General features: G+C 41.0%; 1 protein-coding gene across 3 annotated transcripts; it reads right to left on the bottom strand.

The window, feature by feature from the left end:
• Positions 1-2,735: 2,735 nt before the first annotated feature.
• Positions 2,736-43,785, bottom strand: LOC137471229 (protein ELYS-like). 3 transcript variants are annotated; one of them, XM_068185362.1, is made up of 36 exons: positions 43,639-43,785; positions 38,514-38,640; positions 37,094-37,347; positions 33,303-33,483; positions 32,340-32,547; positions 31,384-31,500; positions 30,581-30,665; positions 26,080-26,230; positions 25,240-25,372; positions 24,972-25,153; positions 24,451-24,512; positions 23,497-23,625; positions 21,504-21,594; positions 21,328-21,417; positions 21,006-21,146; positions 20,126-20,230; positions 19,910-20,003; positions 19,488-19,611; positions 19,323-19,379; positions 18,158-18,304; positions 17,235-17,422; positions 16,916-17,060; positions 16,687-16,818; positions 16,006-16,153; positions 15,770-15,920; positions 15,122-15,223; positions 14,446-14,641; positions 13,380-13,574; positions 12,020-12,449; positions 11,395-11,494; positions 10,350-10,456; positions 8,982-9,142; positions 6,190-7,972; positions 5,269-5,402; positions 4,703-4,820; positions 2,736-4,192 (listed from the first exon to the last, which is right to left on the bottom strand). In XM_068185362.1, exons 2-36 carry the CDS (start codon positions 38,632-38,634, stop codon positions 4,017-4,019), a joined length of 6,738 nt encoding a protein of 2,245 aa, XP_068041463.1. In that variant the 5' UTR covers positions 38,635-38,640; positions 43,639-43,785; the 3' UTR covers positions 2,736-4,016. The 3 variants fall into 3 exon arrangements, with proteins under 3 accessions (XP_068041463.1, XP_068041464.1, XP_068041462.1); XM_068185363.1 differs by lacking the exon at positions 43,639-43,785 and adding an exon at positions 43,309-43,547; XM_068185361.1 differs by lacking the exon at positions 43,639-43,785 and adding an exon at positions 38,743-38,898.
• Between the last annotated feature and the right edge of the window lie 8,257 nt (positions 43,786-52,042).

The raw sequence follows: 52,042 nt of genomic DNA, 5'->3' as shown, positions 1-52,042 counted from the left end.
TCAAACCAATGAACACCAGACACATGCACTACACCTAGGTAAATGAGGAGAGAGAAAAAAACAGACCAGTCTACAGCAGTGTATTAGTGGAAACTGATTTTAGTTGCTTCTTTGAATAAGATCTTACCTGGTCCTTGTAACTGTTGGGTCCTGCTGAGATGAGCACACTGTTCTTGTCCTTTAAGGAAGATACCAGGGTCAGAAGTCACAACAGGTCAGATCAAAAGCAAAGGCTTTCCTGTGCCCCGGACTCCTGGGATCATCTATGCTTGTGCTGTTGGTTTTCACAGAAATCACACACCCACCTCCTGCATCCTTCTCTCCCTGTTATTAAAATCCAAGTTGTAGTATCAAAATGCAAGCAAGCAGTCATTCACTAATAATTCACGTTTCAGTTCAGATTTAAACCAAGTTCTGCAGCAATGCACAGCACATAAATGCCTGCTGTGAGTCATGACACAGCCGAGGAGGAACTGACCTTAACGGTCACATCAGTAACCATAACTTGCATTTTTCACTCTACCTCACGTATTGGTCATCCACAGAGCCCAGTGCTGGAAAATGCATTTTATTTTAGGAACAGCTTTAATTAATCAGGAACCACAGAACATTTATCTTCCAGCATTTCAAAGGGACTCATTATCTTGACTACTTTGGTGAAAAAAGCATACCTGGAATGGAAACCCATCAGTTTGCACAGAAGACAAAAGTATGAACAAAAGAAACATTGTCCTTTACCTAAAATTCTATTATTTCATTATTTTCTGGCCTAGATTGTTTGCAAGCATTGCCTAACTACTCATGAGAACCTGCAGATTGTTTTCTGCTAAAGTTTCTTTTTTCCCCCCCACCAGAAATCAACAACTTTGCTATATAGTAGTTACATGGGAAGTAATGAAATTGCAGCAAACAAATTTATTGCACTGACAACCCTGAGAGTAGTCTTCCACGAGAGGACGTTCTGATGGGGGATTAAATAAATAGATATATGTGCCCTTACTTGCACACTGGAAATGTACAAATATTAAGGCAAATAAAAGTCAGCATGAATCAATTAGCACTTCAAGCACTGAGTGGCTATTGAAAGTAAAATAGATTTCTCTCTCCTTCATGTTATAACCAAGAACAAATATTTTAGTCAGCCTGAGCTTATAAATATTTGAAGAAAATAAAGTTTGTGAGGTAATTCAAGAGAATAATTTCCACTGTAACATTTCTTTTCTTACAAAATACCTTCCAACAGCCCTTAATGTTATTCATGCTCCCATCGCTAATATCTCCTCCTGTGTGCTTCCTCGAAATAAAATCTGGCATTGCACCCCATTTTATTCTTCCTGAAAGCTAAGATTCTGCTGTCCCAAGGTGGTCAGCCTTCTACTGGAGTTTTCTCTGGGGTTACACCCTAAAGGTACAGATGCACAAGCTGGCTTCAGCTTTTAGCCATCCAGCACTTCTTTAGGGGATAAAAACGTTAAGGAATTAAGGAATTCCCTTGCTATGGAAAAACTTCAGAATATACTATTTAACAATGAGCTGTAGCTCCTGTGAAATTCCCACCTTGTTTGCTAGAAAATTTCTGCTCTGTGCGCCCCCACAGCTTTCTCCATCCATCCATCCACCACCACCATGCATCCCACCTTCTCTACAGGTCCCTCCTGCCCTTCTCTGGCACGACTATTCTCTTCCTCTCAGATCCATGTGCAAACAGCTGCAAATCTTTTCCACTCATCCTTCACACATGTAGCAAGCCTACACAGACAGCACCCACGTAAAGTCTATTTTCTCCACTTCATTATAAACCCATCCTTGAGGAGCTGGCGCCTTAACACTGTTCCCCAGCTTCTTCCTTTTCTCAGGCTACAAACAGAGCCACAGTGTCTGGTTTTGCTTCCATTTCCTTCTATGTCCTTCAAATTCTCAGTGCCCACTCCTTGATACACATTATGCTTAGGCTCCTTTTTCAACTGCTCCATGGGAAAACTGATCAGCACTGGAGAACTGTGCACCAAATCCAAGTTACAAAAAAAGGGAAAAAAGAGTAAAACATTTCAATACATAATTAAAACTCCTTTTAAGTAAAAAGTTACTAGAAAATTGCAAACCTAAATTCAATATATTGCCAATTGTCTTTTGCTATTGCTTGCTTTCTTCCTAAGCACAAAAAAATGAGGATATTTTAGCTGAGGTATAAATAAAATAGACGTTAAAATCTAATAAAATCCGCTAATGCTATATTTTCATAATTTCTAAATAGTTTTCATACAAAAAAAATATAAATTACAGAAATGCACTAAAACCCTATTAAGTAATCTTCACTAGCATTTCATCAATTTGACAGTCATCAGAGTATTTTACAAATACTTTTGCACACTACAAAAAAGTCAGATTTGCCACCTGTATTCTATTCCAGTTTTGAAAATTTGACCTTTTACCCCATTTTCTGAGCTATTCACTGCACTTCTGAGAAATGTGAATACAAAAAAATTGCTAAACTTCCCTCCCCTTTCCTCTCTGACCATATTTATAGTCATTCATGTACAAAATGCAGAAAATAATTACTAACTTGGCTCAAAGGTCTCGGTTTACTGCCACTTTCACACTTTAAACTTTTGACTTTTTTTTTAAGCTATCATTCAATCTTGAATACTTCCCCAAAGAGAAAAATATTCAAGTACATGCAGTTGCTACTCTAGAATGATCTGCTCTGAGATAGAAAAATCACAGCCCCAGAACAATCTTCTTTCACAAGCTTAGTCTGTTATTAATACATTCATTCACTATGTACAAGCTATTAGTTAATAAATAACTTATGTCTTAAATAACTGTAGTAGTTTTTACTAATTGAAAAGTTTAATATCAGGTTCCACCATTCTGTAGTCTTCAAAGTTGCATCCATATATAAATTAACATACAGAAAAATAATCAATTGTCTAAAAGACTGCACATCAAAATAGTACTTCCATGTCTGCTTTTAAAAGAATAGGTTTGTGACTTTATTTATACAAATTGAAACTTTATAGGGACATATACTCCTTAACCTAAGACTGTTAATGAAATAATTATTCAAAAATATGGTTTGTAACTAAGATTTCTGTACATTTTTGTACCTTTTTCAGACTATTATATAGGCTTTACCATCAGGTTTTCAGTGCTGTGATATGCAGGTTTCAAATACTGCAAAGCATGTTTACAGACAGTAAGTATTTCAATTATAGTAGCAGTCATTTTACGAAAATAATTTTGGCTCAAATTTCAGAGTATCTGGGTAGTATCCCATTACATCTGGTATGCTATTGTAAGCATCACACCATCTGTACAGTTAACGTTTTGCTGAGAACAAATTTTAAGAAATAATGACACATCTGAGGTGTGATCTGGTTTTATGAACTAAAGAGCAGCTTTCCCAAAGTTTAAGACAAATACAAAAAAAAAATATTGCACAGCTTAAAACACAATTATTTACATTCTGACTTCAATACAGTACAACTTAACCGTGAATGTAAGGAATTACCAGTTTGTATTTTAAGTCAAATTATTTGTGCCAGAAGGTCAAACATAGTTTTAAAATTAAAACTAATATGTTTAAAATGTTTACTTGTTACAGGAATTCTAAACAAACTTTTTAAAAGCTTTTGGAATAACTTTTCAGAGTCTGTAACTCCCACAAACCAACATTAAAAGTTCTAAGCAATACAGGTCATTCAACCCAATATTCCCTCAAAAAGCTATCAGACAGTAAGCACATTGTGTATACATTTTTATTTAACATTCCTAAAATAAGCTGTATTTACATATTATATAAATGTATGAAGTCTTAATATAAAATAGAAAACTGCATTGACTGAGGAAATCACACTCCATATGGAGTTACTTACTGAAGACCATTTTTTATGAAATTTTACAATAATTTATATAAATTATCTCTTCCAAATTAGATGATTTTTCTTCTTTTTACTAATTCACACAATTTTGATGACTTTACAAACAGTGGTGTACATTATAAACTTAAAAAACAGTTACAGCATCTTCCGGCGCACAACTGGCTTTGGAAAATTAGACAGTCTTTTTTTATTCTTTCTTGGAGTCTTCCCTGCTGCATCTGTAGTTTCTTTCTGTTTGGTTTTTGTTCCATCCACTGGACTTCCAAAAGGAGAGATGAATTTTATTTCGACTGGTGGAGGTGACCAAGAATCTTCTTTTGTGGTTCTGAAAAGAAGGATAGGCATCATATCAATTTTTCAGTACTAACAGTATTCAATTGAGGAAAAAAATGACATGGAATTCCAAAATCAATTTTAAAAAAATGTATGGGCTTCTTTGTAGATGGAATTAAAGTAGAAAAGGTACATAAATCAGGTTTGTTTTTGCTTTCATTCTCTTTATTCATTGTCTGGCCAACTCCCACCTTGTATGAGAAGCTAAACTGGAAGAGTTTGAGTTCCTAAGGTGGAATAAGACAATGTAAGAGCATTGCAATGTCACCACTTCAATTAGTATCCACCTGCCTTTTTCTATTCCCTCCCTCTTCCATTTCCATTAGCAAACCAAACCCTTAAATGGGGAAAAGGTGCCTATTAGACCAGTATGCTGGACAGGCTGATGGAGTGAGAGAAGACCTGCACAACCAAGTGTGGAAGAAGTAGTTAGATGCTTAAGAGCTGAGTCACCATCACATTAAGAAATGCAAATAACTATTAAAAACTTATTTCGTACTTGCTTGTTTTCTTCATTTTTGATTTTGGAGTTCTACCTCTCTTCAATTTTTGCTTTTCCCCAGACTCCATCGATTTAGTATCCTCTTCCTCTTTAGCTGGAAGCTCCTATGTTAAGACAACAAAAATGTTACTCATGAACAAGTTCTTAGACTTCTATGGAATAATAGCTTTTTTTCATTAAGAAATCATACCGAAATAATTTCCAAAAGTACCCTTTGTTTACAAAAACAAACCTTCCACATCAAATTATTTTACCATCCTAAAAGTTAAAATTCTGAAATTAACAGATAACATTCCAAGTAAGTTTAAAGAGAGCCACTGTGCCTTTTGCTAAAGGCAAAACATTATTTACCAATTCCTGATTTACATAGATTCAAAACTGGCTTTTGTAGCTAGTTTTCATGAAGAAAAACAATAACATTTTTAACTGATTCATTTAAAGCTCTGTTTAGATATGTTTCCAATGAAAAAGGCAAGGTATTGCAAAGCACAATCTCAAAAAATGGTACAGAATTAAAATCAAGAACATGAGACAACTGGAGTTTTTACTTACTGCTTCTTTCACAATTCGGGAAATGCTAGCTACAGGTTTTCTCCTTGACCTCAAAAGAGGGGGTGAAAAGACAAACTGAGAAGACAAATCCGGGTCTAAATCCTGAAACTTCACAGGATGGTCTGTTTTTCCAGCTAAAATGACAATGCATTGTTAGCATGCACATACATTATACAGGAGGGACAGTAATATGAAATTACAGCTGACAAAAAAGAGCACAACAGCTTCCCAAAATAAAGGACCAATCAGCTTAATAAACATGCCATGCAAAGGCATTTTCCCCCATAGCAACCACCTCTAGGGATTCATTCTTTTACCATAAATAGTGAAACAAAACTAAGCCAATGTAGTGATTTGACCTGCACCTACATAATCAAAGATATTATACTCCAGAGGCATCCACAGTCATTACATATCTCAAAAACATTTATCATGTACTCTAATTAAAAGACTCCTGTGTACACTAATTTCACTGACAAGTATACACTCATGAAAAAGAATCACATAATTAAACAGCTTATTTTAAGATTTATTGCAAGATGTAGCTCATCTGAACTTGAAAACTGAACAGAATTTGGCAACACACATCCTTTATTTCTCTGTTGGGGGGGGGGGGAAAGGGTGGCAATCACATATTCACAAATAATCTCTGGTTTTCAAAATCTGACAGAAATTAAGTTCCTTACAAAAAATATAGCTTAAATTTAATTTCATGGCTTAGATCAGCTTCATAATCTATTTCTACCAGAACTAAGCAGGTAGTCAAATAGACTTCAGCCAAAAGATGAACTGCCTCTTGGCAATTTTTTTCTTTTGCATGCTTACATTCTTTACAATACTTAAAGCCATCCTCACAGTTTGTTTTCAATGGTTTAAAGAAGAGGGTATGCCCTCTTTTGCATATAAACATAGTGTACCTACCTTCAAATTTCTTTGTCAGCTTTGTGAGAGGAGGAGAGAAAAGGAAAGCCTCATTTTCCTCAACAGACAGTTTCTGATGGATGGCAGTCCTGCTGGATCTGGTTCTTGTAACACGATCTGTCAGAGCTCTTGATGTCTGATCTGAGGGGTTTATGTCTTCAAGCAGCAAAGGACTGCCGCCAGGTCCTTGGGAGGTCTCAGACATTGATCTCCTCTTCCTGCCCCGACGCCCTGTCCTTACCGCAGTCCTGGGTGTGGTTGGCTCCTCGCTTGGCTCTGCAGGAGTTTGTTCATGAGTATCCACTTTTTCTGTGTTCTCGTGTGGCACTCTTCTAGTTTTTCTCTTAGGAGTATCAAGGGCTTCTACTTTCACACCTGAATGTACGTCTTCCTGAGAAGAGGTAGACTCTGGGTCTGCCAAGAGGTTTTGTGCCGCCTTCCTAGCACTTCTTCTAGGTGTGACAGGAAGTTTAAACTCTGTTTGAGGAAGCGATGATTTAGTCACATCAAGATCAGAATTTTCTGAAACTTCTGATGAACTAATCTTTCTTCTTCTGCCTCTTTTACTTGGCACAGGTAAAAGGAGTTGGTCACTAAGCTGCACCTGTTGATCCTTGACAGTATCTTCAGTAAACTGTAAATTAAAGCTTTTCAATTTTCTTGCACTTCTACTGGGACTGACTGCTGTTTTTACTTTATGATCAGTGTTAGTCTTGCCAGTTTCTGGATTTCCAGCTGAACTTTTTCCTCCTTTAGTCCTTTTGGAAGCAAAAGAAGCAATAACGTTGCCTTCAGGAAGAGGCATGTCCTCATTAGCCTCTTCTTGGAGTTCAGATGCAGCTTCCTTTGCTCTCTTTAATCCTCTCCTGGGAGTAATAGGCCATGTACTGTCAGACAATGTTTGTCCATCAGAATGGCTGCTTTCTGTTTTTTCTAAATTAGACAGTTTAGGTTTCCTACCTCTCCTAGGAGTAACAGGTGTTACAGGTATTTGCTCCTCTTGAGCATTTTCCTCTGTTTGGAGCCTGGGAGTCTCAGATGATTCTTTTGTTCGCCGGGTACTTCTCCGAGGAGACAGTCCAAGCAGAGCAGGGCTGTCTGTCTTCAGCAGCTGCTGAGTGCCTGCTGACAGAATGCCCGGACTTCTACCCAGCTGTCCCCTTGTGCGTGTTCTTGGAGCAGTGCCATAATGATGTCTGCTGGTTTCCTCTCCCACTGCTTCTACCACAGGTGTTAAGGGAGCTTTTGCCTTCTGGAATCTAGTTACCTTTTTACCTATGGTTTCATGAATTGATTGTTCTACAACTTCAGATGTAAATTCTTTACTTCTCGTGTCCTTGATTACATCCAGTAAGTTCTCAGCAATGGCAACCTTAATAGGTTCAGGCACATATGGGAGTGACTCTGCAATATTTTGGGATTCCTGATCACCAGTTACAGTGGACACTGAGGTTGTAACATGTTCCTGGCTTTCAGTATTTCCTAAATTAGTCACAGGCTTTTCTTCTGTTGTTGTGTCATCTGGTTTAGAAGCATCTACTGATGTAGGGTCTCCCATCTCTGCTTCCCCTTCTTCTCCTTCCAAAACTAAGGTAAAATTATTCTGAGATAGAAAAAGGTCTCCTTCTCCCTCAGCTGCATCACATTCACTATCTTTATTGTCAGGCAAATCACATGCAAAGTGTTGCTCTATATTTTCATAGCTATAATGAAGATCGCTTGATGGATCTAGCTCACTATATGGTGATGTTTCAGGTGCTGGTTCTGAGGTATCTTCTATAACCTAAAGTTAAAAAATGTCTGTTAATACTTCATTCAATACCAAACAGGCTAACTTCACACTGAGCTGGATGAAACTGAAGACAGTCCCTTAAGATCACCCCTGAATGTGAAACAATGTGCTTTTGTACTCCAGCTAAGAGTTTTGAGGCACAGGGATCAGAGACGTTCCTGTGTACAATTCACATGCTCTGTTTGTGATATTTTTGTTCAGAACTAACCATTTGCTACTGCCCATGACCAGGAGCAGTTTTCCTGCACAAGATGTGTACACAACCAGCGGTGACCATTACATTGCGGTGCCCTCTGCACCGTTCCACAGCCAGAGTGACCCACTCTGCCTCTGACAGGGTAAAATACAATTGGGTCCCCAACATTTAAAGCTTCAGTCATGATAGTTCTGACAGTAGCACTTACACTGGCCAGGTATCACATCCAACAACTCAACACTGCACTTTGAGGAGTCACTTGGATTGCATGAGATTACACATAGTTTCTAAATACCTCCATCTCTTGAAGAAATATCTTGACAATAAATGCGTTCATTACTGGGAATTCTGTGTCTTAAGAAGGAACAAACGACCTAAGCACCTAAACAATTCTGAGTTTGGTTCTCACATTTTTTGTCCTTTGGTAACGTGTTACCAGTACAAAGAAGCTGCACTCCTGTAACTTTTTTATTGTCTTTAACATTAAAACTATGTTTAAAGTAAAGTTTGAATTCTACTAAATCAAATTAATGCCTAATTAGTTTAAAAACAGTTTAGGCTTTTATTTTGGTTTTGTTTGCTGTCAAAGGCCTAAGTCTTGACAGGTCCCATTCATGTTATAGGAACAGAAAATGCAGAAGAGAAAAACATATCTGCCCTTACAACACTGAGTTTTTAAACTTGTGTTAAGCAGCTCAAGAAACAAACATATTTTTGAGTGTCTTCAAATTGTCAGTAGAACAGATCTGTTCTCAATTTGCAAACTGTTCTATTGTGTAGTAAATGGGAAAATCATTTACTTACATTAATTCCCTCAGTTTTTGGAGGATTGTTAGAAACGGGGACTTCTTCAGCTTCAGCTGCTTCAGGGTTACATTCTTCAGGTAAATCCACACACTTGCCCTCAAGGCGATTTTGAGACGGAGTACTGACCATATCCTCACTGTCAAGGATACTTATCACAGCTAGAAGAGATTTATGTAATTTTACCTTAACCTTTATATAAATGATGGAAGTTTAAGCAAAAAGAAGTAACAGAGCTAGCAAGAGCCAAAAATGTGGTTCTCCATCCTGCCACATATATTGTGCTTTCTCCAAAAGCTAAAACTATTGTGCTGGTTTTGGCCGGGATAGTAATTTTCTTCATAGTAGCTGGTACTGCTCTATTCTGAATTTGTGCTGAAGGCAGTGTTGATAACAGGGATGTTTTAGTTACTGCTGAGCAGCAACTACACAGAGCCAAGGCCTTTCCTGCTTCTCACACCATGCAAGCAGTGAGTGGGCTGGGGGTGCACAAGGAGAGGGGAAGGGACACAGCCAGGACAGCTGACCTTAACTGACATCCCATGAAATATGGCAGCATGTTCAGCATGAAAAGCAGGTGAAAGAAGGAAGAAGCAGGAGACATTGGAACTTATGGTGTTTGTCTTCCTTCCCACAACCCATTTTCCTGCTTTCCTGGAGATGGCTGAACACCTGCCTGACAACAGGAAGTGGTGAATGAATTCCTTGTTTTGCCTGACTTGCATGCAAGACTTTTGCTTTCCCTATTAAGGTGTTTTTATCTTAACGTGTTTTCTCACAATCAGCTCTCTGACTCTCTCCCCCATTCACCCAGCGGAAATGAGTGAGTGGTTCCGTGGGGCTTAGTTGTCAACTGGGTTTAAACTGTGACAACAACAGATCAGCTAAAGGATGCAGCCCCACAGCAAGGAAGAAGGAGGAGAAAATAAGTTGTCAAGTCCATGGAGGGGACAAAAAGAGGACAATGTGGCTGGAAAGGCACAATGGTAGACAGTTCAGTCTGAATACTGAGGATGCATCATATTTTAAAATAGTAAATCAAGCAGCAGATCCTATGGCACACAAATTGGTAGTGGTGTGCAACATTAAAAGAAATTCTGATCTCTCATTATAATACTTATACTGATCTCTCCTTATAATACTTTAAGTTCTACCAGCATCTCAATATTTTGATCAAGAACAAAAAGATTCACTATGCACTGTCTACAAGGACTTTCTTTAAGGAGGGTGTTCTCTCTACAGTATAATGAAAGTTAGCAGTAACGCACTACTACTATTTCATTCTGAGACACCTACAGTGGTATGGCAAACTACAGATTTCACTTGAGGAGCTCTGCTACCCTACCACACAGAACATTTCCAACATACATTCACTGTCTGCCTCCGGGGATTCAGCGAGCTGTGGATTTGTTGCAACCAGTATGGGTTTTTCTTCTGATGAAGAAGTCATTTCAGACTCCTGGTAGGTTGTTTCACTTCATGAAAAGAGAGAAATTCATCATAAAGGTTGAAAACACACCTTTAAGAGCTTTACAAGGCACTTTCTCACTGTAAAATCTTCAAGTTTCAAACCACAAAAAAAAAACTAGAAAAATTAGAAATTCCTCTATCAATATATTCAATTTGTGATTCAATTTGTACTTCACTTTGTAAATCATTTTATGCAACAAATTACTTAACAATTCTTAACATTCTTAACAATACTTAACATTCTTTCCAGCTACCCAACACTAGATAATAACATAAGAGAGGTGCATTACAGAATGTATTATTTATCTTCTGTAGAAAGAGGGCAACTACAATAACAGGGGTTCAGAACCAACTGAACAGAAGTCTGTACAGGTGAAAGTTACCACTTCAAATGAAGGGTTCTCTCATTGCTAACATTCTGTGTTTATCACTCAGCAGTTGCAGCTTTTAAAGTACCTGGTGAGAAAATGGCTTCCCTTGCCATAAACAAATAGATGCTAGTTGAGCACACACAGAAAAGAGAAATCAAGTGTAAAAAATACTGTCAGAAAGTATTCAAACTCCAAAATAAACATACTGAAGTTACAGGAATCTCGGGATTCATTTTTAACTACGCAATTCTCAGAAAAAAACTTCAGGGCTTATGTTCAGTTATCTGCTTAGTAAGTCTCACAAGGTCTGTATGGGACTGTTGAATGAAGTATTTATCATCATACTTTGGGGTCTGCAATGATTTGAGAAAAAAGGCTCAAATTGATAGCTAGTCAACGTGCATTACATTCACACCAGATTACTTTTGGTCACAGACAGAATGGAATAGACAGGTCCTTACATATAAGAACACAGGAAAGCACTAATACCATCAAAATCAGTTTTCAAACACAGATATGCCAGCAGCTATATGCTGTGTGAACCCAAAGATATATCTACTTCATAAGCTCACCCTTCATTTCCAGCCCCAGAAGTTGCAGCCTCAGCAGCTTTAAACACCGACTTATACTCATGAAGGGTATGATATTCAGCATTTGATTCTTCCACAAGTCCTACAAAAATTAAGAGATGGATGATTTCCCTGGTGCACTCAACATCACTTCTTTTAAACTGCTCATGAGTAAAAAGTGATCCTTTATGCATTTCACCTAGGATAGGGACTTAACAAAATAATGCTACCAAGACTTCAAGTGCATAGATGGCCTGTATTCTTCTTTCCAGTAGAACAAGAAGTCTGATGCATAATTTCAGTCAAACAATGTAAAAATTCCTGCAAATTATAGAAGTACCCCTAAAACATAACCAGAAGTCAAAGTTTTAAACATGTATCCCTTTCAAAACTCCCATACTGTCGCTTTTCATCTGCAACTACACCAAAAAAAAATGTCAGCCAAGGAAAGTATACATTCATAAAGTCAAGGATACCTAAAAAAGGACTTAAAACATAGAGGTAATTTTAAAAGCCTAGGACACATGTGAAAACTCATCATTAATTGCTGCACTCCTCAGTAATTCAGTCTTTTGAAGACATGTGAAAAATTCAGAAACTTAGGTTATCATCATAGGATGAAACATACCTGGGTCTTTTCTTTGTCCTGAAGAATCTGGTTGTTTCATCTGGAAAGGTTTATCTTCAACCATTTCACTTTCTTCCTCCTTCTCCAATTCTTGAACATCAACAGTTTCTTCAGTGGAAGAATTAGCTGGTTTAGCAGCTATAAAGATGACATCATCTTCAAAATCACCAGGTGATTTTGCATCATGATACTCCAAAGTGGTCTGGTCTGATCTGACAGAGAAGTTACTGTTTTCCTTGCTGACATCCATCTTCTCCAAATCATCTCCAGGTATGCTTTCTGAAGATTCCTGCAATTCAGCACGATCATCCCCAGGACTGCTCACATTAAACAGAGTTGGTTTAGTTCTACTTTCAGACCAAGCATCCTCCACCAAGCCATGATGATGCTCAGATGAAGCTCCAAATAGTGCTTTATCATCTTCTGTCACCTAAAATAAAAGTTCAGATCGGCAACATGAGTCTGCCTGTTGTCAAAGCAAAACAAAAAAACCCAACAAATACTGATATTTCTAAGTTCCATATGTCCCCTTAGTGAGGCAATGAAAAATTAATTCTCATTCTAGCATTATCTTAGATTTAAAGCTGAGTGTAAAAAATAATTACACTTTAGATTGCTTATTGAGTTTCCATGACATTGAAGAATTAAGATTAAATCAGTCTTGCTCACTATGTCATCTCAAGGCTCTTCACTAGGTTTACTCGTGTGTTATCAGGAAGACAAAGCTTTGCCTAGTAAAATCCTAACTCAAGATTTCTCTAATTTATGCTAGCCCTTTCAACAAATACATATGCACTACTAAAATATGCTGGTGTTCAACTACGCCTGTGGCATGGAACAAGCAAATTAATCTGGCCACTATTAGTAAGAATTTCATACAGGAGAGAGTACATCTTGTTACAATTGAGTAGCTCCTTGTAACACACACCAGCTACTCACACATGACACATGTCCCTGTTGTGCCCCCGATTTGGGTACATTATGCTGGCAACTGGCTGATGGGCTGAGCCACAGAATCCAGCTACACAGCTGCAGGAGCAGAAGGGACCACAGCTGGTCAGATGGACCCACTGCATTTGAAAACTACATGGATGCTGTCCCTGGTGCAAGGCAAGAAGCAAACCCGAGAACTTTGGGCCTGAGAGAACAAAACACTACAGTTCTCTTCATCAGGAGTCTCTTTTTACCATCATTTAAGTAAATCCAACGTTATGTCTTGCATAACACAATCTATTTTTTTACCAAATTCTGCCATTCTGATTCACAATCCAGATTCTCAGTATAAGGAGTTTTGGCAAACTAAAGTCTAAATTAAATCACAGCATTATCTGCAAAACTCACTAACTGCAGTCCAGCTTACCCCAACAGTCCACTTTGCATGTGAGCTCTCTTCCCTGAAAGATATTCTAGGTTCCTTTGCTCGTAGAGGAGGAGTAACTGATCGTCCTGGGGATGCAGAGGGAGTTGCTAGGGGTGTAGTGCGAAGGCTGGACCTGAGAATAGACTGAGGAGTAAACCCAGGAAAACCAGAAGATGTGGCCAAAACTTTAGTTCTCTAGGAAAAGAAATAAAAACACTTAATTTAGGACCAGTTAAATCTTCAAAATAGAAGACTGTACTTAAATGAAAAAAAATTACATTACCCTAAATTGTGAACTGGGTTTATAGCAGCAGAAAATTTTGCCTCTGCACTGTTCTTCCAAAAATACCAACATTTTAAAGATAAAAATGCATGCTTTTTATATTTCCCATTGTTTGTCTTTGTAATGCCACCAAAATAAATGTTATTTTACAAAACTACTTCTTGAGGAAGCAAGGATATGACATCTTGCTTTCTGCAAGGTTATCCCCTAGCCCACTAATTTCTGCAATTCCTACACTGCTCTAATAAAAGGCACACAACTTCAACTTCACTCTGCACATGAGCATTTTCAGTTGCTGCATCTGACTACAAGAAGCCATTCTGCAAAGAAATGGACACACCTTTTTTTTTCATTAATTAATCAGCTACACACAAGAGGAAGTGACACTGTTGCAAAAATACCTACACATCTTCATGTGGAAGCATGTTCTTATCTCAGAATATTTTACAGTATTGAAAGATTTTCAAAAGAGAAGGATAAAGCTAGTTCATTGGTACATACAGTACTTCATAAGAAGGTGGAAAGATGGAATTGTTCCATACAATAAAAATTAATTTAGTTCACAATCAGCTGTCCACTGCAATCAGCTGAGAACTAAAGTTTCCTGCTTAAAGACTGTTCCCAACTTACTGCTTCCAAAAGGGCTGTGTATATAATAACCACATGCATACTGAAAATTTAAATCCAGAAGCACTTCTACTAAATACTTTGGTGATTTCACTTAAAACAAACCTCAGAAGTTTTTCATTAGGTTGGTTGCTACTGACTTTTTAAAATACAAACCTTGACCACACGAGGAGTTTCCAGTAAATTCAACTCTGATGCTCTTGGCAGATTCTTTTGGTAGCTGGAGCGATGTGTATCTGATCTCAGGGGGCTGGATGCTACAAAAGAAGTAGAAGCTCTGCATGGGGACTGCCAGCTCTCATCCTGAGCCACGGAGCGGGAAGGTACAGGATGAACCACCAAATCCAGCAACCTGTTAAAATACACATTTCAAACCAGGAACATCAATAAATAAATGAAAAAAAAACCCATGCTGTGATCATCTCAGATGATGCAGAACAAAAACACTGGATGAACAAGAAATACAGCCTCACTGCTGGGGGTGATCTATCAGTCCCACAAACAAGTGACAGGCACTTTGGGGCATTTTTTCATTATTTCTTTACATTACATACCTAATTTCCTAAATCCCTGCCTCTAACGTAAGAATACCCCAATTTTAAGTTGCACAAGTGACCTAATTCTTAGCAGTGAAGAAAACCCATTGACATTTCAATGCAGGGACCATTTCAAACTGTCTACCTAATTTTATCCCTAAGTTGACTTTTTCTTTGAGATACAAACCTAAATGCAACAGAATCCTTGGTAAACCAAAAAAGCATACACACATGCACATGTATATACATGATAAACAATACCATTTTGAAATATAAGGTCTGTAGATGTAGCATACCTTGAACACTTGTGAGATAGTTTTGTAATAGGTGTCCCAAGAAATGCATCAGGCAACTCTGCACCAGGATGTGTACTGACTGCTGGCTCTGTAGTTCTAGGACTAGAAGGAAAACAAAAACGTAACTGATTTTCATTCCCCAAAAGTTCAGCCAAACCAGAATTAAAGTTTATGTAATTACATCCCATGTAGGACAATCACCTGACAATTATAAGCCTCTTCTCCACTCTTAGTAATTCTGCCTATTTTTAAATAACCAAGCAGGAACTGGTAAAAGATTACTATGTGACTACACAAATGAGTCTATAAAAGTCAGTACACTAACAGCTTCATGGTTGTGACAGTTTGAGTTTCAGCTTCTTAAACACTGTAAACACATTTGCCATAATGTAAATACGTGCATTTGTATAGAGAGGATCATCATAGCAGAAAAACTCTCCAAACACTATGTATGATAAATTGATTCTTAGATGTTATGTAATATATGTGTAGAAAGGCAAAACAAAGCTTTATTCATGTGCACCTTCCCACCAAACACCTAACAAAATTCAAATTGAATTCTCATTCTCTCCCCCGACAATTCACTCACACTCCACCTCCCACTCCAAACATATAGCTCAAGACTAACTTTTATAAAAGGCTGCTTACCTATCATATTGCGAGATATTTGTTTTCTGCTCATTTCCTAACCATACTTCTCCAATTTTGGACAACACTTTACTGATGAAAGTTGCTCTTGTACGCACATTTCCTGCATTAGCCTGCCTTGTTGCTGTGGATAATGGCTTTGGCCTTGGGACTGTAAAGCAAGAGAGAAAAGTATCAGCCTTGGGTAATCAAAGTGACGGCCAGCTGCACATGCTATTTCCGTTCTCTAAAATTACCTTCTCTTAAGACCGATGAAGGCAAACGGTACGGCTTGGCTCTCTCTACTGCCAGCTTCCTTTGAACTGTGGGGAGGATCTTGCCATATTGGTCTAATAGAGAATTTCTGGCTACTGCTCTCTCTCTCAAGCGAGGATCACGATCATTCTGACAAAGGAAATGCGTAAAGCAAGAAGTTAACAATTCACCTGAAGTTCATTGCACAGAACTCTCTCTGCTCTTTCTAACCTAGGCCTAAATTTGCTCTACAGACAAATCCACTGCAGAGAGCCACAGCAAGGTCTAAGTTCCACCCAGGAGCACACACCAATTTCACCTGGTAGTTTTGGATAAGTGCAAGGAAGACTAGTTAAAAAAATCAAAACCGTAAAAACCCCAAGCAACTCCAAAACTCACCACTAAAACCCATAAGGCAAATTTTACCAGTGGAGCATCCAGACTGCTCTCAGGTAAAAGCCAGATACAAGACGTGACATACAACATACTCTTCATTCCACAGAAATAAGTAACACAAACAACTTCCATAACATAACCATACGTAACAGAGGGATCTGAGGAACTGAATGAAAAGACAAGATACACATTTATTCCTCAGATGCAAACAAACTCTTTTAACTGGAGTCAACCATGGTCTGTAAGTTTTAATTCATAATTTCTCACAGCAGGACTGCTACCCTTACCGTCACGTTGGCCTTCATGGACTGATTCAGCTGGAGGGCTGGGATGTAGTTGGCACGCTGCAGATGGTGGACTAAGAGGAATTCATGATTTTGAATACCAGATTTGGTCTGTAAAAACTTCTCCAAACACTCCTGTGAGAAATAACACGTTTCAAACTTTGATTATGATTCTGCCTCTTCTCTTGCCAAAGAGACAATTAAGAATTTTTTGTTTCTTCTCCAAACTCACTTTTTCTGTGTCTGTGAAGGGCAGCTTCAGCAAATCCTCCATGAGCCCCATCTCCTGACAGATTTCATACATGTGCTTTAGCAGCTCTTCTATGTTTAACTTCGTGGTGTGTTGCTGCAACAGACCCCAAGCCTCCACCATGCACCTGCAGTTAAGGTTTTGCACATGGAAAGGAATGGGAACACTGAAGCCAAAAAGATGCCCCACAGTGATGGTATTCATTCAAAGCTCAGAGGAAATGGAAGGGAGCCCCATTTGTGTCATCACTTCTCCACACTTCCCCATATCTGAATGCCAAAACAATGGGAGATTTCCTTACCTATTGGACAACAACACGGTGAGGAACAGCCGCACTTCACTGCTGCTGGACATCGACGGCTTCATCATCTGCATGTACCTGAGGGCTCGCCTGTGCTCTCCCTGGCACATGAGGGACTGAATTATCCTCATGTGTTGCCATGACACAGTCTTGATCGTAGCTGGATGGAAGAGCAGGGCCAGGGAATTCTGGACAAGTTGAGAGCAGCTTCATTACCACAGGTACACATACCCATGCGACAAACAGTCAAAACTTTCTGCAGCAAGGCTGGACTTGGGTTAGAGGAACTTAGATGTCTAAATAACAAAATACCTGATCCAGGGCATATCAGTAAAATTCTTCAGTATTTGCAGGGGAAAAAAAATCAGCCACCCAGAACAAAGTGAATGTGTTAAGAGTAGCAATTCAGATTTTTCTAAGTTCACCAAAACCCTGTGTACAGGCATCGCTTTTAAGAAATACATTACTTTAACTTATGCTATAAAAAAATTGGTTGTATTGACAAAGTGACAAGAAAAACATTTAGTATCAGGAAGAACAGCTATTAGGTTGAAATGTCACTCCTGCAGTCTTCTGTCTCAAATGATCCTGTTATCATCACAGTTTCCATGCTTCAAGTACCCAAAACACTCTTATAGAAACAGTGTCCAACCAAGTCTGCTGAAAACCTAACCACAGATGGCTTTGAAAATTCAAATATTAAGCATTATTTGACTACTCCTTTATTTTAATCAATTTCCTGTCAAAGTAGTTAAAGCAAAATTTCAAATCATAACTTGTTGCTGAAGACGTCAGAGCAATGTTACAAAAAAGATTCTAATGCTTCAATAGCTCCTTATAACCAAGTACCAATTTTAAAAATAATTTTACTGATTACAGCTCTGCAGTGCAATGTGTGTCTAACACAACTGTTTCGTACTTACTTCATAATCATTGTGATCTAGAAGCCAAAACCCTTGAATCAGTTTAACAAGACCCCAAGGAATAGCAAAGGCAGTTGGAAAGGAGTCAATTGACGTTTCTGTTTTATTTGGAAAGGAATGCATAATATCCAGCAGCAAGTAAATTGTCTGAGAGTAGCGAATTAAGGTGAATAAATCGCTAAGACAAAAACATGTATCACATTACATTTAGCAAAACAATGAAATAAGAATATGAAAATAGTAGAAAGCAGAACATCCCAAGGTATTGATCTCGCCATTTTAAGCTATTAAAACCCATTATATTAATAGTCAGGTCCTAATCACAAAACTGCATTCTGAATATACTTCCAGAAAGAAACACTTGTGGATTTCTGTAAGGCAATCACAAAGGCAGATACTGGGTATTTATATACTGCTGTTACAAACCCAGGCTTCTGCTTCTGTCAGTGAAGCTACCAGTTGGACACTCAACACGCTTCAACATCCAGTGCTTAATTAAACAAAAGAAGTGCTACAGCTGTTTTGTTTTCCTCATTTCCTGTCTTCACAAAACCAACACAAATTATGGTGCCCATACAATGCAACTTAGCACTTACTGACTGAAACTGTGTTTAAAACTGCATGTGGATCCCACACTCAAAGTGACATCTTCCCTCTCTGACATCCCATGTTCGGGACATGTCTGAGAAAGGCAGCTTGGGAATACAACCATTTTTAACCCCTTTGCTCTCCAGGCTCCACTCTCGGTTTAGCTAACAAACAAGAAAAGGTAATTCTGCATGTTCCAGCAGCTTAAATATTAGGCTTTCGCCCAATGAATATTCTGTGTGCATGCAACATTTACACAAAAAAAAAACCGAAACACAACAAAACAAAAAAAACCCCAAACACTGCTAGCTAGGCTGGGAAACAAGTGATTTTGGCAAAAATCAGCAACTGGAATACCACTGTCGCTCCACCCTTTTGCTCTGAACAGTACGTTTTAAGGCACCATACTAACACGTAGTCAAATGCTACATATAGGGGTGTCCTAAAGAATAATATTTTAGGGAACCTGCTTTCTTGTATCAGAAAAGAACTTGCACAAACGCATAGGTGACAAACACCTAAGAACATTTATGTTCTTTATTAAGGAAGGAGAAATAACAGAATCTGGAAAGGATACAATTGCATGTTTGTCACTTTCTTCAATGCTTTCTAGCAAATAGAGATCCAGCAGTGCCTGAAATGAAAGATGAAAAGGTTTTCTAATGCTCCTGTCTTTCACAATCATTGGCTTTAGGGAACTGCTGCTGCTGCTCCTGGGGTTTTCAGTGAACAGAACACTCACATGTAAACTAACAGGTGGGTATTTCCCAGTGCCGCCTTCATCCCTCTGCCACAACTTCTCCACTTCTTCTCCCAGCTGGGAAACCATTCCATCAATCATCAAGCAATCAGAATCCCATTTACCTCTGCAACAAAAGGGAGCAAGGGCTTGCACAGTGTAAAACACTCATTCCAGCCTCTCAGCGTCACAGATTTCAGAGTCAGAGGAAAGATGGTCCTTAGCTCACAATGAACGTATTAATTAAGGAGTCGGAAGCACAAACCCAAGAGAAGAGTTGCAATGACCTTCTAGGTTCCAGGTTTGCTTTCTTGCTCTGTTATGTGTAATGCCAAGGAGTGCAGACAAAGGGTTTTAACTGCAAAAATAACCACTCTCACAAGTCTAACAGTGTCAGCTTTCTAGAGAATTCCTCCGAGTCTTACCTTGACAAACGCTCGAGTTTCTGTCGGTGACCCGTATAGTAGCTCTGAATCAGAGGGTAATTGTAGAAAGGTCTGGACAAAGGCATGTGATCATCTACAGGTGAAAAAGTAAAAACAAGTTAAAGAAGTAAGACCACATTTTTCAACTAAAACTTTGGACTAGACAGACAGAAACCACACAACCTCAAGTGTTTTGGTACTACAGGTTCTGCTTACCTAAACCCTCAGGAAGGAGACTGGATCGACAGAACCAGATCACCACTTGTGTATACAAAGAAATGAGGCTGGTTACCATCTGCTTGTTTGTCAAATCTGTAAAACCTGAAAAAAAGGCAAAACAAGATTTGAGTATTGCAATTCCTTTCATTTGACAGAACTCCCATTGCAGAACAAATAGAAAAGTATGAACAAACACAGTAGAAACCTGTCTTTGTAGCTGTCCCTCTGGATCACTTATGAATTTGAAGGAAAAAAAACACCATTTCCCCCTCGCCAAAAAAAAATCCCAATCACCACAAAGAAACAGAATCACCAAAGATTAAAATTGAAAAATAAAGCCTAAACTATTAGATATACTCAGGAAGACAACGTTTGTTTTCCATGTAGCAGAGAGTTTTACTTTAGTGAAAGACATTATAGGCCTCTATTTCCCTCAACATGCCAACAACAATTTATAAAATCAGAAGCCAGAAAACTCAACGAAATTGCTTTACAAGTTACTCACTTTGGTTTCCTTTCTATTTCCCAGCAATCTGCACACAACTATCAATTGCCAGCTAACAATTATGAACACTTCTCAGCATTACCACACTCAGCTGCTGCAATTGCCACCCAGGTTCTTACTCAGCTCAGTGCTGAATCAGTGTAGCCTCCCATACCCAGCCTCATGAACTCCACAACAAGCTGCTTCCCTGAACTCAAAGTGGCTTAAATCAAAGTCCCAACTGCTCAGATTTAAGCCTCTCCTCCCAGCAGCTCAACCTGACTCTCTCCCCACCATCCAAAACAACAACAGCTCCTGTCTCCACAGTTACAACCCAAGCATCCTTTCAAATCTGAACAATCAGACCTAAGGCCTAGCAGTGCTTTCACCAACCTTTCTCAGTAAGCTCTCGGGCTTCTGTTAGAAAACAGTTCAGGACTGTGCTGAGGTTGCTCAGAAGCAGCTGGCAGTGCTGAAGGGACTGTAATGTCTGTGGGTCAATGAAGTTGCAGGAGCCGTCAAACAGCGGAACACCTTGGCAAGGAGAAATATTTAATCACCACTTGGCAGAGCAACTGCACGCTTCCAAACTTACACACTTAAACAACCACAGGAGACTCAAAGAACCTCTTAAAAACCAGCAGCATACACTGGCAGATTACTGAAGAAGATCCTTTACAAAGAATGACTCGAGGTTTCAAAAACCACTACTCACATATTTGGTCCAGTTCATCTTTTGTACAGATCACTTTGTTCCACGTCCACTCAAGAACAAACCGTAAATTTACAGCAGAACTTGGCTGCTCTTTAAAAACAGAAAACAAAAAGGACATGAAGCCACAAGTTCTAACCCAAACAGACACAACATAAAAACAATGGAAGCAGCATTACCTTCAGAAGTCCAGTGTTTAATGCATCCTGTCAGAAGTTCTAAAGATCCTGTCTGCACAGCAGCTGACAACACTGCTTCTAACTGCTCCTCCTGAACAGAACAGACAAAAGCAAATCACAACCTCACATACTTTTCCTCTAAGGCTTACCTTGATAAACACTGGAGTTTCTGTCGGTGACCCATACAGTAGCTCTGAATCAGACACTACCTGAGCCATCGACACAAGTGTTTATTTCTAACTGGATACCAATTCTGACATTGCAAATGCAACTAATCCCATATTCTTGATTCTTTCTTAATTCCAGCCACAGGCTGGACTGCAGGCAGGAACACATGAAGGGGACAGAGCAAACACCACTGTGTTTGCATGGAAACAGTGAAGCTGAGGCCAAGCAGCTTCTGAGACTGGCAAGACATGAAGCAGCTCTGACAGCCAAAACATTAAGTTACAATTTGTTAAAGTACCATAAAGAAGTGAACCATTTCAGTTCTAACAGGCTGGAATTTCAGCCTGTTCAATTACTGTATTCTAATGCCATGGCAGTCCTTGAGAAGGATAATGCACAGGCATGCACACACATGGGAAATATGCCTGAGCTTATTCAAGCTCAGACATTTATTTCAGGTGAAATGATCATCCTGCATAGAATTTTTTTTTTTCTTTCCTCTAGTTTTTTTAAAACCCATTTTAAAAGTTTGCATTCTAAGTAAAATCATGACATTCAAGAGCAATTTCTACCTATTAGAAGACATATTTCCATCATTTTCTGAAAATGCAGTTCAGAGAAGGAAACATGCCAAATACTACTTAGGGAACCAAACAAAATTCCAAGCCACTTGACCCTAATTCTGAATTTTTTTTCTTTCTAGTATTCAATAGCAATCCATGCTTAATGCAGTGTCTGAACAATATAGGCACAATTCATCAAAGGTCATCATAAAATTTCTCGCTTTCTCAAGTAATTTCACACCAGAGTTGACATCAGTAAATCTAACCAGAATGTAAAAGCCTACAGGCTTGCAAAATAAGCATTCTATGGGCTGGGTCTGCTTGCCAAATTTGTTTTAGCTACCACATTATGCAGAAGTGTTATTTTTCCTGACACATTTCCACAGTCCGGTGAAGAATCCCACAGACAGGAAGATGAAGGCAGGGGGAAGACTGCTCTCCCCTTCCTACTGCTTGCTGCTCCACTCCATGATGACCATCCAACCCTTCAGCTTTGACCCTGCCTGCAGAAAGATGGGCTGCTCATCACAAAGACTCCTCCTTTCATGGAACTCTTCAGATGAGAAACAAAGTTTGCTGCACCGAAAATGGAAAATCCGTGAGAGAGGGTGTGAAGCCACTGTGCTGACAGACAGAATGTAGCAGTGTTGAGAGATACAGGTGATGCAGGTGCTGCAGCAAGAGGGCAGTCTAAGAGGAGGAAATCGAGCTAACACAGCACAGGGCAAAGGCTACAGAGGTACAGATCAGTTTTGAGAGGGTGCAGAAAAACCTACTGATGAAGGGAAAATGAGAGGAAGTGGTGATGCAATTGTCAGGTACAGCAGACCATTGTAACTGGTCAGCACTTCCTAGGAAGGAAATAATGTCTAGCGCAGCCAGCTGGTGTTTGCAATAGTGCACACTGGAGGGACGCACCATCGGGGCCACCTACTGCACTGCACCCAAGGCTCTGAGACTCTGAGGGCATGAAGAGGATGAAGGCTGTTCCCAGGGAAAGCTGTTTTCTGATGCACATGCCCAGCACTGACTGAATGCTTCCGCATGTGGACCTGGGGCGTGGAATTTACAGACGCGTCACTAAAGACAAACCTCTCGGGGCAGCTCACAATCAGAAGACTGGATCTAAGAATATTATTACTTCTGCTATCTGTATGTCAAAACCTGCCTCTCAGAGCAGCTTGCAATCAAAATCCATGGTCTTACAGCCTCTTCAGACAAGATGGATGTATTTCCCCCTGGATTCCCCAGCATACACTCACCTGACTCAGACTGGATGGCTGGACATCCACCAGTCTTGGAGACAGCAAGCCAGCTACAAGACACCGAGTGTAGCTGTCACGAATGGCTTCACTTATTAAAGGACCAGATTTCTTCAAAAACTTCAGGGTCTGAAACATCAATCAAAACACACAGGTTAAGACAGCATTCAGTCACTAAGGTCCTGGGTCACTCAGACTGTCAGAAAGCTGCATTAGTAGCAGCAGGCTTTAGGTTAGCCATTTTGGTAAGCATTGCTACGTAGAGTCAAAGACAGCAGCACACTAACAGTTCGAGTTTCTACAAAAACATCCTATATAAGAAGAAACCCTTGCAATGCTGAAGGCAAGAAAGTATTTTCCAGCCTCTCTGTCAATACACAGGCCTTGCTTTCCCCTGAACATTGACACAAATTACGTTCTGCAGAAGTTAAAACTAATACAACAACAAATCACTCTTTGAAAGTCTCTATGCTCATTTGTGAAAAAGATGATACATTGAGTGAGCTGGAACTTAATTTGAAAGGGTTTGTCAAAAGCTGCGCAGTGGCTCAGAAATTATCATTTGGCCAAGGCCGAGAGAAAAAACTGCATTTCTTCTTAAACAGTTAAATCACTTTTCCCTTTCTCCATGCTGTCCTCCTTTCTCGAGTTCATCAGGGATCAAAACCCCAACTCCACACTATACAAAGAAGTAAACACCTTCCCCAACTTCCACTAGACTTGTCCTTCCTACTACAGCAATGCTGCAATTCCTTTCTAGCCATTCAACCCCTGCTCATGCCTCCCTAAAACAGTGCCATTTGCACAAAACTGGCATGGCAGGATATGACTGCAGCTATGCATGTGCATGGGCAGTGTCAGCATCAAGTGGTCTCTGACACTCAAAGCACTACTGCACAAGAGAAGTTAGAAAAGGTTCATCTCTTGACACTCTCAATACAATTAAAAAGTCACCTCCTTCTGGAAGCCGGTGCAAGTCATGTGAACAACTCCCGAGCTGAGCAAGCACGTCACATCTGCAGAAACAAGGAACATTTGACAGACCTTGTTACCTTATCTCCACTTTATGCTTTTTAAATAGTGCTGTCTGCCAAGACAAACCTCCAGCACCCCTTTCCTCCTTCATATCACTTACACACTTCCCATAAAACCTACTTACTCTTTGTCTGTCGAAACTTAAGCTCGAGTGCTATCCAGGTGCCTCAGATCAAAGGCATTTCATTTTGTGACCGTCAACCCTTCCCAGGCTATGTTACAGAAGCCCCAAAACCCAAAACTCAGCAGCCTGTCAGATACGTTTCACAAGACTAAGTACCTTGTCAGGACAAGGCAATCAGGTTGGAGAAGGTTTGCGGGCCCTTTTTTGGTTTGGTTTTTGTGTGACAAACAATGAACAAGAAAGAGAACCACTAAAGTGGCATTTGACCTCCACTGAAGCTTGTCACTATTCAAATGAAAAGCAGTGAAATACCTACCAAAATTATAGGTGCTTGGATTAAAAAACTGTTCAGGTGGTGGATAAGAAGGAGGAACCCCCCGACTCAGACTACGCTCGTGTACCAGAATATCCAAAATGAGGTTTGGAGAAGTCATGCTTATTACAGGATCCAGTGACCACAGTGCAAAATAGGGGCAATCATGAAGGAATTCTTCTGGCCTTAAAGAGAACAAGTGCATAAGCTCAGCAGCAATTTTCAAATTAACCTTTTGTAGGGATATTGAAACCACTCAATTGAAACCTACCTCAACGAGTCTGGCATTTGAGCATGATACCAGCGATTGATGTCAAACACACCCAAATAAGTCGATGGTTTTCCCTGACCATAGGTATTCACTTGCCAACTGAAGATCGATACACTGGTGTCAGGAGAGATTACTGTCAAAGACAAGACATTGTTTCTTGTTGTAGAAAATATGAGATATTTGCTGGTTTTAAAACATCACTTTGTGTTGGCTTAGTTCTGTTATTTCTCATGAAATTCAATATTAAGAATGATAAAAACAATATACAGAGTAGCAAATGTCCATGTGATAGGTTTTAATCATACTGCCTCTTTTTCTTGTTCAAATTGTATCTGTTCCAAAACAAGCCAAATACACAATTATTAGCTCATCAAGTTGTTCATACAGATCATCAAAAAGAGGTATCAAATAGAACTGGCTCCAATACTGAGCCCTGGGAAACACCACTAGTGACCAGGGGCTAAATGGGTGCAGCCAGAGGTTTGAGCAGGATAAAAAAAATTCAGGTAACATTCCTAAGCAACACAAAGAATGATCTTACTGTTCAGACAACTAGCAGAACAAATTGACTGACCAGCCTTATATAGATGACCCCATTCGCTGCTCTAACATCCCAGCAAACATAAAATAAAATCTACTTTTTCCCTTGAAGAATGATGGTCAGAGGGATAAAAAAGTCCCACATAACTTCAGCAAACAATTTTTCTTTTTAAATAAACCCAACAAGGTCAGCTAGATGAATATTTCCGACTTTAAGACTGTGGGTATAGAACAGCATTCATTGCTTAGATTTCCAAACCATGTAGTTCAGAATAACCAAGCAGGGACATCAGAACAAACCTTCATTAACACTATCCTCTCTGTCAGCATGGTTGCGAAATTTTTCTATGGTCTGACAGCTGAGTAATTTAGTATTGCTGGTCTGTCCTCTCAAGGGAAAGATTCCACCAGTGAGGTCTAAACTGTACCTTTCATCACAGTACTCCAAACCCTGGGTGGAAAAAAAAAAAAAAAAAAAAAAAAAAAAAAAAAAAAAAAAAGGTAATTTTCATTAGATCTACTAAGAAAGAATGTCTATATCTAATGTAACATGCATATTTTACTGTTTATTTCTAATGAACTTATTTCTGATAGCAAACAAAAACTACATCTGACATTCAAGAGAATTAAGTGTCAAATTTTAACAGATATTGGCTGAAAAGGCTTTGCACATTTTCAAAAATTAACATTTCTTTAGCAAAACCTTGCTCTGAAGCAAGCATAGTTCACACTATTTATTAAGGAATTTTGGAAGTAACAGATATATGCAGGGCAGGTAAGAAAAATCAAAAACATCTCTTTGAAAAACTAACATGAAGCCTAAGCAAAGAACCTCATCTTCATTGTAGGGTAACTAATCACTAAAAACAATTTTAACAGAGATGATGTCCTGAACAAGAAGTTCACCGTTCCAAAAGACAGTTCCACAAGACAGAGCGCTAAAATTCCATAAACCTGTCCAGCATTTATTCAATGACTAGAAATTTCAGCTTTCATTCATATATGAAGAGTCACTCCCACATAAATTCAGTGCAGAGGGGAAGGAGAAAATAATACCAAATAGTTCCTGGCAAAGACAACTTCCTAACCAAAGCTACGCATTTTAAGTTTTCCACACCGGGGCAAGCAAATCTAAGTTAAGGAACTCTAGTGCATACAAGATATTAAGCAATGATGTTCCAGACCAGTTAAAGAGGACAGTGTTCAAAGGAGTTGCACTGGTCAGACTCTGACATGAATGCAGAGACTGTACACAAGCCCTGTGTAGTACAATGGTAAGGATACACTCCAGGACCATGAACTGATTAGCAAGATACAGCAGCTGCTGAGATGATCTAAAAAAGGTGTTGGAACTCTAATTTAAGTGTATCTTTCAGTCTTCTTCCTTGAGCAGATTTAAACCAGCCTTGAAGGCAACAGAGACTCAAGCCTGGCACATGTTTATAAAAACACAGTGCCACATGTTCCAAAAGTCCCATTTGTGACTTTTACCGTGATATGAAGTCAAAGATTAATGGTTTCATAGCCTCAAGTCTGATTCCTGGGATGTACAGCACTGATGTAAGCAGACAAGTGTTTTAAGCTCCTGTGACTTATACTCAGTGAACAAGGAGCAGCAGCAGATTAATTTTTCCTTGTTTACTCAAGCTTAGCCTGGCAAAGGGGAAAAATTCTTAAATTTTATGTCACTGAAGACCAACAAGAAGCTTGATTCAGTCATGTATGCAGAGAGCCATCACGTCATACTGACCAATCTGTGACCACAATAAGTATTCCAACACGTAAGTATCCACTGGTGAGCACAAATCCTATCGTGATGCATCCTTTGTGAATGGATTAAGAATTGTTTTGTGGGGATTTTCTGGAAGTAGATGCTATCAGGTCTCAGCATGAAAGTACAGGATTAAGTGGTTTATCTGTATGCCAGCTGAAGAACCAGTCTTTCCTCCTCAGAGGGTGCAGATGTGTTCAGCTCTCTTCAACAGCCTTTTAAGATTGGTTCCTGTTATAATCTTTCAACACATGCCTGTGAATGTACCTGAGGTTGTATAGTCTGTAGAGGGGTTCAAGTCTTACTTTAACTACACCACAGGTTTTCCAGGTCACAAACACAGTAACATTTTTAATCACTTTGCCTGTGTTTTTTTTTTTTAAGAGTGTAAACTGGAATTTCTAATAAATCCGTTTTAAAAGACTGATTAAACATTTCAACTCTCTGAGGTATAAACTCACATCTTGCTCAGAAAAGACAACCAAGACAAATAACTGCCAAATAGTTAAAGGTCTCACATTTTAACATTAAATTGTTCAGACAGAAAAAAGTAGTAGCCATGGGGGAAATAGAGACAATTGCTTTTTCCCCAATGCAGCACACAGTAAAAGGTATCGTCTTTGTCACGGCTAAGCCTGTAGCTAAAAATAACTGTTAAAAAAGGATAAAACAAAACTGAAATTCAAAAGCAAATTTTGAGAGGATTAAAGAAAATTCTTCTTATCAACCTGCCAAAGTGATTAGAGCACTACAAGATGCAGGAGTGAACTGCAATGAAAGCCCTTAAAAAATAAAAACAAAACCAAAAAAACCCAAGCAAACAAGGTGTTCTGTTCCTCTAGAGCACTGTGTATTTTTGTCACTTAAAAACTGCACATGAAGATATGACATGCATATTTAGACATGTTGAACCACTTGAAGGTATTTCTACTTCATCACCGTAATAGATGATATATTTTAAAAAAATGTCACCTTCTCCAAACACCTAACCTTTATCTGTTCAAAAGCAACACTTCGAAAACAGGAAGGCCCTTTCCTATAGGCAAAAGGAAAAAAGAATAAAATTCAAACTCATTCAAAAAATTCAAAACTCGAAGTCCCTATTAAAAAAAAAAACCTTTGAACCACAATCCAAGGATTACCTCAAATTCATTCTGTACTACTGAGAACATACAATAGCAAGTGTCAAATAGGAGGAAAGACTTGCTGTGAATTAAGATTACTTTCCCATCAAAAAGATCTTGGTAGAGTTTCGTGCATACTGCTGAATAGAATTAAACATTACAGAGGTGCCTCTTGTCTCTGTTAGATTATCTGAGACCTAATGATACCCCTCCTATATTTTATCTATTCTATACCACAGCATCTCTGGAACCAGTTCTAAAAATTTACAGAGACTTTTCTGAACAAATCATACCACTGTATATTGTATGTATATCTTTTGCTGGCTTTAAGAGTAGATTTCACAGACAACCCATCCGAAACTTAAAACAAGAGTCATCTTTACAGCTACTGAGTTTCAGAATCAACACTGAAGAGACACTGTAGGTATTTTTGTAGGTGCACTTGAAGTCAGGCTAATAGAGTTTAAAAGAAAAGCAAGATTATAAAACAGAGATCAGAAATGTATAAAGAGAAATATATGACCATATTGTAAAAAAAGGAGACAGACAGAAGCTTCCTCAAATCTACAGTTTGGTATCACAAAGCTATTCAAAACCTTGTCTTCTCTTCCTACATGCCATTCATATGATATTTAAATTAAGAGTAATTTCATTTCTAACAGCCATTTCCTCTTCAGGAATCAGATGTATAAGTGCTCCTTGCAGATGAATCTAGCTGGAACACATGACACTGAAGTATAAAATTGTATAGCTTCAGCATGGACAGATTGTGTCTGACCAATCTGGTCATCTTCTATGATGGAGTGACTGAAACCCTTGACAAGGGAGAACTGACCAATGTAATCTACCTAGACTTCTACAAGGTCTTTGACACAATCCCTCACGACATCACCATCTCTAAATTGAAGACAGGACAGGCAGATTTGAAGGGTGGACTACTCAGTGGATGAGGAATTGGTTGGCAGGACCAAACCAGAGAGTTGCGGGAAACAGTCTGTCTCCAGGCATGGACCAAGGTTGAGTGGTGTCCCTCAGAAACCTGTGTGGAGACTGGTGCTCTTCAATATCTCCATCAATGACACAAACAGTGAGATCAAGTGCACCTTAAGCAAGTTTGCAGATGACACAAGGCTGAAAGGTGCAGTTGACAAAAGGCAGGGATGTCACCAGAGGGATTTGGAGAAGCCTGAGAGGTGGGCCAATGGGAATCACATGACATGAAGGTCAGCAAGTCCAAGTGCAAGGTGCTGCACCTGGAATGCGGCAATCCCAGACATGACTACAGACTGGGAAAAGAGATGGAGAGCAGCCCTGACAAGCAGGACATGGGGGTTCTGGTGGACAAGAAGCAATATGCACTTACAGCCCAGAAGTCCAACCTCATCCTGAGAGACCGCAGTGCAGCCTTTCAGCAGATAAACGGAGCTTATAAAAAAGAGGAAGACTGACATTTTACAAGGGCAGAGAGTGATAGGACAAAGGAGAAGGGGTTTTCAACTAAAACAGGAGAGATTTAGACTAGATGTTAGGAAGAAATTTTTTACTGTGAGAGTGGTGAGGATCTGGAGGTTAGGCCGCCCAGAGATGCTACAGGTGTCTCATCCCTGGAAGTGTTCAAGGCCAGGGTGGATGGGGCCCTGAGCAAACTGATCTAGTGGGTGGCATCCATAATCATGGCAGGGGATTGGAATAGATGATATTTAAGATCTTCCAACCAAAACCACTCCATGATTCTATGACTTGTTCTAAAAAGTATGGACAAAAGAATGCCTAAAAAGACTCATCAAAAGATTTTTTTCTTAAGTCTCACTGATCTTTCATGATAAATATCAATCTGGTCAACTTAAGTGATTCTTACTCAGACAAAATTACTATTTTCATCTTCTCACATACAGGCCTGTCTTACCTCATACATGACTTGTCCTGATGCCAGGCGTTTCCTGTCACCAAATGCTAACTGCAACAGATGTAAACTCACAACATCACCTTCACTGAAAAAGGTATAAATGAGAAGATTTGATTACAAAGCTGCTTTACACTTCCCATTATCATTTTATTAGATCTAGGCTGAAACTAACTTGAGAGCATGCTCTTGCTGAAAAGAAAAACACTACTTCCCAAAACATGATAATTGGTCACACTTAGCCAGTAAAACAGAAAGGAGGAAATTTTGACATGAACAGCTTCAGGGGCAAATGCTAACTATGCCTTTGTTTGGAAAGCTTTAATATGCAACATGGAGGAAAAAATTGCTGAATTGCTGGAAATAACTCACAACAAGTGCTCTCCCTGAAAACTGCTTTTAAGTTGAACTTAAGAAGACTGCCAGTCTATGAACAGCTGTGCTGATTAAGTAGCTTGCTGATGACACTTACAGTTCTGCATCTGCAGCCTAAACCACTTTAAACGGTACTGAATATAATGGTAGGAATACCAAACAAATCTTGAAGCAGTAATCAAGAAACAAGGGAAATCATTTGAGACTGCAAGCACAAAAACATAGCCACTGTCTCCTTTGCCTTCTTCCATGAGGTAGGAAAGAGTCAACCCCCCTTTCCAAATGTACAATCCTGAAAAAAACTGCACTGTAAGCTTAACAATTTTCATCTCCTGTACAGTTAAAGAAAAAAATATGAATACACAGATATCAACCAAATAGGAACAAATATTTTTAAAAAAATCAGTGACTTATGGCAAGATTTTACTCACCTTTGTTGTGTAGACTGAACAGCCCACAAGTAGCAACAATTGCGGGGATCATTCTCAGGCTCTTGAAAAGTAACTGCATAGACAGGAATCCTTCCACCTTCAAGCTGGGAGTGGTACCTACAGGTTTAAAAGAAAAATACAGAAAAAAGGAGAGCCTGCTGGCTCTGGCTGTTTGTAGAACAGTAGAAGCATCTTCAGGGAAAAAAGGAGTTTGCACACTTATCCTCAAAGTACAGATGGTCATACTTCCATTTAAAACAACTGATGACTGACACCCACTACTTCTTAAGTATTTGTCTTCCCAACTTCCAAACTTCAACTGCGCCTTCACAATCTTTTCTTTGCATCTAATTACGTGTCCACTGTCTATTTATGTATCCATAATGCATCCTCAACACATTCATAGCTTCTGGTGAGGCACTGAAGATTTCCTTAAGTAACACCTATCTAAATGTGGTCATATATTTCAAGTGGCAGATTTCAAACCACCTATAAAATTCACTATTGCTTATAAATATATGTATCCCTTATTCTGACCTCCAAGTCTTTCAAACAAACTTTCATTCACATATCCATCCTGGTCTGGGAATGAGTCAACCACCAATTTCCATCAAGGTTGAAATATAGGAAACAATGTATTTTCAGGCACCGATCAACTGTTGAATTATCATGTCAATAGATCCATCATGAACACTTTAAAGAATATTATCACCAAAATAAGATTATTCACAAAGTGAAGCCTTTCAGTGGATGCCCTAATTGCAGTAATTGGTTCTGAGTCATTCTAAAATCTTTCACAGAAACACAAGCATTGCCTGGGTTCACATAATATGCCTGGACAGAACAAACAGACTTATAAAAATCAACCCCATCACATTCCTACTGCATGACTCCCTGAAGCAAAAAATTGAGACCCCTGCACCTCCAAGTGCGATCAAGTGGAAGTGACTACTTACTCTCTCTTCAAAGTTTTCATACTCCATAGTGACAAGTAGCCATCAGAAAAACCCACAACGAGCTGGTTGCTTCTGCTTATGTAGCACAGGGTTGATACTGCTGTTCCTGAAGGACTTCGTAATTGAAAACAGAGATGCCTCCCTTCCCTGGTCACAGCTTCTCTTCTTTGTGGAACTTCAGCAGGAATTCGAGTGACAACTTCTAGATCTAAAAACATAAAAACAGGCAAGAAATTAATGCATTATGCCACTTCAGCTGCATTTTAAACTCGTGTTATTATACAACGTGTATAAGCTAATTTTTGCAGCACCTTTTCTTGCTATGCCCATTTCTGCACCCATTCAGAGAACAGGAGGACTCTCTATTGGGACAGGTATTCTCACTCCTATTTCAAAACTGGGTATAAATGCAACCACTGTAGACAAATTCCTTTACTGGGCCTCATGAGGAAGCTACTTGAAGGGACACGAACTCCTGAAGCCACTCTTACAACGCCCAAAACAGTGTATGCAATCTGAAAACACAAATTGCAGGATTCATTCACCCAAATGCAGGATTTTTGATAAGCCAGATTTATTTTAAAACACAAGCCTAAAGCCTGACCCAAGTCATTAATGGAAACAGGAGAACACTCCCAAGGAATTTGGTACCTCTGACACAACTTCCTATCCCACAGCTGCACTGACTCAAATGGAAAAATTCCTACCTCCCACTGGCAAGAATCACAGGGACAAAGGGATGTGGGCAGCAAGAGGTCCTCTTAACATCGGGAGGAGTATTAAGCCACTCCCATTTTTGACCAGTTCAGAACCATACCACGTCAAACTGCTGCCTGCAGTCAGCAGTCGGCAATGTCGGTAGTCAGTCAGCACGTGCTGGGCTCTGCATTGGGATACAAGCTGGGTTTTGAAAAGAAACACGTTTTCTTACTTCTAAATTCAAGTTTAAAAACTGCAGCTTACCTGATGCTTCTACTTCATTCTGACTGCAAGATAAATCATCCAAACAAAGGTCAACCAGAAGGACATGGCCAACATCTGTGGCCACCGCTGCCACTCCAAAGAGCCATCGCAGACTCTGGTGCAGGTGCCGCGTGCTCACGCTGGCTCCGCCATCATTGCTGATGGGTTCGATGGCAGTCACCTGCAGGGAACTGCAGGTTAAGATCAAAGCTCTTTGACAGGCTCAAGAGCAATCCACAGAAGGGAAGCCAGCATTAGCACATAAGAAACAGAAACGAAATACAGGTTCATAAGACTTAAAAACACATCATTGTTCCCTACTGTATCAAGCAGAATGGACATTAACAGAAAGAAAGCTCTCTCCACTTAAATGGCGCATTCTGTCTTTACAGCTTACCAATTTCCATTTCCTACTTAAAAAAATTGCATCTAAGAAGAGACATGAAATCAATTACATGCTAGAAGCTTTAGCATGCGTAAAGGACTTAAGTAAGAAAGACAAAGCTAGATCTAGTTCTCCCACTACTCAAAGCCCATCAGCACTGTGATACAGTCCAGGCCTTCTTTACCCAGCATTTTTTAAGATAAATCAGGGCTGCAAGGTAATGAGGCACTGGCTGTGGGGTACACCAGACACACCATTTCCATGGGAATGAAACAATCCCAGAAAGGATTGGAGGGGGGTGCTGGCTTACTAAAATCAACACTGGCCCTCACTTTGACTGGTAGTATCCAACAAAAATTTTAAATGCACACCAGCACTCTTACAGGTGGTAAGGAAAACTGTAAAAGGCAGCCTAAACCAAAAGCAAGAGACCAAACAAGAACTTGCTCAGCCTGAGGCAGGAGCTCTCTCTGCTCCCTGATAGGCCAAGCACTCCCCATGACCTCAGCACAAGGTGAACAGACCCTTCAGCACCCACACCACACCCAGGACAATACTGACTGCTCTAGCAGAGACACAAGCACACCAGGGCTCCTGCACTAGAATAGGGGCTATCTTCCAGCCTCTTACAAATGCAGCATCATGAAAGCAGATATCAGCTCTACATCAACAGCAAAGGTTTGTCTGAAATAAAGAAGTGAGCATCACAAGTTAGTCTATCTTTTTATGTAGCTTTTTTACCCCCAGAAGTGTGGGAAAATATCCAAACTTATAGGCCCCCTGAGGTTTTCTTCGGTGCCGTACCAAGCACTTGCCTATGACTGCACTGCCTGGCCACCTGCTATACCATCCACCTTTTACCTTGAACACAAGAACTTCAATCTTACAAGTATCTTTAGTTATTTAGGAAATTTGGTTTGCTTTCAGATTTCTTATGATTCAAATTAAATTTTTAATCCTCTCTACTGCTCCGAGGACTAACGAAAGTATTTTGATTACTCAGATTCTTGCGTTCCTCGTGACTGATGAGGAAATACAGAACACATCTTGCTGTGCAATTAGGCAAGGTTGAAGTGTTGCTTGTGAGTTCTTTTCAAGTTATTTTTTTCACTGTACAACTGGCTCCAAATGAATCTTTACTAGTTTTGGATAGGTTTCCAAAAATGTTCCCTGGTTACTTCAATTTTCCATGTAGAAGCTCCTGTAATGACATTTTTCCACTATGCTATGCACTGCTTTTTCCTATTCTCCTAGTGCTTTGCCAACTCATTCTGGGAAAGAACAAAGAAAACTTTTCTCAGCTCACTGAATCTGAATGCTGCCCTTCTGCCTCATAAAAACCAGGAAAATTTGGGAAAATACCATGCAACAATTCTGAAACATGCAACTGTTATAAACCAATTAGATGCACTTCATGTTTTTAATTCAGAATCCGATTCAAATCATACTCATCAACATTTCCAGTCATCTTCTGCTGCATTTCATACACATATCAATCAAGAGAGCATCAAGAGACACTCACAGACACATGAAAAGATATTATGCCAAAATTCTTTCTAAGCTCCTGAGTTTGGGTTTCTTAACTGATTTCTTTATTCTCTGAACGACTCAACATCCACTCTTACACTAAAAAGCATTCACACAGTGACAATAAACACCCTGTATTAATACACTAACAACTTGACACCTTGGAGCAGAGTTGCTCTAAGTTAAACTGTACAACTTAGCTATCCGCAGAATTTATACCTGTGAGAAAATAGTCCCAAAACACAGCGCTCATTAAAGGTTTAAAAGAGTAATGACAGAACTGCAGAACGTGATGTTAAGAAAAGATCCACATTTTACTTTTAAAAATAATTAATCTGAAAATCAGAGAAACATTCATGCAAATCAATCCCACCAAACTATACATTACATAATATGCAAATATGAGTTTCTGAAAGAAATCAAAACATACGGACAGCAGCCAAGTGCAAGTTTTATCTACTTGTTTTTGCTTACCCTTACTCCCACTCACACCCTAAAAGTTAAGACTTCAATTAGCAATACCTGTGTCCTGACTATGCTGACTTAACTAACGCAAATACCAAAGACATAGGAAAGCAAAATGCAAGCAACAGACCAAACATACTTGTAATCATGAGCTTTCAGGGCATAAGAGCAAAACTTTCAGAGCAGCTTTGGCTTTATTTCAAAATCCCTACCCTTCAACCCAACAACCAACTCTTTCCTGCAGGGCTTCATCTTTGCTCCTGAATCAGTTTTTGTGGTATAGAACAACTCTCTAATACAACTGATTGTTGGAACTAGCTTCTATGTCAAAACACTTCCACAGCTACAGATTCGACATGGAACATAATCCTTACTTCTTAACCTGTGCTTTTCCTAGCTTAATTAGATAGAAGAAATAAAACCTAACACCAACATCATTTACCAAAACATAATTTACTTATTTTAAGTTCATGCTAGCACACAGCCTGCTTTTCCATCTACAACTTGAGCAGATAGCAAAACACCACACTGGAACACTGATATGACTTGTATCTTTAGAAATTAACACAAATGCTTACTACTATTAACAAGACTTCAACCTGTACCCTAGCAAGTCAAACCAAACAATGTTAGGGAAAGCTGAGTAGTAAATAAGTATTTATTTGTTGCAGATTCTAAAATGATAAAAACACAGTGAATCTTGATGTTGTGATAACTTAATCTGATTCTTGTTTCCATTGCATTAATGAGACACAGAGACACATCATCATTTGAATTCAAGGGTTACAGAAGGCAGAAAAAATTATCGACACTACACCACTGTATCCCATCTACACAAACACTATATTCAACAAGCAGAGATTCAAGGACTGCACACTGAAAGTAAATCTGCCAACTATCTGACAGAGAACTCACTAAAATCTTTTTTCCAATCCTAAATTAACAGAAAAATCTGTTCCGTTCCCACGTCACCTGCTTCCTAGTCTGAGATTGATGGGAACGTCTCAAAGTCAATAACAGCAAAATTATGGGAATCTGAAGACACTTTAAAGACAGTATTTCTGACAGAAATTAGTCATTTAGGAAAGGTATATTACAGATAATTTAAGTGGGGTTTCCTTTTTTGCTCTGAAAAAAAAATAAAGGTTTCAATGCCTTTTTTTTAAAGCGGAGAATTTCATCATTATGTGCTCTACCTTTTTTTTTTACTATCAGTAAACTCAAAAGATAACGCAATTGCTAAGTCCAAGATTTTACATCAAGGCTCTCCTGACTGAATAATCCAAACTGACAATATGTTAATGCACTATAAAAAGGAAAAGTCATACAAAGAGATGCACAAGAGCTTTTCTTGGAACAGGATTATATAGCACCAAACAACACAAAATCTTTATTTCCCCAAAAAGATACATACCCTTCCTGGAAGAACCACTGCTTTAACCACTCTTGAGATCCCAAGGTCATACAGACAGAGAACACTCCCCTCTGCTTCCTCCAACCCAACCAGGAGTCCAGTCCTCTTCTGCCAAGAAAACTCCTTCACCACGCGAACGGTGGGAGGCTGCTCGTTCACTCCGCTGAAGCGATACGCAGAGAGCCGCTCTCCGGTCACTGAGTTCACCACCTCCAGCTGAGGGCCACACGCCAGCCACGCCAGGCCACTCCTGCCTGCAGGGCAAAAGCAACACCACTCAACAAATGCCCAGCAGAAGAACTGAAACAACACCAATGGCACTGCCACTGGGCCTTTCCCTCAAATGCACCTAAGGGAGGAAGGCCAACCTGCCTACACCTGGACAATTATTTTAAACCATCCACTGCAATCCTCAACCGGTACTTCTCAAAATTAATAACCCCATTCTCTCGCATTTGTACTTGTCATTCCTGCACTCAAGAACATTGACTGTTTGGGATAAAGATTACAATAGACTGAGCTCTAGTCTGTACACCATACTTGGCCTGGCTTTGCTAAAAAACACCTAAATATGTACAGGAATACAAGTCTCAAAGCATACTTCAAATACAGCCCATCTAAACCAATTCATTTCCAGTCAAGACTTTTGCTTGACACATGACTACTCTGGGCAGGGATTTGGACAGGAAATTATCTTAAAATGGGCACTGCATGCTTCTTTCCAACTTTTACATGTGCTGATCCCAGACAGAATTTAACAAGTGTTGTTTCACTCAAGACTTTAACACTTGCTCCTTTCTGAAGAACTTCAAGCTCAAAGGAAGGATGAGCTCCATTACTGCAAGTACAGACAGATAGATAAGATTTACCTGGTCTTAACAGAAGCCCAGACATCCAGACAGGCATCCAGCTCTACCTTCAGATCACCTAGAAAGTCAACTGCTTCATCTGCTTAGCTGTTGTCAGCAACTCTCACTGGCTCCTCATCTGCATCCTATTAAATACCTTGGAAATACACGGGCAGCGCTTAACAGAGCTGTCCCTCTTTCCACGTTTTATTGAGACTAGAGAGGAAAAAGGAGCATATTGTGTCTCTGTAACTATTTCTGCATGGGATGCTATGATGGACGTAGAACTTGAGCTGGTAAAAAGAATACATCCCAAAACAACACTCTTTCTTCCTTGAAAACTGCCTTCTGTTTCATTCAAAACTGAGGAGGGCATGGACAGCTGTATTATTTAAGTAGCACATGATTCTAGCAGGCTGTTCCACTTTCAGTGCTTCTAATTGTTAAAATATCCTGTTAGCACTATCAGAACCTGATGCATTTTACTTAACAGAACCAACCTGATGCTATGACCCTGTGCTTCAGGCAATAACAACTTCATACCAAATCCAAATTGAAAGGAAAATGCTCACCTCCAGAAAACTTCCCACACAGCGCAGAGTCTAGGGTGATCTCATCTTCCCCAAGTGCCTCAACAGTCACCTCTGGAAACTGCAGCAGACTGCTCGTTACCTGAGCCGTTAGGTCTCGCATTCTTCACTGGAAATAAAGGAAAAAAAAGGCAAAGAGCCTCATGTCAGCCAAAAATATCTTTGAGACTGACCCAAGCTTCATCAGTATGCAGCGACAAATCTCCCATACATCATTTGTAGCTCTTTTTTGCTCAAAAAAAATGGCACTTAGGACAGTTTTTCATCTCACATCAGAGCAAAAGGAGAATCATGAGCTTTTCTGATGCCTACAAGATCACCAACAAAAAGTGACACAGAGGGATGAACAAGATAAATAACAGGGAAGAGAACAACACACCAAGTTCAAGTCTACTCATACAGGTTAGCAAGATTTGATCTCAGAAAAATCGCATTTTAAAAAGTTTCTTGGTAAGAGGTATAACTCTCTGCCCTTTCCCTTGATTTAATACATTCTTATTTGTTGTCAGTTGTCTTCTAGTAGATGTCACAGATTAGCCATGTCTTGTTTACTTTTTCCATGCTTATTTTTGACATTCAGGAATACCAAGTTCTTGACCAAATTCATCCTCAGATTCTTCCAGAAAACATAGTGCTAATACTTTCAAGCAATACTGACTTTCATAGCTCATTAATTAGCAGTATTTTTCCATACACTTAAGAGGTGAATGTAGCACAACGCTTCAAAATATTGTTCTTTTTCTCTGCTGAAATCCTTGTATTTCTTATTCCAGTCCCTTCCTTCCTACTGCCTTTCCTTATCACACCTCTGCAGTATTAGAGAAAAATTTCTAGGCCTCTCAGACAGTTTTATGCTCATACAAGTGCTCCACAAGCATATACATTTCAGTATGTCAAGACAGATTTTTTTTTCTGGAGAAACAGAAGAGCTGAACTAATTTACAGGATTAAGCAGGTGGCTAAATATGAGATAATCCATATGCATGGAAATACAAATTACTTTAAGTATCTATGTTTTGCAAGTCATCTGGCTTACAGAAAAGGCCTCTAACAGACAAGACAAATTCAACTGTCTTGTTCAAATAGTACTGCTTTCTTCATGACATCTCAAGATATTATACACAGGTCACTAGTACTGGGTTGTGCTCTCATTTCTGCTGCCAGCAGGACAACACCGAGCACTTGAAGTACAGGAAGGGTAAGTCAGGGTCCTGCACTAAGCATAAGTCAACATTTTGACAAAAATGTTGCTGATGGCAAAGCCAGTACTGCAGCCAGCCAGCCTGACCACTCTGCCAGCATTCACTACTTGAACAGATCAGGTTCCAAGTGGGACAACTCACTTGCAGTAGTTTTGCCGAGTTTCTCTTTTGGTACTTGCCATCAGTTTCAAGTGACAACTTCTGCACTGTATCCAGGGGTCCAGAGAGTAAAAGGCCTCACAATTTGACCAGCATTCTTGCTTAGTTTAATTGCAATTTAATGGATATATTTTAAGATTAACCCATAACACCAAATATTAATTCAGACACATCTGGTTGATGAATAGCATCTTTGAAATGTTTCAGCGTGTGCTTGTGTTCCTGTCACTGGGCACCACTGGAATGTTCCTGGCTCCATCTGCTTTACACCCTCGGTTGAGGTATTTACGTGCATTGATGAGAAGTCTCGAGCCTTCTCTTCTCCAGGCTGAACAGTCCCAGTCTCCCAGCCTTTTCTGAGAGAAGCTGCTCCAATCTCTGCTAACTATCTCTGTGGCCCTTCGCTGTACTCTCTCCAGTACCTTCATCTCTCATCTTGAGAGGTGAGCCTAAACCTGATACAGCATTCCAGCTGAGGCGTCCCCGGTACAGTACTAGAGGAAGGATCACCTCCCTTCACCTGCTGGCAAAGGTTCTTCCTCATGCAGCCCAGGCAGGATACCATCAGCCTTCTTTGCTGCAGGGGCAGAGGGATGGCTCATGGCCAACTGGGTGTCCCGGGGCCTTTTTTGTCAAGCTGCTTTCCAGCTGGGCAGGCCCCCCCACACACACTGGTGCCTGGGGTGGTTCCTCCCAGTGCAGGACTTGGCACTTTCCCTTGTTAAACTACATAAGGTTCCTGTCAGCCCATTTCTCGAGCCTGACAAAGCACTGACTCTGACAACAGATATTAAGGAATTTTAGAAAAGAGCACAAAATTCCAGAATTATTGCAGCGAATAATTTTTTTTTTTTTTTTTTTTTTTTTTTTTTTTTTTTTGTAAATAAGAATGGAGATGTCTGTGCGGTAAGTACATGATTATTAATACCATATACCACAATAATAGCAAGATAGTTTTAAGTAAAGAGTGAACAAATATCTTTCAGTAGGGCAGGTAAGAGCATGCAAGGAAACTTCTCAGCTGTGTCCTCTTTGTGAGTCACCCTGAGCGATCCTGCCTGAGACACTGCCTACCTGCTGTGCCAAGAGCACAGAACCTTGTGTGGTTAAATTGGAAATCAAATTGAAATATCCTCTACTGGGGAGATTTGAGCTCAAAAAACAAACTCCTCACCATCCCTAAAAGAATTCTTCCCGGATGGAAAGCTCAGATGTTAACACAATGTCCTCCTGCCCACAATATTAAAAAAAGCCATCCATGAACACCAGTAAGAACCATCAAATAAGTAGAACTCCAAGACCTAAACCATTTTTGTAGAAAATGAAAATACTAGAGCATCAGGCAAGCTCAGTTTTGCTCCAGTAAAGCAATGACCATTTTAAACACCTCTTTTTATTTTTAGAAATCAGGTATGGAACAATGTTGATAAACTTTGTAACAAATTATGAACCATATATACTGACCTCTCTATAAGGATGCTTTCCTTGCATCATTTTGCTAAGTTAAACCAAGAACTGCTAAGAAATCAAAACAGAGGGGAAATACTTAGATCTAGATTAAAGGCACAAAGCCTCTCAGCTTTACGAGATATATCCAACAGCAACTGCATTTTGGCTCTCTTCAAAACAATAACTACAATCACATTCTTATTTCTGTTAGAAATCAGATTAGGGTAAAATGTCACATGCTTACTCCATTTTCAGAAATAAACCAGAATTCAACTTCCCAGCTGTATCCTACATCAATGCAGTCTGCATGCAAGTTGCCAAAATGAGCATTCTTTTTCACTCTAGGAACTTATAACTTCCAAACATCATGAACTATTTCCAAAGACAGAAATGTCATAAATTTTTGGATTAAAAAGCTTGGGAGGGGGGAGAGGGAAGGAGGAAAAAGAAAGAGAGAGAAATTGTGCGTTCAAGCAGAATTACATAAAGCCAAGCCAGAGTTCTGAGATGTCAGTTTTGACTGATGGTATTACACAAAAATCAGTTTAAAAGGCCAACAACGTTATGGTCTCGCTGAAGAAAAAGCTAAAAATATGGTCAGTCACAGCTAAAGACAAGATTTCACAGGACATGTTGACTACACTGACATCAAAAGAGAGACCTTGCTGCCATTTCTCATCTCATATTTGCTCCTTTGTTCTACTACTGTATTTTGGAAGACATTTCCAGCATGCCACACTGGTATGCCATCCCACTGTTGGCCCCTCCCAGCACAAATTCTAGAATCACATCGAAGAGAAAGACCTGCCAGAATCACACATGAGCACCTCTTCTAAACACCCTGCTCAAGCCATCACCTAGAGCAGGCTGCCCAAGGCTGGATGCAGGTGGATTTGGAACATTTAATTCTCCAACAGATTTTTACAACCAGCAACCTGACAAGATCAGCTGCAGAAACACCTGCAACCCCAGCAACAGGGTGAATCTCTCTTGCCAATTTAAGGATTCTATTCTTTCCACCACACCAGCAAACCAGCTTCACACCAGGAAAGGCCTGTCACCACTGCTTCTCCAAAACTATGTCCGACACCTTATTAAGCAGAAGACACATAATTAATAGACGCTTGATCACTCTTGAAAAAGTCAATCCCAGGCAAATCGATGCAGGAAGGAGAGCTGAGGCAGCACGTGAATGAGGAGCTGTCCTGCCCAAGATACAGAACTGTGTGCCCAAGCGCATGGGACAGCTGCCAGCCAAGGCTGACACAAGCAGCCAGCCTGACCGGCCCTGCAAAGGCACCTGCACGGCCACGCTCAGCCCTATACCCTAAACGGGGTGCAGGTGCAGCCATCCCGACACAAACAAGTCCCCCTCCATTTCCTCCAATTTCCCCAGACACGACCAGGAAGCAATCATAAGACCTGAAAGACTGACACCAAGCATTCTATTGGCAGAAGCTCCAGACATGGACTCACAGTTTATTAAGGAACTGAGCACTTTTGTTTAAGCCAGCAGCAACTGTGCTTCGCGATGTTTTGCTTCGTGCAAAGACCCAGAGACCCCCACAAATCGCACTGGCTTCTTCTAAAGCTGGGGCCTCCCCACTGCACCCATCCCGCGTCCCGCAATCGCCGCTCCACGAGCAGAGCGCATTTCCCGCCTCCTCATGGAATACATTCCCGATGCGCCGCGGGGGAGGGGGAGGCGGAATTAGAAAAAAAGTCAAGAAAAACCCTCCAAATACAGGACCGAACGGGGAGAACAGAGGGCGTGCGCGGGTGGCCGGGCAGGAGGGAAAGCTCCTGGCGGCAGCCGCCGCATCTCCCACGCCCCCCAGCCTGACGGAGCCTCCCGGCTGCGGAGCCTCCCATGTGCGCTGCCCAGGCCGCGCCGCCCGGGCCTCTCCCGCCGCCGGGGGCCGGGGCACGTGTGGCGAACACGGCGCCGCAGCCCGGGGGTCACTTACATAAGGGACGGGCGGCCGGGCCCGCCCGAGGCCCCCGCGGGCCCGCGCTGCGCCAGCGGCGGTGCCGGCCTAAGAGGCTCGGGAGCAGCCGGTACCCGCTGGTACGGGGGGGAAGGAAGAAAGGGAAGAACGAAGGCAGACGGGCGGGCGGGGGTCGCCGTTGCCGCCACCTCCGCCGCCTCCTCCTGTCCGCGCCGCTGCCCCCAGCCCAGCCGAGCCCGCACTCCCGGTACGTGCCGGTGCCGGTGGCATCTCCCTCCCGCAGCGGCGGCAGCGGCGACAACGGCCCGGCCCGGCCCGGCCCGGCCCGGCCCGGACCCGCGCACCCACCTCGCTCGCTCACCCGCCGCGCGGGGGGCGGGACGGGATGGGGGGGGAACGGGAGGAGTTCTCGCGAGATCCGCAGCGAGCCTCCGCGGGAATTTTCAAATGCGCGGGACACGGCCCCGGGCGCTGGCGGCGGCGGACTCCGGACTACGGATCCCAGCGTGCCGCGCGGCGGCTGCTTCCGCTTCCGCCCCGGTGGCTTGCTCTCTGTCGCGGGGCACGCCGGGAGCTGTAGTTCTTGGGCCGGCAGGACCGGCGCCCTACCGAGCCCGTCGGTGGCGTCCCCGCCGCACCTCGTGAGGACGGCTCTGCTGTCCTGCCCCGCCGAGGGGCAACCGCCGGCAGGGAAAAAAGCTGGCCCTGCCTACCTGTGTCCGTCTCATCGCAGGAGCCGCTCACCCACTTCTCCCTCTTCCCCCCTCCCCCGGTCTATCTGGATTTCATTGAATCACGGAATGGTTTGGGTTGGAAGGCACTTTAAAGATCATCGAGTTACAGCCCCCTGCCACGGGCAGGAACACCTCCCACTGGACCAGGTTGCTCAAAGCCCTGTTCAGCGTGGCCCTGAACGCTTCCAGGAATGGAGCATCTGCAGCTTCTCTGGGCAGCCTGTTTCAGGGCCTCACCACCCTCACAGTAAAAGACTTCCTCCTACTAATCTAAACCTACACTCTTAGTTTGGATCCATTCCCCCTTCTCCTGTCACAACATGCTCTTGTAAAAAGTCCCTGTCCATCTTTCTTGTAGGTGCCCTTCAGGTACTAGAAGGCCAGTCATTAGGTCACCCATTTAAAAGGATTTAAAGGGGTAGGCTATTTAGCTGCAGTTTTCCTCTTCATTTTAATAAGAAATTGTATGTAAAACCCCAACAAATTATTATAAAATTAATGTTACACTGTTAGTCACTGAAAGGAGAAAAAGTACGTATGAAGTCAAAAGTGCATGTCTAATACTACTCCTTTCAGTGTATATATTTTAATGTGGTTAAAATGTTCTTTGATTAGAAAAAAAATCGGGTATTGATAAACAAATAGTCTAGAGGAAGACATCCCTGCCCATGGCAAGGGGTTTGGAACAAGATGATCTTTAAAGTCCCTTCCAACCCAAGCCATTCTATGAAATTTGCAATGCTTCTAAGCAGTGGAAGCACCATCAAAGGGGTGGCAAAGGCATTTAATTTCTCCCAGCATACATTATTCCTAAATTACAGCTATGCCTCTTAATGTTGAGTCGCCATTCTTTATATTATTATATCTTTTTTGTGACTTGCTGGCTGCTGTTGCCACTTTAGATCTACTAATTTGTATCATACAAGAGCACAGGTCACGGAGAAGGAACCCACCATGCCAAGCAAGACGATTGCACAGGCCAGCCCGGCCCCTGACCTTAGTGGGAGGCTGTGCACAAGTCCTGGGGCATCGGTGAGACAGGATTTTCCTGCAAAGAAGGAAAATCCTGGCCCTGGCCACCAGCTGATGGGTGATGGCAGAGCTGACTTTTACACGAGAGGCTCTGTGTGAGAGAGACAGATCTGGGGTGGGCTATGGAAGGGCTCAAAAGCAAGGACAAGCAGCTGTCATCTGATGTGACAGCAAGTGGGAAGCGAAGGGAGAAATGCAAAGATAGGCATGGCAGCACCAGAGGACCAGCTAGACCTATATCCTTTGCAAAGACGTGTAGAGTGATTGTGTGCACGACAGGGCTGCATTTATTGAGGGAAGGACAAGTGCTTGGCAGTAAGCCCAATTCAAAGTGTCAATTCAGTGTGGATGAGAGCCTTAGCTCCATGCATGGAGACAGAAGGGCTTCATGTCAGGAATTACTTGTGGAACAATGCATTCAAGGTTTGGGTATGATCTGAATAAGGACACGAGAAGTCTGGACCAAAGCTTCCCCCATGTCATAGGCATCTGTGAACATTGGCCTAAACAGCAGCTGAGGGGCTGTGGGATGAAGTGGGCTGGTTTAGCCAAGCTTGAGCTTCAACTGACAGCAAGGCTTATCTGAGCAGGCATCATGGGCGAGGATGGGTTTGGAAAAAAGGGTCTGTGACTCATCTTGCCCAGTTTTAGGTGTCTACATTACAGTCATCAATGCATTCAGCTGGACTCCCTTTTTGGGTAAGGAAAGGAAACAGCTTTTTCCTGAGCGTCTGTCCTGCCTGGCTTTAGATACCTCCTACAGGATTAGCTGTAATGGGAGCCTAGATGGCGTTGTAGGTAGAGACATCTATGCTGTACCCTTTTACTGTTGGTTGGGTTGATCTCTCTTTTAGAGATTCATTTGAATAGAGCACTGGATTTTTAAGCTGCTTGGCAGGTGATTTTATGTTTGTGGTAGGGATTACATGGAGATAAGGCACAGAAGAGAAGGAGGACAAGAGCACAATTTTATACCACCCATTCTAGAGTCTGGAGAGCAAGATAAAGAGGAGTCTCCAAAAGGTATGGTGGTCAAGGGAGGGAAGGGAAAGGGGAGGGTAGAGCTTTGAATGACAGAGAGAATAACCTCTCAGGGAGAGCTAACTTATGGCAAGTGCCTGACAGGTGGTGGGAGATGTAGGGGAGAGCTGGAGCTGCCTAAGAAGTCATTTTGAGGCTTCCACAAAAACAGTGCTGACTGAATGTGGGGGCAGGTGCCCTATGAGGGAGGAGGAGTTTCATGAGGAAGAGTCCAGCCTTTCACTGAGTTTACAAAGCAAGAGAATAGAGGTGCATGTTTATACTGGGTTTGTGTGGCCAGATTTTGGTAGTGGAGGAGCCTCAAGGGTGGCTTCTGTGAGAAGCTGCCAGAAGCTTCCCCTGGCAGAGCCAATGCCTGGAAGCTCCAAGACAGACTTGCTGCCTGCTAAGGCCAGGCTCATAGAAATGGTGGTAGCTCCTATGGGGTAATAGATTTAAGAAAGTAAGAAAAGGCACAATTCCAGCCAGAGAAAGGAGTGACAGTATGTGAGAGGAACAGCTCTGCAGACACCAAGGTCAGTGCAGAAGTAGGTGGAGGAGATGCTTCTGTCACTGGAGCAGAGATTCCCCTGCAGCCCGTGGTAAAGACCATGATGAGGCAGCTGGCCCCCTGCACTCCCCTGTGGTCCATGCCAGAGCAGGTGGATGCCCAAAAGCAGGCTGTCACCCTGTGGGAAACCCACACTAGAGTAGGCTCCTGGCAGGACCTGTGGACGCCATGGAGAGAAGAGCCCACCCTGGAGCAGGTTTGCTGGCAGGACTTGTGATCCCACAGGGAACCCATGCTGGAGCAGCCTGTTCCTGAAGGACTGCACCCCTTGGAAAGGGACCCACACTGGAGCAGTTCATGAAGCACTGCAGCCCATGGGAAGGATTCCCATTGGAGAAGATTGTGGAGGACTCTCTCCTCTCTGGGGAAATCCACACTGGGGCGAGGGAACAGTGAAGTGTCCTTCCCTTGAGGAGGAAGGAGCAGCAGAGGCAATGTGTGCTTAATGGGGCTGCAACCCCCATTCCCCATCCCTCTGTGCTGCAGAAAGGGGAGAAGGTAGAGAAAATCAGAAGTGAAGTTGAACCCAGGAAGATGGGAGGGATGGAGTCAAGGTGTTTTAATATTTAGCTTTTATTTCTCATTGTCTCACTCTGATAGAATTTTTAAGAAATTAAATTCCTTTTCGCTGAATCGAGTCTGTTTTGCCTATGACAGTGACTGGTGAATGATCTCTCCCTGTCTTTATCTTGATCCACAAGCTTTCATTGTATTTTCTCTCCCCTGTCCAGCTGAGAAGGGGAATGATGGAGCGGTTGGTGGCTTGTAAACAGTAAGAGTATTAATAGTTGCATTTATGGAAATGAGAAAGAGCCAGAGAAGAGCGAGCAAATAACAAGGTAAAATGAGCATGAGGCAATTAAGGAGATGAGAGAAAGTGGAACCAACAGCAAGAAAAGGAGCAGGATGGAAAAACCAAAGAAGAGAGCTCTGTGCCTGTGGCAACAGCAAAGACTGGGAGAGAGAGAGATAAGTGGAAGTGGGTTTGAGATGCAAGGATTGCAAAGTCAAAATACAGGAAGAAAGCAGTGAGATGTTGTGCAAATAGAGAAGGAAGCAGGAAGGAAGATGCAGCGAAGAGGGAAAGATGCTGCAGCTGAAAATGTATGCAAAGTGTATGCAAATGAAAAATATTCAGCTGAGCTGGAAAAATTAGGCTGCTTGGTGTACCAGATGTCATCGGGTTTCATGCAGTCAAGATTGTTGGAAACCTGGCGGACAGGCTGTATTAGAAAGCTTATGTTCTTACTCAGCTAAGTTAATGATGGCCAAGTCTAATTGTTAAGGCTGGGTTGGGAAGCAGTGGAGTCGCAGCTGCAGCAGCACAGCAGCTCTGAAGTGGAGCTCCCCAGACTCAGGCACCAATTTGGCTGCTGTACAGCTGTGGGTGTCTGGACACTGGGTCCTGATGCACCCACGGGGTACCTGGCCCTGGCAATACCCCTCCCCAGAGGATTGGGAAGCCTGGAACACAGCACTGGGTGCAAGGAAGGGCTCCAGTACTGCTGCCTTCCCCACTGAGTCAGACCATCTGCTCTGGGAAAGCTGGGAGAAGACCCCAAAAGCAGTTTTTGAATTACAGGGAGCTGGAGGTGGGGTTTGGGCTCCCCCGTGATGTCCTGGGCAGCACACCCTTTCTTCCAGGTTGATAAGTTGATATCTGATTATGGGTGAGACCCATAAGCACTCTGCTGCTTTGTGCTGCCCCAGCACTGTGGTGTGGCTGTTGCTTTGGTGTTATCCAGTTGACATCCACTTTTGCAATTGTCTTGCATTGAGTATCTGTGATTCTGCCTCAAAAAGTTAAAATGGAAGGTGTTGCATACTTGATAATATTTTTTCCAGATCCTTGTGAAGAGTGTGCAGCAGCATCCTCTACAAGCACTTCTTGGTCCTTGTGGTCTGGCATTTTCAGTAAGCTGTACCAAAAGTTAGCAAATACTGAGATGAAGAAAGATGAAGAAAGCCCTGTGTTAAAATGAAGATCATACTGTCAGCATATATCAGGGGTGTAACTGTGAAACAAAGAAGAAGATGCTGCAGTGGTGTAATGATTATTTTCAAGCACAGGATTGTTTATAGAGACAGGATGCTCAGCAGTGTGGTTATACTTGTCCAAATTACATGGGTACAAGTTTAAAAACAAGGAATTAAATACTGCCTTTCCGCAATTACAGAGAAGGAATCTATTTTGACAGTGTATGTGGTGTCTTTAAAGCCAAATATTAAAAAGACTCAGACACAAAAGACAAATATTTGGGCTTTTTGAGAGGCTTCACTGTGAATTGTTTCAGCTGATAGAATTGTTTCAGATGAGATTTTTGTAAGGTTTAAGAGTCTTATATTAATTTAATTTTCTGGATTCAGAATGCCTGGTTATTATATACTAGCAATTAGTTCTATACATCTCTTACTCTTAAGTAATATTTAAGTATTCTCATCCTTTAATTCTACTATATATTTCATTGTGAATAAATATTTACTATTTTTTCCTTTAAAAATGTATTAAATCAATTGTAAGGCTTTAGTAATATTACACATTAAAAGAATTAATTAGTGCTTTTAAGTATCAAAATCAAAGTAATTAGAAACTTAATGAACCGAACATAATATAACAGGATCTCTTCTATTCTCTACTAGAGCAGCAAGAATTTAATATGAAGAGACACACTCCAGAATTTCTCAGAGAAAGAAAAAATTAAGTTTTGGTGGGGTTGAAACTGCAGTTGCAGAAGTGTCATGCAGTCACAGAAATAAGAAGGGAGAAAAGTGTCTGCATTTCAATTTAAACAGAAAAAGAGGGACCTTAGGAGACCTTGAAAACTTCATTCTTGAGCAGCATACTCTGAGTGATAATACTCAGATAATACTCAGTGAGTATTATCACATCTCCATTTCTCCTGTGGAAAATGTTACAGCTTGGTTGTCAGACCTATTCTCAGCTGCATTTTATGCATTACAGCATTACATATTACTAAGTTTGAGAATTATTTTTTCTTATGTTTTATTGTTGTTGTTTGGTTTCTTTCCATTGTAATCTGAAGCCTAGATGTCTTCCTCTTGCAGACTGAAAACATGACTTTTCTTCCCTTAAATCAGATTGGGACAGGAAAGTTTTCTTGTTCTGGTCCTCTGCCATCCTGCTGCTGTGTGTAGCAATTGGGGAAGTTCTGTGGCTAGTGGGCTTGGTGTGAGCTGTGACACTGGGAAGACCTGTGCTCACTCGGACACTTAGTCTGCGTACATGTGTTCCTAAATGAGCAGCAGAGAGAAGACAAACACTGCAAGCTCTACCTTCAGGCAGGTGGGAACCTCTGAGTAATATTAGTAGCTTGGCTAATGCCATTCAGGCTTTTCATTTCATAATTTATGGACATCATGTCATTTATTAAAATCTGCGCAAAGCAGTCAAAAGTGAAGAAATATGGGATTTCAAATATTTTACATATGGGTATGGCTTATGCCCACATAAGCCCTTCCTCCCCTCCCCCCAAAGTCAATGCATTTCTTCACAATACAATAACCTTCATGTTAACCCAAAATTAATATGGTTCTGTCAATAACAAGGCTGAGAAGGAATGCAGATATATCTTGAAGGGAGATTATTTCTTCTAGAAACAAACTGGTCATTATGGTAGGATTATCTCATCTGACTTCAGCTGTATGAAAGACAAGTATCAACTTTAGGTGTACCAATAGACTGTTTTCCTTCAACTGTGCTGACTGATCTCTAAGGCAGATTTCCCTTGCTGACAGCCCTGCAGTGCCCTGTACCTTACCCTGTCCCATCTACAGCAACACTTCCAATAAATTAAAGAAGCTATCTTGGGTCCCTTTTCTCCTTTTTTTTTTTTTTTTTTTTTTTTTGAAGGAAACAGTATGCACTTCAGCAGACTTTGTTTGTCCTTTGTGAGAGAGACATCTGGATAGGTCAGACCCTCTGGGGTGCCTGGTTCTCCCTCTAACATTAGAGGGAACCTAGACAAGTGGCAAGGAAAGGTTGCTTCACTTTTTGGTAGCTACTTAGGGGTGGCAGGAATCACTGTTCACCAACAGTTGGGAAGTGGCTGTGGTTACACACCTTCTTTAGTGCATAGCCAATTAAATCCCTGTAAAGCGAGCTTCTCCCATATGTTATGCTTGTTAGATTGCTCTAAAACCTTCCAATTATCCATGCTGATCATGAAATGAAAGGCAAAATAACTCCCCAGACACACGAGTCTGTATACTGCAGTTCTTTGTAGGGAAGTCCATGGTTTGCATTTGCTTATCCCTCCTTTTTATGCTTATTTTTAGGTTTGTGCAGGTAAAGGTAGATGGTTGCTTCGATGTATCTAAAATAACCAACATATCAAAGCAAACCAAGGGTAAGCAGAGCTGATGTGGACATGCCTTGCACCAGTCAATTCAGAGCAGGAAGTTTCTTTCTTCTCAATTGTTTTGTTAGCTGACCACACAAGAGATTCCCAAGTTCACCAGCAGTATTTCACTTGCCTAGCCTTTTTGATAACTGATATTCCTCCTCGTGCAGCATAAAGGTCACACAAGAGGAGTACCCATCAGCCAACAGAGAAGGACCTTCGTGTTCTAGAGGACTTGGGCTGCATTGCATGTCTTGAGAAACATGGAGTTTATGCCCGATGGCATAAACAATCAACACTTCTTTACGTAGGAAAGCAGTAGAATTTCCTGCATAGCGCATGTGCAATCTGGCTAAATTAGTTGCACTATTTGAGCACAATGGCTTTTATGCCTATGGTTTTATTGATAAATCCCAATGATCAGTAATCCAAAATCAAGCTTTTCGCATAAAATAAAGAAGATAATTTATTCATTGCTTTTCTGGCCTGTCTTTCAGCTCTGACAAACCCCATTACCCTTCACATTGAAATAAAGGAATAATGAACTTGCACATTTGGAAAATAACAAATTAGTCCTAAAGAATAAGGTCTTAAAATCTAACTTGGAAATACAGTTTCCCTGTGATTTCTGGTGCAGGGGGAGTTTGAACTCAGTAGATGCAGTGCAATAGCAACAGTGCACTGAACTGAAGAAATGGGTTGCTATGCTGAGGTGCTGCAAATGAGATGCAGATGCTTTCTGAGGTCCAAAATAAAAACACTCCCGTTCCACTTGCACCAAAACCTCTATGCTGACTACAGTTCGTTATCACTGTGCAAATTCTGCATGTGTAAGGTGTTTTATATCATGTTCAAATTTGGAATGCCCTAATTCAACACAATCTGAGCTGAGGACCACGATGACATTATTGGTATTAGACATTTTCTTTGATGATTAACCTCTATGTGTGTGACCTTGGGGCAAAGGACCAATTAGGTGTTAACTAGAAAACTTGGAAGCAATCAAGTCCAAACTTAGGTAGCAAAACCCGAAA

Source organism: Anomalospiza imberbis, chromosome 3, assembly GCF_031753505.1.
Source record: "Anomalospiza imberbis isolate Cuckoo-Finch-1a 21T00152 chromosome 3, ASM3175350v1, whole genome shotgun sequence".
NCBI classification, from domain to species: domain Eukaryota; kingdom Metazoa; phylum Chordata; class Aves; order Passeriformes; family Viduidae; genus Anomalospiza; species Anomalospiza imberbis.
This window is presented reverse-complemented; position numbering and strand designations above follow the sequence as displayed.

Bases quoted from the DNA above. Each gene is read 5' to 3' on its own strand.
- LOC137471229 (XM_068185362.1), bottom strand. From the start codon at position 38,634: ATGCGAGACCTAACGGCTCAGGTAACGAGCAGTCTGCTGCAGTTTCCA. The intron at 25,373-26,079 runs GTTTGTTCTGAT...TGTCTTTGACAG, and splicing joins AGAGGATAGTGTTAATGAAG to TAATCTCTCCTGACACCAGT. The intron at 25,154-25,239 runs GTAGGTTTCAAT...GTTCTCTTTAAG, and splicing joins CAAATGCCAGACTCGTTGAG to GCCAGAAGAATTCCTTCATG.